The sequence below is a fragment of the Xenopus laevis genome, chromosome 6L (assembly GCF_017654675.1).
Source record: "Xenopus laevis strain J_2021 chromosome 6L, Xenopus_laevis_v10.1, whole genome shotgun sequence".
NCBI classification, from domain to species: Eukaryota; Metazoa; Chordata; class Amphibia; order Anura; family Pipidae; genus Xenopus; species Xenopus laevis.
The window spans coordinates 57,183,208-57,247,593 of record NC_054381.1 but is presented as its reverse complement, the minus strand read 5'-3'; the positions used below and the strand labels follow the sequence as shown (position 1 = coordinate 57,247,593).

Below are 64,386 nucleotides of genomic sequence, written 5' to 3'. Positions count from 1 at the left end.
CCATTATCAATATATTTAAGACAGCGACATTTTGTGCATACTGCTACTAAAAAATGCCTTACCCTTTAAACAACACAGGGATTGTTTGTCCATATATTGCAATATATTTAAGCTGGCCAACTACGTCAAAGTCATCCCATATCTGGCCAGTCCTACGCTTAATTTTCATCTGATTCATTAAGAATTCAATTGCTTAATTATACATTTTACAAAGGGACTAAGTTTTTCCTGCAACTTACTAGCTGCTTTCAAAGTAAAACTCCCAAACTTGGCTACCCTTTTATTAGACACCAGTGGGATCACCTGACTATAGCTGGGAGGGGTGGGAGCTACAACATGGAGCTGGTCACTGCTCCTGTATAACTATAGTTGACTATATGTATTTTGTGGTCACACCCTCATATATATTTGAATTTCATGCCAAGCACGATTATGTCAGACCCAGCACTCACGTCAAAACCCATTCTCACAGGTAGATAGAATAACTATCAGTTAGTAATCAAATCTGATGCATGCTGTAAAATATAATCATTTCAATGCAAAAATACAGAACAATTACTTAAACTACATTTCTTTTCTTTTTAATACAAAATCCACAGCATTAGCGTGACATCACTAGTACATTTTGTCTGATTATAATTTTATAAATCTATTGTTAATATGCACCTATAATACACAAAAGCCATGAATATCTTGTAAATTATAGCCTTATAAACGGTGAGTTCTGATGTCATCAGTTATAAACGGTGAGTTCTGATGTCATTTCTGTTACATGACTCACTGAACTTTGTGTATTATAATAAATAAAGTACCCCCATTTGCAAAATATGAGGATATTATAAGTTACCTCGGAGTTCCATGACCTGTATAAAAACACTTGGCCTTCGGCCTCGTGTTTTTATATGGTCATGAAACTCCTCGGTAATTTATAATCCTATATAATAAAGTTGAAGTGTCTCTACGTCCAGTCCCTGTGTCCGTGGGATTGCGCTACTGCGCATGTGCTCCACGGACCGTCTCTGGCGCATACCTCCCAACTGTCTCGCGAGAGCTGCGCATATGCTGCAGCCCAGCCGGCGCCGCCATCTTTATTTTACTGACGTGGGTCATGCTGCAGCCACAACACGCTCTAGACAGCCACACTCTCTCACAACAGGCCCTTCTCCTCTGAGCAGCAGGGGCTGGCTGAGAGACGAGAACGGGCAGGCAGAGCGCATAGGAGAAAGGAATGCGGGGCTGGCTGAGATCAGAGGAGAAGGCGGGGGCGGAGAGCAGAGTCAAGCATGGACATGGAACGAAGGGAGGGTGAGATATTGAGCAGCAAGCACGTCGGACACAGAAGGTAGGGCTAAGCAAGACGGACACAAAAGGGGGGCTGACAGCAACAAACAGTGACACAGAAGGAGGGCTGACAGTAACAAGCAGTGACATAGAAGGGGGGCTGACATTAACAAGCAGTGACACAGAAGGAGGGCTGACAGTAACAAACAGTGACACAGAAGGAGGGCTGACAGTAACAAACAGTGACACAGAAGGGGGGCTGACAGTAACAAGCAGTGACACAGAAGGAGGGCTGACAGCAACAAACAGGGACACAGAAGGAGGGCTGACAGTAACAAGCACTGAGGGGAAGGGAGGGCTGAGCAGCAAACATGGAGGGAAAGGGAGTGTGTTTAAACTTTCATAAGCAGCCAAATTCTGTAAAATTAATATAGTAATTAGGAGGTGTGCCAAACAATTTTGTCCCTCTTTCTTATTCTGAAATGTTGGGAGGTATGCTGGCGAATGTTTGACTACATATGTTCTAGCGCCCGTTAATTTAACAGGCTTAATGTCTAGTATCTTTATAATTTACAAGAGGGGGTACTTTATTCACTATATATACAATTAGTAAAGAAACATTCCTATGCAATTATGCACAACTGAAATCAGCTTAGTGTAGAAATAGTTAGCATCCACTAACATGGGGAGGGCACAAAACCTGAAGAAAGATTATTTTCTGAAACAACAGTTCTTACTCATTTAAAATAAATTCCTGGCTCATTAATAACTTGTAAATATTTCATCATAAGTGGTGTTTTAGTGTTCACCTAAGTTTTTTATGACCTGCTTAAAAACACTGTTTTAATATGCTCATGGAGCTATGAGTTTACTTCTAATATCCTTCTAATATCCTTGCCTATCTTATTTTACAAGAGGAAATACATCATACCAAACAAGGGAAAGTTGTGCTCACCACTAAACTTTAAAACCATTAGGCGGGGGTGCAATGAGACAAATAAGTCCTCTGCACTCAACCCATTATCAATATATTTAAGACAGAGACATTTTGTCTTTCCCTTGTTTGTTATATATATATTTAATTTGTCAATAACGTTGCATGATTTAAAAACTCCATATGAAATAAATACAGTTCATTAAAAGAAGAGGGATTATTAAATCACTGTGTAGGGGCACTCCCAATAGCATGCCAACTGTGTCTTCAGAGTGCCAATTGCCTATTTTGTCTTCATCAGTGGGTACAGGGTGCTAATTGTGAATGTAGTTGTCTACCCTGAATAGATTATAGGCCTACTGTCCACCTGCCACCATAGCTGAATTTTACCACAACTTAACAGTAATGTCTATGATTATGTTCTGGATCTCTCTTGTGGAACATTGGTTACAATACGATATGGATATAGTAAAGAAAAATGGGAGTGCAAGAATGCAAGAAGCTTGGCCAGTAAAGTAAAGCAGAAGTCAGAAAGGCAAAATAGAAAATGAGGAACTTATTGCAGCTCAAGAAAAAAAACAAATTGCTTGACTCCATTAAAAATAAAGGTATTTTAGTTAAAAGGGACTCTGGAAAGGCAAATGTGCTTATTCAGTTATTTTCCTTATTGTATACAATAGAGGAGTCAAAGTTACACAACCAACTCTATACTTGTGGCTCCATTTATTGATGGCTGATGCAGAATATGGTGCTTTAAACAAAATCAATGTGAAAAAGGACCCTGAGCTTAATGGAATACAGGGAGTCCTCGAGTTACATACACCGACTTATATAGATCTCACACTTACCAACAGAGGCTATTATAGTGACATATTGTGGTTTGCTTGACTTTTATTAGCATTTAGCTTTAATAAACCACCTGCCCCAATCCCCTCTGGCATGTGTTGTCTACTGCGGAGCACAGAAAGGTTAAAATAAATACTTTGTTACATTTAATAAGTAAATGTATATGTTTCAACATACATACAAATTCAATTTAAGAACAAAATAACAAAACTACATCTCGTATGTAACACAGGGGCGGCTTGTACATGCTAGATAACTTACAGAATGAAGCCAAGCAATGTTTTATGAGATTTAATGTTGATAAACATAAATTTATGCATTTGCAATAATAAAAATGCAAGCCACGTATAGCCTAAATGGGATTAAGTTAGACACGCCCTGTCTATGGAGAAAGACAGAGGCAGGCCCGGACTGACAATCTGTCGGCTCGAGCATTTGCCCGAAGGGCCGCTCCACTTACTTTTGAAATGGCCCGGGCATTACAGCACACAGGCTCTGCTTCTACCTTCACAAACACTGAGCTTCCTCCTCCTCCGTTCCTCCCTCCTCCTGTGATTGTGATTTGGCCTCCAATCCTCAATCAGGGAAAGGCAACATCCCTCTCACTGGCCAGCAGATGGTTTGCAAATCTCCCTGTTATTTGCACTTTGCACTCAATGAAAGGCAAGGGGTTGACAAAGGACAGCAAATGGTGTAGCATACACAGTAGAGATCACAGAGGAGAGGTGCATCAGTAAATTACAAAAGAGGTAAAAATTTCCAGTGCTCAAGTTCAGCCTGTCTGAATCCCATTAAATGCATTTTACAAAATGTGAGGTGTTAGTACCACATTTTGCTCAAAATAATGTAAGCTCACGTGTCACATCAAGGCCTTTATTTAATGTGAGCCCATTTATGTGTACGGTGTACTAAATATTAAAGTGCATTTCCAAACATTAAACAATGCAACAATGTGCATTATACATTATGTAGCAATACTGTGTTCACTTACCGTTTATTCACATGCCGGCATTTTCAGTCATTGCCCCCAGCACATGGTTGAATGATGTTCACCTTATCCTTTCTTCAGAAGCTCTGTTGAGACCAGCAAAGAAGCTGTTAAGACCTAACTTAATTAGATATACCTGCGCCTAAATCCTTTTCCTGAATAGCAGTTAGAAGCAATTCAGCTACAATATACACACAAAACAAAGAGAAATCATGAGTGCTTGGTGAAACCCAAGCTGTAGCCACATTAAGTTCATAAAGTGGAAAGAGGAAAGAACAGACAGAAAGAATACATGCGGTGTGTTTAAAGGAGAAGAAAATTTTGAATTTACTTGGGGTGCAATAAGTTAGGCACCCCCAAGTGATTGTATATCCAGTACTTACCTGAAACCCTGTGCCGGTGCTCCTATCAGCAGTAAACTGCACCAGTCTGGTGGTTCTCCCAGCAAGCACCACGGAGTGATTGCTTTCTTCTTCTTCTTTATTCGCGCGGGTGCACAAGCACAGTAGCGAGAAAATACGAACTTTAACAAAGAAGTTACCTAGTTGAAGAAAGAAGGAGAAGGAAGATGATCGCTCTGCGGTGCTCACTGGAAGAATCCCCAGACCGGTGCAATTTTCTGCTTATAGGAGCACTGGCCCAGGGTTTCAGGTAATTACTGTATAAATGATCGCTTGGGGTTGCCTAACTTTTGGCACCCCCAAGTAAAAACACCTATCCTACTCCTATAAGGAGAACTGGCCAGGACCAACCCTTCAGTACCCCATAGAAGGTTACTGGTTAAATCAAGGTATATTGACCTGGACATAATAGAATATAATGGACTATATTCAATTCAGTGAGAAGTTATCTCATGATTTATCACGTGAAAAGTCATGGAGGAAATTCATTTCAAGGAGACAAGACTTTTCTCCAAATTCAGTTCCAGGTTTTTTTCCCAATGCAGTTTTCATGTGATAAACCACAAGATATGTTTTGTTGAATTGAATTGCATCTCAAATTGAATATCGTCCATGAGTTTTCGCATGATTAACCTTTTTCTCAGTGCATTGAATCTAGCTTGATATTTGGATAGAGAACTTGCTCTAGATTGCAGACTAGTGATAAATGGAACATTTTCTAATTGGACTCCTGTCGTTAGTGGAGTACCACTTGGATCTGTCTTTGGTCCTTTGCTTTTTTTAACTTGTTTATTAATGCTCATTGGAAGTAATGTTTCTATTTTTGCTGATAATACTAAAATATGCATGACTAATATAGCCCTCTTGTGTTACTGCATGAGATCTAGTAAGCATTTACTTGTGTATGGCACTACAGGAGTCATGTGCCTCTGCTATATGGGAGAGTGGGTACACTATAAAATGGTGTGCTTCCACCCAGGGTCAGAACAGGCTGAACTGTAATACCCCTCTTCGGGAACGTCTCTGATCCGCAATACACATACACAGTGGAAAGGTTGATGGATTTATTTGACACCTTTAAATTACAGTGATAAAGTTAGCCTGCCAGCCAGGAGCAACTGGGAGAGAAGAAGTTCTGCTGGGAGGGAGAAGCAGCAGAGTACAAGCAAAGTGTGCATGCTCCCAGAGTTTCTGTGTGGGAAAGTTAGTAGGAAACCCCAGTGGCAGAAAATCACACTCTCTTTAGGGTTCAGAAGGAAAGGGGGTCCTTGCTCTGAAGACCAAAGTGTGCTCTACTCAGGGCACGGAAAACCAAAGGGAGACCTTCAGAGGCCACTCCTATAGACTAGGGGAACAATACTTCCATTTAAAACTTCATAGGTGGTTCTTCAGAGTTAGGACAGTGATGTTATCATGTTGTGGAATGCCCTGCCAGATAATGTTAAGATGGCTGATTCTGCTAATGCTTGGATGCTTGGATGATTGGATGATTTCTTGGACAAGCATAATATTATAGGCTATTGTGAAACTAAAATCTGTGATTATTATAGATATTGGTATATATAGTTTATGTAAGTGTATAGAGGGGTCAGTGTGAATGTGTGTATGTATGAGCGCTGGGTTTCATTTGGAGGGGTTGAACTTAATGGACTTTTTTTAACCACAACATAACTATGTAACTATATAACTATATAAGTAAATTACCCCTAAAATACATTACAGGTGATAAAAAAGAAATATAACAAAATTGTAGAAATACTTGTTAGTTTATCTTGAGGGATTTATTATAGTGTCTGCCTCATTTATTATAAAGTAGAGTCTCCTTTGTGGCCTCTATAACCTGTCTGTCAAACAGGATCTAATTAGACTTTACAAACTTAATTCACTCAAGGACGCTTATAGTGCTAATACTTGTCAAAGGTTCATAGTATCAAGCAAAGCATGAGTGATTCAGGTGCCCTTTTTCATTATTTGATTAAACAGTTGACAGTAAAGTGAGCTACATTTGGAAAACAAGCAGTTACTTGCTTACTGCTTTTTTCAACAATACACATTACTTCATCCCATTGTCCTTTGAGTTCAGGTATTTAAAGATATAAAACTAGACTGTAATGTGATGTAATGGGGAGGGCAATAGTTTCCTAGTAGTATGGCTGAACCCCTTTAGCACTTTAGCTCAAACCATACTCACTGGGAGATACTGGATATTTTAGTGAGAAAATTGAAAAAACACACATATAGCAGGTAAACCTAGGAGCAGATAGTTTTAGCAATCACCATTACAGTTTTACACCAGTCTCTAACTCCTCCTTGGTGTCGCTAGTCAGCTAGCTGGAGTAAAAAAAAACAGCATGTAAAATACCTATTCTTCAAAGTTTTACTGCACAAAGCAGCCAGAGTTCCATACAGAGGCATGATAGCAGAGCACCCAAACCCAGCAGGTATATGGTATCACCCTCCTGAATAAAACAAAGGTTCCTAAGATGTTTTTTTGTGCTTGGTCATACTGTGCCAAAATGTATGAAGGGTAGTCAAAGGAAAAAATGGACATGCTATATACTGTAGATAAATGGCTTGTGAGCTTTGTAGCTTTTGCTTGAAATCTTGGCACATCTCTTCAATACTTATGCAAAAGTAAACTCCAAATGTACTATACAAAATGTAAAAATCAGCCATTTTTTGTACCTTCAGTTTTCAGAATACAATAATGTTGCATTGCAGTCAGCAATGGAGTTAGTATGCTGCCTAAAGTATCTTCTGCTGCCAATAGTCCTCCTGCTTTTGGCTACTGCTGTCTCATTTCAGAAGTGCGTATACTTTTTTGAGATTGGTGGTTGCCGTTGTTTCCATTTTTTCAATATTTGGTGAGTAAACTTCTGTTTGCTTGATAGTGGTACCTTTGAGAGTGCTCTTCTCTAGCATTTACAACCCCAACTTGCAAGTTGTTGGTAGACTTAGTGACAGAGCCTGCATTTTTGTTATATTCAGCTTATAGTATGCAATTTTATTATATTCTGACAATATTTGAAATTTCACAGTGATTGATGGTTCAGAGTTGGTGAGGGAGAGTATGTCATCTGTGAAAAGTGCCAATTAAAGGGGACAATGTAAAAATAAAAACTGATATCTAGGTTGTGCAAAAAAAAAATAAAAAAAAAATATATATATATATAGCTTGTGCAAAATAAAAAATGTTTCTAATATAGTTAGCCAGAAATATAATCTATAAGGCTGGAGTGAACGGATGTCCAACAAAACAGAACACAACTACTGCTTTTCAAATCTCTATCTCTTAGTTGGCCAGTGACTTAAGGGGCTCCACCAGGCCCGGATTTGTGGAAAGGCCATCTAGGCCCGGGCCTAGGGCGGCAGGATTTTAGGGGGCGGCATGTTGCCCAACCACACCCACATTTGTTCAAAAACACTGGGGAATGGCTGGAGAGACAATAATTTCCCGGCGCCAATCCCCATTGCTCCTGGAGGCGACAGGGGTGACGAACGGTAGTGGGCCTAGGGGCGCCCACTATGTAAATCCGGCCTGGGCTCCACATAGGACATAACTGTTCAGTGAGTTTGAATTTGATTCTTAGCATGCAGATCTGATTCAAAAGCAACTGTAATGAACCATGTGCACCAACTCTTAAGTATTTGATTGGTTGCTGCCTGGAAACCAAGAGAGCTGCAAAGCAAGAAGAACTGTAGTATTCTGGCTATTATGTTAGACTTCCAGTCACTCCAGCCTTTACAGATGCTGAACAATGCTGAACAATTCTTTAAATTCTGAGTTACCAACTTAAATTGTGGAAATTGCTTGGGAGTCTCTGATCATTTTTTGCCAGTGGTTCTAAGATTAGATTAAATATTAAGGAAGATAGTGGGCAACCTTGTCTAATGCCATTAGTGATGTAGAATTGGTCAGATAAGAAGGCAATGTTACTATTATTATTATTATTATGTTTTATAGAGCGCCAACATATTTTGCAGCGCCGATTAGTAACTTTGGCTGATGGTTTTGTATATAATGCCAATATTGTGTGGTAGATAGCATCTTGGAGCCTGTATGCCTGCAGTACTTCTGCCATATATTGCCAATGCATTCTGTCATACACTTTTTCAGCGTTGAGCACAAAGAGGACAGTGAGGGACTTTTGTCGTGTGACTTCAATGTTAACATTTTCCTGGTGTCTGTTCCTTTTCTTCCCTTGGTGAATCCTGTTTGGTCGTGGTGTATTATTTCAGGTAAAATGGCTGTTGGCAGTTGTTTTAGCATATAGTTTTTATATCATAATTGAATAGTGATATAGGTCAGTAGTTAGCTCATTGGTCTGGAGATTTCCCTGGCTTCAGAATTGTGGTAGTCATTTCTTTTAGCATTACTTCAGGGAGATCACCTTGCTGGAAGATGTGGTTGATTAAAGATGTGAGTTGGGGGACCGGTATTGCTTGGAAATGATTTAGTTGTTAGGCCATCTGGGCCTGAAGATTTCCCGTTTGTGGTTGAATTGATGGCATTTTGTACTTATTGAATCAGACTCAAGTTTCAGCTTCTCAATAGCAGCAATGATTCAGGATTTCAAACTTGTCACAGGGGGTCACCATCTTGGTCTTTGACACTCAGATGTTCAATAGGTTCTGCGCAGCTGTTGAGAAGCTAAGCTTAGGGTTGTCGCCAATTATCAAGCAGAAAATTAGGTTGTCCTGTTATATAAGCTGCTGCTAAAAGGTTGATTATTAAATTCTGATGCAAGCTGCACTGGCTTCTGTGCTTCGATGTAGTAGTTGTCTGTATTAATTACAAATCAGCCTTATATAGTGATTTGTATTCTATGTGTACTGTTTATTGTGAGTTAGTCCCTAAGCTCAGTAAGTAGAAGAAAAGAAGATGGGGAGCAATAGGGGCATCTGTGGAGGCACAGATCATTCCTGCTAAAGGGATGTGGTTGCCTTGGGTGGGTACAGAAGCCCAAAACATAATGTACTTCTTTAGTTAAGCTTTAGGTCTTCTTTAATAAAAAAGTCCTTTATGCTTTGTTTTGTTGGTTGGGGGTAGCGGGGTCATATTTGAGCTTGTATAGTGAGGAGTAATACTGTGCAAAGGTGTGCATTCTGCATTTCTGATAATTCCCCATGTCTCTGTGATCCTTCTTTAGAGTACAGAGACCTGGTGCTTAACCCAGGAATATCACTCACTGGGGCAAATTTGCACCTGGGCAGCAACCCATGGCAACCAACCAGATAATTGATTTCACTGCTCAACCTGTAGCTGGTAAGCTAATCACTGATCGGTTGCTATGGGTTACTGCCCAGGTGCAAATTTGCCCACTGTTTATAAATGAATCCCAATGTGTTAGTCAGTACTGTATTAGAGACAGCAGCACAGAGTTCCCCCAACTTGTGAATTATTCAGGAGCAGAAGCTGATGAGTGGCTGGAGGCATAGGCTAAACTGGGGCTCTGTACTGGCTGTAGGGCAGGCAGTAAGGGCAGGGCTGGCCTGAGCAAGAACCAGATTTGAATACAGGTTGTAGCATTCCCCAGGGCACAACTGATTCTTAAAGGGACAATAATAGCAAAAATAAAAATGTTTTAAAATAATTCAAACATAATGTACTGTTGTCCTGCACTGGTAAAAGTTATGTGTTTGCTTCAGAAAGACTACTATAGTTTATATAAACAATCTGCTGTGTAGCTATGGGGGCAGCTATCCAAGATGAAAAATGAGAAAAGGCAACCAGTGCAGGGAAACACTTCATAACATTTTAATTTCTTTAAATGAACAGTTCAGTGTAAAAATAGAAACTGGGTAAATAGATACGCTGTGCAAAAGAAATGTTTCTAATATAGTTAGATGTATAATGTAATGTATAAGGCCTGGAGTGACTGGGTGTCATAACAGAACAGAACCCAACTTCCTGCTTTTCAGCTCTCTAACTCCGACGTAGTCAGCGACTTTAAGGGGGTCATGTGGGACAAAACTGTTCAGTGAGTTTGCAATTCATGCTTAGCATGCAGATCAGATTCAAAAGCAAACAGTTGACCTATGTGCTCCCACCTCCTGAAGTTACTGATTGGTTACTGCCTGGTAACAAATCAGTGTAAACCAAGAGAGCTGCAAAGCAGGAAGTAGTATTCTGGCTAATATGTATATAGACATCCAGTCACTACAGCCTTTATAGATTACATTTTTATTAGAATATATTAGAAGCATTTTTTATTTTGCCCAGCCAATCTATTTACCCAGTTTTTATTTTTGTACTGAACAATTCCTTTAAAACACTTTAATGTAGGTAAGGAGGTCAGAATATTAAGCACCTGCACCTAGATACTATTGTAACTTATAAGATAAGCAGGTCTCTTGGAAGAATTGTGACTTACAGCTTGAAGGGGAATTTTACCTTCATTAGCAAAACTGTAGTAACATATAAACATGACTCTAAAACCCCCAGAAATGTGGGCATACACTAAAAAATAGGGCATACACTATCTACTATATTAGATCCTGTCTATACATTTATTTACATACAATATGTAAGGCAGGTGAGAGTGTCCTCTTGCTTCCTCTTCAAGAAGAAAGGTAAATGCATACCCAAAGCACATGTACAAGGCATAGAGGTTAATTTACAATGGGGGGGGGGCTAGGTAAAAAGCTTGCCATATGCAAATATGTGAACTGAGGCACTAACTCTGTTATGTGCAGTAACCCATAGATACCAATAAGATGTTTGTCTTTAAAGGAGAAGGAAACCCCCTAGGTGCAAAAATCCCTCCCCTGTGTTGCCCAACCTCTCTCCTCCCTCCTGGCCTACCTGTCCCCCCGTGCACCGGTATAGATCTACTGCGCATGCGCCGAAAGTCACAAAGTGAATTCGGAAAATTTTGTGACATTCGGCGCATTTACAGTCGTACTGGTAAATGCTCCTACTGTGCAAGCGCCAGAAGATGCCGATTAATCCAGGAAGAAGACTGCTCGGGAAAAGATGTAATTTGAATTTTCCCTCATGTAATTTTTTAATGGCGCTATAAAATGATATGTTTTAATCAGGTTTATACAACATCAGTGGATTGAGAACTGCCTTTGACACTTTTGGAACTTTACTCACTAAAAACACTTTATTATTAATGAATTGAATTATTTAATTCATTAATATCAATTGATACAAGAATCACACCAAGAAATATTTTTCACGCAATGAATTTTATTGATCTAATTGAGTGAAAACGAATAACACATAAGAAATGGAGTGATTTTCCCTTTTCTTTTTTCTTCACTTGTATAAAAAAGCGTCGATGCGCACAATGAACTTTATACTAATTAATTAATATAGTGTGTCACACTAATGACTCTTCTGGCAGTTCCTTTCTTTTGGGCATTACATATTTGTTAATTTATGGAGTTAAAAGCACATTCAAAAGTAGAGAATCAGATGGCACGCAGTCGTGCTAAATAATCGAAGTTTATTGAGATCTATACACAACCTCCTTTCTCAAGTGCTCTCATAAGTGCAAATTGTTTCACAGGTATATAAAGGTGCACTGGAGGAGTACTCGTCCCTTCCAATTAAGTGACATCAGAGTGACTATCTACACACATAATTACTACAAAACTCGTTATTGTGCAAAAAAAATATGTTATTATAATACCCAGTGGCGTAACTAGATAACTAGGGCCCCCAACATATCCAGTGTTTGTCTTGTTTTACCAATATATGTTCAAATTGCTCATCAATGAGAGCCTCATGGGGCCCCCTGTACCTCCTGGGCCCCCCTGCAGCCGCAGGGTCTGCTTCCTCTGTAGTTACGCCCCTGATAATACATGTGTAGTGACGAGAAGTGCTTATTACTTTTGCCAAACAGTAGTGACAATGTCCATATAAATCAAATGCATTAAGATGATTTTTTCTTGTAACTGTGACAAAATAAAGATAAGATATGTTTACTGAAATATCACCACTAGGGGTCAATGTAAGTCACTCTACATCCAAATTACATTAAAAAAAAGTATCACTTTATCAGAAAAATGAATAGTTCAAATGTTCATTTAGTCCCATTGGGGCCGTGGTGTTCAGCTTATCAATCCACATAGTTTCCTTCTGTAGTAATATGCGATTGAAGTCCCCTCCTCTGGGGGGTATATTGACCACCTGTAGAACCAACCACCTCAATTGGTTACTGTTATGGCCCTGTAACCATAAATGCCTACTTACTGGGGTAACATATTTCTGTTTTTCTAAATCACAATTGGTAATTGTCAATTTATGTTCACCAATCATTGTCCTGACCTCTTACTTTGTTTTGCCTACATATGCTTTTCCACAAGGGCATTTTAGCATGTAAATGACCCCTGTGTGGTGCAAATGGCGAAATGTTGCAGTTTTATGTTATATCCCTTAGACGGGTGGTTGACATTGTCCCCTTTAATGATGCTATTACAACATCCACAAGATAAGTACGGGAATGTTCCAACCCTTGGATTCCCAAAAAAAGTTGGTTGTCTCATTTTAGGATTATGAAAGATTGGAGTATGATCCCACAATTGAATATAAAGAGGAAATTGTCACGTATGTCTATGATTCATTCATGGAAGGGATTATTGATAAGAACACTAAAGAGTTTCTCACTAATGACTTTCCCATGACACCGATATTGTATTTACTGCCAAAAATTGTCACTACTGTTTGGCAAAAGTAATAAGCACTTCTCGTCACTACACAGGTATTATAATAACATATTTTTTTTGCACAATAACGTGTTTTGTAGTAATTATGTGTGTAGATATTCACTGTGATTGGAAGGGAGGAGTACTCCTCCAGTGCACCTTTATATACCTGTGAACCAATTTACACTTCTTATGAGAGCACTTGAGAAAGGAGGTTGTCCCTCCGAAACGTTGTGTGTAGATCTCAATTAACTTCAATTATTTAGCACGACTGCCCAAGTGTGTGCCATCTGATTCTCTACTTTTGAATGGATAACGGAAACCAAGGTTTGCAGCAAGGTTCCCAGATTGAGCCCCTCCAGTAAACACGCATGGGTTTGCTATATTATATCCAGTTGTCAGCATATCTATAATAATTTTTGGACTTCTAATTGGCAGTGGTGATTAGTTAGAAGGTTTGGGAAACAAACATTTCACAGAACACTTGATAGCAGGTCAGTGGGTCCGAGTTGGGTTGTGAGTCAGCGGGTCCACCCAACTAGACCCACACAGAGCTCTAGTGTGAAGAACCTTTAGCTATGTAGGAGTAGGCAACTCTGACAGACAGGAAGCCTGAACTCTCCAAACCCAGCAGTGAGTCATTGGAGATATTATTAAAAGGATCATCGGCACTGCAGGCAGTATATTTTAGGTAACTAGAGCTGGTAGTCATGGTTTTTAAAAGTATATTGTGCTGTGCAGTTTTGTGTGTTCACTGCATGGGGTGCACAAAGGTTGTGGTGGGACATGGGGTTTATGCTTCCAGTCTGATGCAGAGCTGTGATCGGCAGCAGAGAAGACCAGCTTTTTTGCCCATACAGTTGTGCAGCTAAATTTACATTTTCACCGGCTAATTTGCACCATAATTTTGTCATGCGGTCTAATTCACTGGGGGGAATATACTATCTGTAGCACTAGGAAAATAAACACAAACTTTATATTTTCCCCTTGTCTTCCATATCAGCCAGTGGGATTGGAGTCCTCCTCATCTATATATGGAGTTGTTCGGGCAGCCATTGTTAGTAGAATTTCGAGGCCATATTGCTAGTTCAAGGAAGCAAACTGACGTAGTGCAAGTGGAATCTGTTTCCCACTTCTGCTTGCCTGTGCTATGAATAGGGATGAGCTTTTTTATACTGTGTTGCAGCAAAATTTGCAGCTTCAATTTGCAACTGACAAAAAAGTATTTGCTAAAATTTTGCCATGGGGATTTAACGTGCTGGAAAAAAAAGGTATTTTGCACCAGAAAAAAGCAGATGTCATTATTATGTTAACACTTACGTCCTGCTGCTTCTTAGCACTCTTGAGACACAGCCATATTTATAGTAATAAATACTGACCCTTGAGCCAAGTAATGAAATCTAGTTGGAACAATATCAATGGAGTAGTCACTGCCATGTTAGGCAACATGGGAGCCTTTTGTCCATCAAGAACTGGCATAACATTGTACACAAATGCTACTCTAACAATTTAGAGCAATGCATATTCTATTGCAGAGCCAAAAAAGCCTTAACAACAGCATAATTTGCCTTCCCATTGACACCACCATTTATATGTCTTTCCACACAGTTCTTTCCTGACTGTCTCCTTACAGCTACTACTGTACTTGTGGTGTAGATTTCTTTAACTGATTAATGGAATAGCACACAAAACAATACATGTTTAATAAGAACATTTTTTGAGCTTTTGAAGTGGCCTAATCCTATTTTTTTCTGTTATATTTTAATAGAACAGTGAATAGAACAATGAAACTATGAGGGGGGAGGTTTGTTGGGGCTGTTTGCTATTGAGAAAATGTGCTTGCAAAGACTGATGTTGCAATGAAAGATTTCATACCTTAAAGAGTGACTTGGTATAGTTCTTGAATAACCATAATGTTCAAAACTACAGTAATCTCATGGTCTACATGTGAGTTTTGTATTTGTATGTGTATATATTTATATATGTGTGTGTGCATATGTATGTATAAATACATACTGGTGATGATTTGGAGCAGTAGAACATGATGTATTGTTGTTTTTCAGCCAAAATTAACTATTTAACTACTCTGCCTTCACTGAGTCATAACTTAACTGAAGACAAGAGATGACAAATTAAACAAATTGCCTTCTGCATGAAAACAAAATAAGACTGAGAGCAAGATGCGGCAAATTAGTAATGGACAACATGCCTGTTTTATTCTTGCCTTTCCCCTAAAACAATTTCTTAACTGTGAGTATTGTGCATAACTAGAACCAGAAATATCACGCACTCTGCTTAAGATTTCCTCACAAGGGCCATACTGGTGGTTTCTCCTGGTGCAGAAAACACCATGTGTGATAGCCAAAAATAATAAGGCATACAATAGACATAGATATTTGCTTTTTAATTATGTATTTTAAGAAGTCTGAAAGGTTGAAGGGATAACATTATTCTTCAGCCGTGCCACATTATTTCCTGATGAAAAAAAGAAAGTGTCATTTTTTTGTACACATGAACATCAATTAATTAAAATGTATTGATTTTCAATAGTTTTATTTCCATGCCTAGTAGCAGTGATTACATGCAATGGATACCATAACCTTAATCTGTCCCATTTATATACATCTCCTCTTTTACAATATAAATGGTCTTTTCTAAAGCATCGCTGAGTTTCTGTAAAAGGACTTTGGAAAAAGTTTGGGTGTTGTGATAGCGATATAATCTGCAAAGCGACACTTTTTAAGATGGCAAGCAACACATATTTAAGGAACAAATAACTAAGCAAACCTTAACAGTAGTTGTAGAGTTACTCATCAGTTGTTTTAAAGTTTAATATGTATCCTATAAAATGCAAGTACTCATCATTGTAGATCTGATCAACTGATAACTCTATCAGATACTGTTTCATATAAATAAAGCCTTATTTAATAATATCTGAAACTGGATAATCCCATAATGTCACACTGTCCTTTAAAGTAAAAGTATCCCTCAAGCTCATTTAAAGCTCTGTGTTTACACACAAACGAATGGAACTCATACATGCTAGTTTATTTATGTATTTATTAACATTAACATGGGAGACAAACATCATATACCAATGTGATGCCCATAGCAATCAATCAACAATTAGATGATTGGTTACTATGGGCAATATCACTGGTGATGTTTTTGTCTCCAGTGTTGACAAATACACCCCTAAGGGTTCCACCCTTCTTGCTTCATTTTATACTACTTAAATATTTAAAATATAATTTGGGATTCATTTCACTCCTTGGGGTAAATTTATCAAAGAGTGAAGTTCCGCCACTAGAGTGAAATTCCGCAGCTCACAATTCATTTCTATGGGATTTTGAAAGGCATATTTATCAATGGGTGAAAGTGAAAGTTCACCCTTTGATAAATACGCCTTAAAAATTCCCATAGAAATGAATGGAAAGTGGCGGAATTTCACTCTAGTAGCGGAACTTCACTATTAACTTCACTCTTTGAATAAATATACCCCGTAGTTTTAATATCTTTTTCATTTTCTATTTTTGCTTGTCTGATTACATGCTTTATTGGTTACATTTACCTAATGAAAGTTTTAGGTGTCCAAGCTAACTTGAATGCCTTAAATGCAAGTTTTGTCTTAGCAACCTTAATGCTTTCATTTTTATCAAGCTTTGCTTCATCTTTCCTTACTTACAATGGGAATATATCTGACTCCCTGTGTTCCTGTATGGGGGGCTGCCAGATTTGTGCAGCAGCAGTCCGTTAGCATTAGAAACTTTAACTGACAGGCTGAGATGGGACAGTCAGGTTGGCATAACAGTCAGGTTTAGGAACTTCAACTAACAATTACTTACAAGAACAAACCTCTCAGCAAAAAACAGCATGATCTGTAGGTAACTTTTAGGGGCATGTTTATCAAGGGTCGAATTTAAAAAAACTTTGAAATTCTAATTCAAAAAGACCAACCAAAATTAAGTTTAAGGGTTTTTGGCTGAATAGGTCCGTTTTGATCAAATAGGTCCGTATTCAACCGAGTATCACTTTAAAGGGGTTGTTCACCTTGAGTTAACTTTTAGTACTGTATGATAGCGAGAGTGATACTCTAAGACAGTTTGCAATGTGTCTTAATTTTTTATTTGTGTTTTTTTGAGTCATTTGGCTTTTTATTAAGCAGCTCTCCACTTTGCAATTTTGGCAAAGTACCCTAGCAATCATGCATTGATTTGAACAAGAGACTGGGATATGAATAGGAGAGGGCCTGAATAGAAAGTATGAGTAATAAAGAGTAGCAATAACAATACAATTTGTAGCCTTACAGAACATGTTTGGTTTCAGATGGTGCAATTGACACCCATTTGAGAGCTGGAAAGAGTCAGAAGAAGAATCAAATAATTAAAAAATCATAAAAGAAAAACCATAATGATGAACTATTAAAACCCTTTATATTAAAACCCCCTACCCTACATAGGCCCTCCCTGCTCCCCCCTGCCTAGGTGTTATCCTTAGTAAATGCCCCTTACTCTTTACTTACCCCTTGTTGCAGATTCAGCGCATCGCAGTTCACGGGCGACATCTTCTTCTCTTCGGTAATCTTCATGAAGTAAGCACTGTATCAGTGCATGTGCAGTTGGAGCAGTCTGCTGGTTTTTTAATAAGAGAAGATGATGTTGCCCATGAACTCTGATGCGCTGAATCTGCAAAAAGGGGTAAGTAAAGAGTTAGGGGCATTTACCAAGGGTAACACCTAGGCTGGGGGAGCACGGAGGGGGTCTATGTAGGGGGTAGGGGATTTTAATATAAAGGGTTTGGTTCACCTCTAAAGGTGAACACCTCTTTAAAGGAACAGTAACACCAAAAACTGAAAGTGGTTTAAAGTAATGAAAATATCATGTAGTGTTGCCCTGCACTGGTAAAACTGATCTGTTTGCTTCAGAAACACTGCTACAGTTCATATCAACAAGCTTCTGAGTAGCAATGGCGGAAATTGAAAAAAGGCTATATGGCACAGGATAAATAATGGATAACAGATAGCATTATGTTCTACAGAGCTGATCTGCTATCTGCTGTGTAACTTGAACCTTTTCTCCTTTGAATAGCTGCCCCCATGGCTACGCAGCAGCTTGTTTATATAAACTATAGTAATGTTTCTGAAGCAAACATAGCAGTTTTACTAATGCAGGGCAACACTGCATTATATTTTTATTATTTTAAAACAATTTAATTTTTTGATGTTACTGGTCCTTTAAGCAGCATGTCAAAGACATTTCATTTTCATTCAATGTTTAATCCTGTAAAAATTCTTGCCTAGCTAATATTTTGCAGAGATGCCCTTATATTGCCAGTTTGCCTCAAATGTAGTGTCTTGTTCCTTATACAGTTGCTTCAGAAACATTACATTAAAGGAGACCATGTCATTATCACAGTTCCCTAAATGCTGTGACATCAGTGTCATGATAAATGTGTTATTATGAGTTATTACCAGATCCAAATGAGAATCATTCCTAGTAGGTTCCTTCTAAGAACTACTATCTGCTGTTTTATTTTCAGGTGGGGTAGGTTATCCTGGGGGATATTGTTTTTTAATGTTACACTTTCTATATCGAGAATTGATCTTATCTTGGACCTGTAGTTCTGAGGTGGCTAAAATACTGTAGTTTTGGGTATTTTAGGGTTATTCTTAGCTTTTCCATTTTTAAGTTGCTTAAGAGAGATTGTTTGGATTGTTAAATATCCATTCATACTGGATCCAATTTAAAGCTAGCCTCTGGGTGTCTGGCTGTGGCGCCCTATGATGGTATGAGAACAAGCATTGTTGGAGGTGGTATGGTGGGCCCACACAGCTAGTGTCCCAAATGTATTGGTCTTTAACACAGAGGGCAATAACCTAGATCTTATATTGTAGAGACACCTCATCCTCATTTTAAGGGAGTCACTATGATCTGTCCCCTCTCACCTGCATCAATAATCAAAAAATATAATAGTAGAAGAGAACTATTTAAAGAGGTGGTTTACTTTTAAATTAACTTTTAGTATGATGTAGACATTCATATGGTAAGATGATTGGCGATTGTTTTTCATGTTTATGGTTTTTTTAAATTATTTACTGTTTGGAATTTCAGCAGCTATCTTATTGCTATGGTCCAGTTTACCCTAGCAACCAGGCAGTAATTTGAATTAAAAAAATAATCTAAAAATAGAACAATAGTTTTTTTGGCTGATGTGGTCAGTGACCTCAGTTTGAAAGCTGGAAAAATCAAAAGAAAGAAAAATCATTTAAAAACTGTAAAAAAATAAAGATCAATTTAAAAGTTTCTAAGAATAAGACATTCTATACCACACTCAAAGTTAACTTAAAGGTGAACAACCCCTTTAACTGTATAAAAGAACAAACACAGAAAAGTGAAATACAACACATATAACCATCTTAAAGCAATGTGTAAAAAAAAGGTCAGACTCCATAGTCATTTTTGGCACAACATTTTTCTACATAAAATTTTGTGATAAAAAAAGAGTTGCAGTTTGAAAATGCCACGTAATATTTTCAATTGACTTGAATGGTTTATGACATATAAATAATGTTGTAAAATAACAGCAATCGGGTGACGTATAAAGTTGTCATGTATTTTTCACTGATTTTTACATCATAGATAGTTTTACACGGCAGGAGTGTTAATCAGACAGGAATTACTAGCAAGAATATTTCTGTGCATAGTTTCCCATACTGTACATCAAACCAAACGTACTAGCATCTTGAACGTCCTTCTACTAATCATCCACAAAAAACTCTTCATGTGGTTATGTGATCTCTGTTTTTGATATTACCGCAGGCTAAATTCTCATATAGCTTCACTCACTTTGCACGATACACCCCTATCTGCACAGAGAATCATCTGGAAACATTTTTTACCAGGGAAATGCTTTTTCTCCAGCGAAGTTTTTCTGTTCACCCTTGTTTTATTCTTTTGCTTGTCAAAGTACCTATCATACCTAGGGTAAGGAAAACATTTATGAGGGCTCATTTACAAAATGAAAAGTACAAAAATCAAGAGTACCCTGTTTTTCTATGCTTGATACTAGAGTAACACATTTTGTCAGCATTTATTGAATTAGGCACAAATAGGTACAAGTTATGTCTGCCAGTGAATTTATATACTGTACCATTCAGTTCCATTTAATTCAGTGAATTCAACAAGAGCCATTAAATGCAACACTCAAAAGGAACCCTGCTGTTTCCTGTAATTGAACTAGATTAGTGGCTCAAGCAAAGATTATGGCCCCCAGCAGACTGGGTCCATAACAATACTTTGGAGGTCCATATCCAGCCCACAGGCCTCCAGTTGGACAGCTCTGATCTAGGGCAATGCATATTCTGAAAAAATGTAGGAATGCACAGAATCCAGGATTCAGCCTTTTTCAGCAGGATTCGAATTCCTGTGCAAACTGAATCCTAATTTGCATGTGTAAATTAGGGTCTGAAAGGGAAATCACGTAACTTTTTGAAACAAAACAAGGAAGTAAAAAAAAAATTCCCAATTTTTTCCCCCGTCCTGACCCTAATTTGCATATTCAAATTAGGATTCAGATTCGATTCAGTATTCAGACAAATTTTTTTATGAAGGATTCAGTGATTTGGCCAAATCCCAAAAAGTCAAAAAGTGGATTTGGTGCATCCCTAAATTTAAGTACTGAGTTCTGAGTACACTAGGGCAAAATGTGTTTTGGGGAAAAACAAAAACAAAACTTAATGCCCAATGGTTCCTTTTTCTAATATGGAGAGACTCTGCATTGATCTCCATCTTTTCACCTGAAAATATCATGAGCACAGCTACTGTAAGAAAATATTGATTCACCAACAGGGGAAGCAAATGTTCTGCTGACTATTGACCCAATATAGTAAAAATGGAAGAATAATTACCTTGGGCCTCAGCGCTGCGTAGCATTGCCTCTCGTTTAGGTTGCATTAATCCCTGTAATCCAACTAAGTAAGTAAACAAAATACAATGAGCTAGAAACGTCAGTATTTAGAAGGAGCAACATGATTCAGTGGTGTAAGTACAAAAAGTATTATTGAATAATGTATGTAGAACTGCTACAGACTACCTAGTATATTAACACCTCAAACACCCCAAACAGTATATTTTTGCCCATGTATACATTATATTATAAAAGGACAATATTTTCCAAAATATTTAGGAAAATAATTTGAGTGGTTTTATTGGATTGTAGTAATTTTATTGCATTTTTATTTTATTGCATTCTGCATTGTTCTTGATGATTTGTTGTTGTCAGTGAAAATTATATTCTATATTTTCACATGTGAGTTAATAACTGAAATTTGGCTCTTAATATTACCAGGAGCAGCTTTTTGTCACCCCTGATAACTTGTGGGTCACTGTTTACTATGCTAATCTTTAAACATTAAGGGGGTTATTTACTAAACCTCAAATTTATCTAATCAGGCTTTTTGGGGCAAAACTCAAATTTTTCGAGGATAAAATAAACTCAAATGTTTCAAGATTTATTATACCTCGATGCTGCAAAAAGACCAAATCCTAAAATCCTCCATCACCATTAGGGATGTAGCGAACTGCCGATTTGGTGTTCGCGAACGTTGTTCGCGAACACCGGCAAAAAATGCGAACGTTCGCGAACAGTTCGCGAACTTCGAACACCCGCTAAAATCGTTCGATTCGAACGATCGAAGGATTTTAATCGTTCGATCGAAGGATTTTCATTCGAATCGATCGATCGAAGCCATTCGATCGAATGCTTTTCATTCGATCGAATGCTTACAATCGTTCGAACGAATGGAAATCGTTCGATTTTTAGTGGTCGAAGGAATTCGAATGGTCGAATGGTCGAACGATCGAACGCGAACTCAAAATGCGAACGTTCCCAAACGTTCGCGAACATTTGGCGGACGCGAACGGTCGAAGTTCGCGCGAACTAGTTCGCGCGAACTAGTTCGCGGGCGAACAGTTCGCTACATCCCTAATCACCATCACAGATCTGTCGAGGTCATATATAAGTCAATGGGAGAGGCAACTATATCAATTTGAAGTTATTGTGGTCTGCGCTGGGTTTAGCCTGAAAATCCAACTTTTTCAGGGGTTTCCGGACAAACACTCCAAAAAATCGAGAGATTTGGGGAAAAATCCTGAAAAATTTGAGCAATTCGGGTTTTTGCACGATTTTTATCAAGTTGTTAATTAATAAGGTCAAATCGAGTATGGGAGTTTGTCGTGGGTTTTTTTTAATAAAATGTGAGAAAAATTCGTATTTTAGTAAGTAACCCCATAAAATATTTTTAATTACATTTCTAGTTGTCCCATTGCTCTGCAAGCCTTACTTACAATGGTAAATAAACTAAATATGATTGACACCTTCTGACCAGTTCAGATCCTAAAGAGGGCCCATAATGAACATATTAAACATAACATTTTCTCAGGCCAAAACAAGTAATTAAGAAGAATGCCACTCATATCAAAACTACTGAGATATTTGGTTACAATCATAGTTCCAATAGTGTTTCTATGGTATGTAAATTTTACAGGCAAAATAAGCAATCAAAAGCAGAACTGCAGAACTGAAAATGCAGTAAACATCAGTAAAATCATTCATATTTGTAGTTTTGGACAGGTTCCTCTTTACCTCTTATATTGGTTGTTTTGGTTTCTTGTATGTCTAATGTATACATATATTTATTGTAGAATGCGTGTTATAAATACTGCTGTTATAAATGATAAATATTGATGTTTTTCACACTCTGTTTTACAGAAGATTTAGTAGTCATTTTGAAATCAATAAGGATGATGTGCTGGTGAATTCTTTACCTTTAGCTATCTTTCCCAAAGTTTGTCCTATTTTAGATGCCCAGCCTCGTACATAGCGCTCAACTTCATCATTATCTTCATCTGCATCGCTACTTGGCTTTGCCAGTGAGTTTGCACAGATCACAGCAAATAAAACACAAAGAAATATCCCTTTGTACATCCTGAAAAGTAATATCACAAAGTCAGAAGTGTTAATGAATGTTTTGTAAAACTTTTCCTGAGCAACTCCAAGGAGTCTCTCCAGGGCTGTGTACACCTACTGTAGCTCCATGTTCTTTGTTTATACTCAGAGCTGGAAGCATTCAGCACATTCTGGCTAGCACCAAAAAGCTTCTTCTTTGATAACAATGTAATATATTACCAAATGAAGACTGAACACAGGACTGGGATTCAAACAGACCCAGACGCCCCTAGGCCCCTCCATTTTATTCGCTCAAATTTTCATCGGGACCGGAGCAATGGGGATTGGCACACAGGAGATTTAAAAAAACTATCCTATCTTCTGTTCATCCCTGAACCAATGTGGGTGTGGTTGGGCAGCATGCCGCCCCCTAAAACCCTAACGCCCTAGGCCGGGCCTTGGTGGCCTCTCCACAAATCTGGGCCTGGTCACGCGTGATAAATCTGCTCTACGGTGGGTGACTATTTCCGAAGTTGCCTTGAGAGGAAAATTTTGGCAACTTTGGAAAAACGTGTGACTTCAAAAAAGCAAAGCAACACCTACGCAAGGTTTTTTTGTCGGCGGCGGCAATTAAACAGAAACCCATTGGCTTTCATGCACGTCAAATGTCGCCGCCATTGGAATTGTCGCCTGCTTCAAAATTCTTGTTTCGCAAATTTTTCGCCTGTTTCTTGAATTTTGCAGGAAGTTCGCCAATTTCGTGCCAAACTGAAACGGGACAAATTTGCCCAACTAATCTCCACACATGCCACAAACTTAAAGGGGTGGTCCACCTTTTAGTATGTTATAGCAACTTTTCAATTTGTCGTCATTATTTATTTTTTTATAGTTTTTAAATTTTGCCTTTTTCTTCTGAATCCAGCTTTCAAATGGGGTCACTGACCCCATCTAATAAGTAAATGCTCTGTAAAGCTACAAATGCTTTGTATTTCTCATCTTTTTAGTAAGGTCCTCTCCTATTGATATTCCACTCTCTTATTCAAATCAATGTACGGTTGTCAGGGTAGTTTAGACAGCAGCCCCTCTGGCATTTGCAAGAATCCAGATTGGCAGTCTGGGATTGATTGCACAGTAATCTTTTAGATAATGTTAGATTAAAGCAGTATAACCCGGCATAGTGTTGGTAAACACAGTTCTTACTGGACACTCCTCTTGCTTCTTTCATAAAATTTATACCACATGCTTCTTAGTGATGGCAAATACCCTATTACCCAAAAAACATCCTACTGTGTTGAGCCTGTGCCTCATGTGCCACAGCTGTAGCTTCTGAAGTTTGATTAAAGTGTAATATATGCAAAAAGTCCATAGTGAAACCCTCTGTATAATGAACTGCTCTTTATCTCACAGGCTAACAGGCAACTGGGAAAAGCAGGGGGTTGTTTATACAGAAGCTTCTCAGTGGATTGTTGATTTGTTTTAATTGTGTCTGTACAAGGCAGGAAGTTGAATGTGATGTTGGTTTTAGTTTCAGATTTTGCCCTGTTAAGTGCAAGAAATAAACCAAAATTACTAATTTCATAATTAAACAATAGACAAAGAGTATGCCCAGCACAAGCCATACAATATTTACTAAACTAATGTTGAAATTTGTGCTAAAATGCCCCTTTAAGCCTCCATACAGTAACTTTCTGTATTCAGATGCAGTTGTATTTCTGGGGCCTGGAGAATATTGCTGATTGATCTATGACACTCAGAAACTAACAAAAACAAACAAAACATTTAATTGAAAATATTTTAGAGTTTTAGAATGAATTAGGGTGAGTGTGATAAAATATATAAAGTACAATAAAAGTACAACTTCCGTTTTTACTACGGACATAGAAAATGGAGGACGTGCCAGTTTATGAAATCTAAGCCCAAAAGTGAACAGTTAGACCCCACAATATCAAGTTTGCCTTGACATGTACAGTGGCTTGGCAATTTTGTGATCATAACTTCTAAATGTAAGTAGCAGATAATTAAACCACTTTGTTTTTGAAATGACTAAACTGCTAATAATTTACTAATGAAACAGGACCAGGAAATGTGAATCACACATTGCTAAAAAGTGTACAACCACACATGCCACAGCATTCATTTAAACTGAAAAAGTGAGATAATTATCTAATCAAATGAAATAGCAATAAGAGACATGGAAAACCATGTATGAGTGGGCTCATTGTCATGTTTTGTTACTGGGTATACAGCAGTTATAAGGACAAAAAACACTTACCTTTCCAAATGTCCTGTTTTTCAGTAACAGAAGAAGCAAAACAAAAGACAGATGATTGTACTGTTTCTTAGTGTAATGCTGACTTTTATGTAAATCCCTTTACTATTATGTATTTGCAAACGCTAATGTAAATTAAGCATCGTCATTCTTAGCTTGATGCTATGAACTCATGACAATGTCATTTAATGCCCTCAATGCTTTCTTACGTTATTCTATTATATTATTGGCTCATGTTGTCAAAAAGTAAATGTTTATACATCACTCGAGGTGTATGTCTTGCTTCGCATACTTCTAAAAAATTCTAATTTGCTAACTCGGTTTTGATCTTTCGACATGACGTTAGGCCTGGTAGCTGTTGACTGAGGCCTGGCCACTGACAATAGGAGCAATAATTTGAAACCTCTAGTCTGTCCCATGCTATTGCAGATTTTTTTCATTGGGCAGGTCAAATAAAAAAGTGAACTTAAACCCAAAAATATTATAAGCTTAGATGAAGACCCCAGCTAGCAGTCAAGAGTTATATTGAGTTGCTTCTTTAAGATTACCATTACTGTATTATTTTTTTGTATAAGAAAAGGATGTGCTCTTGTGCTACAGGTAGCAAGCTAGTCGAAAGGTATGATAAAGAATTTGCCCAGGAGAATAGGGAGCTGTGGTATCAAAAAATGAAGACGAGGAGTAAGAGTATTATAGCACATAGAGTAAAATGCAAAAGAAAAAGGAGAGTTATAGTAAATGTGGAAAAGGATAAAAGAAGGAATGAGGCTTGCAAGTGAAAGGAATAGGCGGGGAGGAAATTAAAGTACAGGTACAAAATCCATTGTACAGAATACTTGGACCTGGGTTTTTCTGGATAATTTCCATAATTTGGATCTCCATACCTTAAATCTACTAAAAATCATTTAGACATTAATTAACCCCAGTAGGATTCATACAGTTTAGTTAGGATCAAGTACAAGGTACAGTTTTATAATTACAGAGAAAAAGGAAATCATTTTTAAAAATTAGAATTCTTTGCATTTAATGTACTCCATGGGAGATGTCCTTCCTGGCTTCCTGAGCTTTCTGGACAAGAGGTTTCTGGATAATGTATCCCATATCCTTATACACTTAATTAGACTGTTTTAGGCATATACTTAATGGAGAAGGACCTTGGGATCCTTGTAGATAAAAGATGACTGAAGCAAGCAATACCGGTCAACAAATGCAAGGGCAAACAAGAGCATAAGTTTCCCTTTTTTGCTACACTGCATCATAGGAGCCAGTCCCAATTAATCTTTTCAATTCTGTCTCCGGAAAAGGAAAAAAATATTCTCTCTCGCTTGTTTAAGTGAAATTCCCGGCTGACTTCTTTTTCCAGTGCCATAAAATGGCATAAACCTGTAAATAAATTATTGTTTAGTGATCATTTGCATTGCCTGCATAAAAGGACTTGCTCCTTTATAATATGGCCATGGAAAGCTGAGGGGAAATATAATATCGTTTCTTATCTTATTTTAAAAGAGGGGGCACATTCTTCCATAAATGTGCATGTATATTCACTGTATGTAGAGAAATATGGATAGAAATACAGCAACTAAAGTGTGTTTATACTACAGTGGTGTGACACTGAGTTCATAATGCAGTCTCCATATTTTATTTTTCGCCAAAAGACAAAAAATTCCCAGTTCTATTCTTAATATTGATGCTGAGAAGGCATTCGATAATATAACATGGAAACATCTATTTATGTGCCTTCAAAAATTTGGTATCACGGGCCCATTTTACCAATATATCAAATGCCTCTATAAAAGTCCCAAAACAGAAATAATCTTGGGGGGAGCTAAGTCATCTGATGAAGTGACCATTGTAGTCACGAAACGCGTTGAGCCATGCACTCCCCTGCTCTGTCCTTTTGTGCTTTTAAAGAATATTTAATAAAAGAAGTTTTTTATATAACAGTTCGATACAAAAAATCCTTTCTATCCTAACCAGCACCAGACCTATGCGCCTTCATTTGCTGTATTGGCTTTACCCACGTGACCAGAGTGGGCTGTTTGGATGCCTTTGGATAGAGCTATCATCTAGCCTCACGAATGGACTTTGCCTGCATGCACTTTTAAAGCTAAGTCATCACCCTTTGAAATATTTAAGGGTACGAGACAAGGCTGTCCCTTATCGCCCCTTTTATTTAACATTGCACTAGAACCATTAATTAGTTTCATTGATTTGTCTAAATTGATTAAGGGAATTACAAGGTATTAGCCTTCGCAGATGATTTGTTGCTGATTTTAAGAAACCCAGAGTCTTCAGTCAAGATTGTTTTTGACTTGCTTCAAGATTTCTAGTCTTTTTCTGGTTATAAGGTTAATATAGCTAAAACTGAAGTGATGAATATATATGGTTCTTTTTAGGGATGCACCGAATCCACTATTTTGGATTAGGCCGAACCCCCAAATCCTTAGTTAAAGATTCGGCCGAATACCAAACCGAATCCGAATCCTAATTTGCATTAGGGGAGGGAAGGGGATAACATCTTTTACTTCCTTGTTTTGTGACAAAAAGTCACTAAATTTCCCTCCCCACCCCTAGTTTGCATATCCAAATTAGGATTCAGATTTGGTTCGACCGGGCAGAAGGATTTGCCCGAATCCAAATCCTGGTGAAAAAGTCTGAATCCTGGCCGAATACCAAACCGAATCCTGGATTCGGTGCATCCCAAGCTCTTTTTCAAACTCTCTACGTAAAAAATTTCAACTGAAATACCCCACAAATCAGATAAAATTTATAATTCCTTCAGACTTAAATAATGTATATTCATTAAATATCACTCCAGCTTGTCAGAAGGTTTCCTCCATGGGTGGAAAATGGACCAATGCTCCCCTTAATCTTAAAGAGGTGGTTCACCTTCCAAACACATTTTTTAATTTAGTTGTTTTTAGATTGTTCCCCATAAATAAATACTTTTTTCAATTACTTTCCATAATTTGTTTTTTACTGTTTTTCTAAGTTTAAAGTTGAATGTTCCTGTCTCTGGTGTTTCAGCAATTTCAGCAAACACAGATTAAACTGTTACAATTTTGCAACATTGAGTTGATACATTTCTCAGCAGCATCTCTGGAGTATTAGCAACTATTGTATCAATTCTAACAGCTGCCTGTAATGAAACCCAGAGAGTCTGCCCAGCAGGGACAAATATAAGAAATGTATCAACTTAATGTATTCATTTAGAACAGTTTATAGGGTCGGCGACCCGCCCTTCCAGAGCTGCTTCAGAAGGTGAAAAATGACTCTTTACACTTCAATATTAGAAAAACGGTCACACATAGAAAATAGAAAGTCATTGGAAAAAGTCATTATTTCTGGTGATCTATCTGAAAACAACTACTTGTTGAAGGTGAACCACCCCTTTAAGGGACGAGTGATATTTTTATAAATCTTTGATATCCCCCAAGCTGATATGCCCATTAATTAATCTCCCTTTGCTTATAAAACATTCTGGTATCAAGAAACTTAATTCTGCTCTAATCAAGTTTATATGGAATGGGAAAAAAACAAAGATTGCTCTCCATAAAAAAAGAGCTCCAGTTAAACTCTGAAGCTTAAATCTCCCAAATTTCAGAGCTTTCAGTCTATCAGCCCTTACCAGATATCTCATTGAATGGATCTCTCAAGGTAATACATTTACAAATCCTGAGATTTAAGTTTTTCAAAAACCTTACTTTGATATTGTATCTGTTGTACATAATAAATGCAGTAGTATTCCTAGTGATTTTAAGAAGAATTCTCTTTTTTGGGACTCTATTTTTGTGTGGAAACATTTATTCGACATAACTATAGTTATACACAAACTCCTTTTATGCCAACTAAGCTCTTACTCAGACCCTCAGATTTTCAAAAGTCTGAGTCCTTTTTATTTTCTTTTAAGAGAAAATGACTAGTCTTAGTAAAAGATTTATTAGATCCACTCAATGAGACCCTTTTATCTTGGTCAAGACTCAAAAAAGAGCATGGGCTTCTTGAATCTGATAGGAATTATTACCTAGCTTGTCAATACAGCCTTTCTTTGTAACATAATAATGGAAACTTTGTTTTGTCTGACCACAGGCTAGCTGAAGATTTGGGAGAGTATTTGGAGATTCCTTCTTCGATTTCTATTAACACTTTATCTAAAAAATTCTGGAACAATTATGGGTAAGACCCACACCCGTTATTTAAAGTTTCTAATAAATGGACTGAGTTCCTACAATGTCAAGTGTCTCCTTCAGACTTGGTGAAGACTAGTTATGATTTCAATAAATAGATTTTAGCAGAGAGCTGGAGGATACAGCATTTTAAGTTAGTTCACTTAGGCTATGGTAAAAATTTTTCTAAAAGTACCTTTTTTTGTCCTGTATCATAGTGTCCCAAGTGTGATGAGACCAATGTGTCCCTTTTCCACTATCTATGGACTTGTCCAAAGATTAGTATGTTTTGGAGGGAAGCCGCCAGTTTTCTGAACATACCGCTGAAAATAAAAATTAAATTATCTCCAGGTTTTGCTTTGTTGCATCTAGATGAAAATAGGCTTTCTTCAATTTTTAATATAGAATTTATGTCCCAAGGGAATAAAATATTGTCAAATTTATTCTTAGCAGCCTTCAGGAAGGCATTATTTCATTTTTGGCTACAAAAGGAGCCCCCCTCTTTGTCAGACATAATTTCTTATATAAACCAGCTTAGTTGGCAGGAAGCTTTATTAGTAAAAACAAAAGGAAATAATTCCAAAGAATCTTTTAGACTTATATGGTCTCCTTACTTTGGGATCTGTGACTCCAGCACTAGAAGTCAAATAGCTCAGTTCCTTCAATTGTAAATAGATTGCAGGTTGGATATCTGACATTTCCAAGGACAATGGGCTTTTTTCCCTTTCTTTCTTTTCTTTTATGATTGTCTTTGCATCCACTGGATTGATTAGTTTTAGTTAGTTCTTTTTCATTTCTTTTATATTTTACTTCATTGTAAATTTTGAATATTGTACTAATTGCAGCACATTTTCTTGTTGTCATATTGTCTTGTATTGTATGGTTTATTGTGAAAATCAAATAAAATATTTATTTTAAACTCATAATGCAGTCTTATGACAGACTCAGTGGATACAACCCCATATCCAGTAAAGTTGGGACGCTGTGTAAAATGTAAATGAGAAAAAGCATGTGATGATTTGCTATTATTTAACTCTTGGGACTTTTGGTACTTGTATTGCCTGGGGGCACTTTTAGTTTACCAAGAAAAACTACATATCATTTTTATTCATTGCAACCTAAGCTTTCTAATAGACAGAGAATTTAGTGTAATTCCAATTCTGTAACAAGAAACAGGCTTCTAAATACCCAAAGAATATATTTTCCATAATATAGACACATATATTAGAAACATTTTATGCACACAAATACAAGTAATCTTAAAAATCACATGTCTCCTACACATGGCAATACCAAATTTGACATGTATAACAATTTCTAACATGTCAAAAACTCCAGCTCCACAGTAACAATTTTTTAAAGCACCACTCCAGCATCAGCATTCCATAGATTTTAAAGCCAATATTCCACCATACATATATTAATTTCTCAATTTTTTGAAAATTTATTTCAATGCATCTAGTTGCAGCATCTTAACTCCCACATACGTACCAAGAAAAAATCTTCATAAATATGAATGCTAGGGCTCTACTGAATAATTTGATGCCCAGCGTGCATAGGTTTACTTAAGCATGTGGTGTGTAGGGGCTTCCAAATGAAAACAGTGCATATCCAATTACTGCAAAATGAGCAAATATACTTCATTACACATTTACTTTCCATATATCGTCTGTGTATTATTGGCGGAATGTAATATGTTTCATTACTGCAAAAAATGTTTGCAAAGACCAAGATTTTAATTGCTTCCTTCTTGCATTTGTGAACAATACAAATGTCGCAAACACAAACAAATTTCACGCCAAAATATTTAATAAATGTTCAGAGCAGATGTTACTTCTAACCTTTACTTTGTGATAATGAGCGATGTAATACTCACCAACAAATTATTATACATTGCGGGCAGCACTACACATTCTCAAAAATGTGATTTTAAACATCACTTGCTATTTTAATTACATTCTGCCTTATATGTTGTAAGACCCCCTACCAGTTTCAATATCCCTTAAAACCATATAATTTTTTTAAAAATACATATTCTGATGAATACGAAATTAATAAAAACATATATTTTGATCCAAACTGTCAAACTGCAAAACTACTGTATGATGCAAAAGTTCTCAAAAGCATGCTCTTTAATTAAAAAAAATGTTTTTATTCCATCATATTAAAACATCAAAAACAACCCCACATGGAGGCGTCATGTGGGGTTGTTTTTGATGTTTTAATATGATGGAATAAAAAATTTTTTTAACTAAAGAGCATGCTTATGAAAGTTCTTGAGAAGTTTGATATACCTTGGTTTAGTCACTAAAGGTCTATAGCATGCCACAAATTGACATTTATTATATATAGCTCTGTATCCAAGGTTTTTGTATATGTAAAGTAACAAGCAACAGTGCAAGAATAAAACTGCAATAAATCAAAAAAAATACATACAATTTAGCAAATCAAATAAATAACAGCATAACTCATCCAACAGCATGGTTAGTGGTCAGAATACAATTGGCGCACTGTAAAATAAGCAGTTTTAGGGGAAAAACAACGGCCAAAACAATAACATTAAAAACTAGAAATATGTTAAAAAGAAATATATGGGTCCATATTATTAATGCTCAAGCCTACAGATACTAAAACCATGCATGAGTTCCTAAACTCTTGCATGCTTTCTGCATTTTTTTCAAAAACATTCAAAAAATATTTTTTTGTTGGGAAAAAAAATCAATCATAAGGAAACCAAGGTTTTCGAATGCAGAAACCACACAAGAGTTTAGGAACTTGCGAGTGATTTTAGTAGCTGTACCACCGTGCATAAATAAATAGGCCCTCAGTGTGTGTTTCCATATGTATGCACTGCTAAAAGTTGTGTGGTTGTGTGTACACGAGTGCTTATATATATATGCAAAAGTGTGCAAAAGAAAAAAACCCAGACAACACGTTTTATTTAGTAGGATACACTCTACTAACATTCAAGTGGTCAGGTCCAAATTAATGCAGATTCTATGACAGGTTGACATGCAGGTTAACACACAGTTTCATGCAAATTTCACGGACAGGCATGAACAACATTCCGCTAGTGCATACACAACCCCAGTTTTTCCATGGACCATGCATCCCTTTCAAGGACCTTGCACCACCACTAAAGGAATAATTTGGAGAGGGACACAATTTGTGAAAGAATTCCTATTGAGAGAAAAGTTTAAAAGATGAACCCTTTCTCTGATTACATCTTAGAGGTTTTCCCCAAACTAAACATTTTTGTGTCCACTCCAAATATTAGTGGCTTTCAGTCAAAGACGAGATGATGCTAGAGCCTTGCATTCTGGCTTTCAGAACAAAATAATCCCTTTAGATCTTCCAGAATTAAGACCCCAAGTTCTCCTAAGCAGCAACCCAAGCCTCAATGATGGTCAATCTGCCTTACCTCCTCTAGGGCCAAGGCTTTTTACCTTCCAGGAAGTTTAGTTTAAGAGAAATACACGAAATACACGAATGTCTACCATCCAAAGAGTTTATTGCCTTGAGTTTCAGCCAATACCTTCTTCAAGTGACTTTGTATCAACAAATATTCCTCAATCCATAGAAATACACACTGTCCTTTTTTAATTATTTTTTAACTTCTTTATAAGATCTATAAGGGTTTTTACTCTTCTCTTCTTCTTAATAACAAAGTCCATGGGAGATCTGAGTCCAATTCTGGACTGGTATGTTGACTTTGTATGTTGAACTCCTTGAACCTTATAAAACAGAGGAAAAGCAAATACCTCAGTGCATGCGTTTTTACAACAGAAAGATGGAGTAGTTCTCTGTGGGGCAGTGGATTCAGGGTCGGAATGAGGGGCCCACCGCCCCCCTACTATTAGGTTTTTTTTGTGGCATTCCTATATCGGAAGAGGGGTCTGGCCCGGCTGGGGCCCATGAGGGTCTGGGCCCACCGGGTTTTTTCCCGGTTTCCCGCCGGGCCAGTCCGACACTGAGTGAATTTACCTTCAGAACTCATCATAACCCCTTAACTATACTACTTACAACAAAGGGACTCTATAGAGCGGTTATGCATGTAGCTAGATGATCAGCAAGTGTTCTCATTTTCAACTACAAGATTCAATACAAGTCAGGTATTAAAAATATTACTCCTGACTGTTATGCTTACCCTTACCTGTAGCTTCTGTTATACTTGACATAGATATAGAAGTTGAAGCATTTACTGATACCCTATCACCAACAGTTACAGCTGCTTGTCTTGTGTTCAGTTCAAATACAACTTATAGCGTCTGAGAGGCTTTTCTTCTCAGTGAGTACATTGACTGGTGGATTTAGGTTAATTAAAAAAACACACCATCTGGTTTTATTTGATCTGATTAAAATTACAGCAAAGGGTGAGATTTTGTGAGATACCATAAAACCTTGTGCTGTTGTTTAGTCGGATATATTTTGATCCACAAAACCTAATCAAAATGTCTCAAGTAATTTAACACTTAGGGACAGATCAAAGGTTGAAGTGAAAATTCAAAGTAAAAAAATTTGAATTTCGAGCTAATTTTGTGTGCTTCAACTAGGGAATAGTCCAAGTTGGATTTGAATTTGAAAGAAATTTCAAATATCAAGATTTATCATGTATTGTCTCTTTAAAAATTCAACTTTGACCAATCGCCATCTAAAACCTGCCGAATTGCTGTTTTAGCCTATGGGGGACCTCCTAGAACCTATTTGGAGTCAATTGGTGGACTTTATTGGAAAAACTTTGAATCAAATTCCATGGAATGCGCTGTTACTTCGATTTCTACAATTTGAATTCGATCGAAAACTGACCTATTCAAAAAAAAGTTTTTTGCTAAATTTCGATTGGTCTTTTTTTAATTCGAATTTCGAAGTTATGGGAGTTCAAAAAAACCTGGCAGTGTTTCCTGTATAACTAACTTTTACTGTGGAATTTCTGAAAGCGTTAACTCCTTATTTGGGCAAAGGCAATTATTACAAAGCTATTTTGTCAGTAGAATAATTAGAGATTATTTTAATTCTATTGGGTTTAATGTTTAAATGATTTTTAAGTAGGTATGGAGATCCAAAGAATGCTTGGTATATGGGGTTCCAGAAATGGCACCTTTTCCATAGTTTAACTCTCCATACCTTTCTACGCTAAAATAATCTAAACATTAAATAAACCCAAATTGTTTTGCCACCAATATTGAATTATGCAGCTTTAATGTTGCTGGGCTGTTTTTAAGCACAAGTAGGTAAAGCATGCTATCAGCCCCAAATTTATCTATATTAAAAGTTTGTATTCCCACAGGCGCTATTCCCATGTTTTATATTTGGGTTCCTGCAGTTTATGCAGATTTTTCACACTTACCCCTAGAAAAACACCGCACTTATGTTTTAAAGTTGAACTAAACCCTAAAAATGAATATGGCTAAAAATGCCATATTTTGTATAATGACCTTATTGCACCATGATCCAGGACTTCAAACTTGTCACAGGGGGGTCACCATCTTGGAAAGTTGCTCACATGCTCAGTGGGTTCTGAGCAGCTGTTGAGAAGCTAAGCTTAGGGGTTGTCACAAATTATAAAAAGAAAATTAGGTTGGCCTTTAATATAAGCTGATGGTATAAGGCTGATTGTTACATTCTGATGCTAATTGCACTGGTTTGCCTGTGCTGCCATGTAGTAATTATCTGTATTATCAGCCTTATAGTGTGAAATTTCTATTCTATGTGTACTGTATATTGTAAGTGGGTCCCTAAGCTCAGTAAGTGACAGCAGCACAGAACATGTGCAGTTACTCAGCAGAAAAGAAGATGGGGAACTACTGGGGCATCTTTGGAGGCACAGATCTTTACTGCTAAAGGGCTGTGGCTGCCTTTGGCTGGTACAGAAGTACAAGACCCAAAGACCAATATTTCTAGCTACTTCTTTAGTTAAGATTTAGGTCTCCTTTAAGACAGTTTGAATTTTCCTTACAGTGCAGGTGCCATCTTAGTACTGTTAACATCACAATTTCCCCATCAAATACACGCTTGCAATTATCATTACAAAAAGACTAGAGAGGTGCACGAGCTTGGCCAAATCATGCATGCACAACATTAATAAGGGAATAGAATAGATGTGCTGCAACTAGTAAGACACTGTAAATGAAAACAGAAGCTCTGCATATTTTTGATTATTTTATTAGCATTGGAATCATGTATTTTTAAAGGTCTCGAGTTTATCTGAGGGCTGTGTTTATTCTTCAGACCTGCAAAAGAGAAACAATGTCATTTTTGTTCAAATTAAAATCAATCATTTGAAAATTCAACATCTAAAATGTTAAACAAGGCATTTTGATTACAGGTATGGGACCTGTTATCCAGAATGCTCTGGACCTGGGGGTTTCCGGATACCGGATCTTTCCGTAATTTGGGTCTTCATGCCTTAAGTCTACTAGAAATTAATTTAAACATTAAATAAACCCAACAGGTTGGTTTTGCTTCCAATAAGGGTTAATTATATCTTAGTGTGGATCAAGTAAAAGCTACTGTTTTATTATTACAGAGAAAAAGGAAATAATTTTTAAAAATTTGGATTATTTGGATAAAATGGAGTCTATGTTAGACAGCCATTCCGTAATTTGGAGCTTTCTGGATATCGGGTTTCTGGATAAGGGATCCTATACCTGTATTACAATATTTGCAGAAAAACTTGCCATGATTAAAAACACCAGTACTTGATTGTGGCAATAAATATCCTTGGTTTGCTCCTTTGGTCTTGGCTTTTGAGTATTGGTGTACCATTTCTGGGCCCCCTACCCCCACCTTGCTAACCCCCTTTATCTATAGTAAAGCCACTGCCTTTGAGTGTTGACCCCAACAAAAAGGTACATTAATTTGTGACTAGTAATGGAAGAATTAATTCTCCAGACACGAATTGGCGGCAAATTTACAGGTTTCGCCACAAGCAAATGAATTTGCGAAACTCCGCAGCCATAAAAGCCGCAGCATGAAAAAAAAATTGGCTCGCACATAAATATTGACGCGTGTCAAAACTATTCGGACGCCTATTGACTTTAATGCATTTGGACTAAATAGTCCCGTGTATAAAAATTGTCGCCGGAGTCAAAATTATTTTGACACTCATTGACTTCAATGTATTCAGCACATTTTTCGCCGTTTCACAAATCGCGTGTTAAATTTGCAAATTTTTCAGCACAGATTCACCCATCACTATTTGTGACAATAACAGGGCTGATCACCATGCCTCCAAATACACTGAGTAGGAGGCTACTGCCTTCAATTCCCAACAATTGTATTCCTATACCTAATAGAAATGATCAAATGCCACATCTTCCATGACCTTTAATATGTACAAATGTCTCATATTTATATATCATTAAATAAATAGATATATAAATAAATAGATGAATACATACACATATCTACTATTCTAACCAGGAATCCACTGCAAATGCATAGATAAATTAATGTATCCAATAAATATATTTACTATTCAACCCCTAAAATATTGACTTTATATCTAAGTTATAAATACAACGAAATTGCTTAAACTTTACATATATCTTTCCATGTGTGTGGATATTTCATTCTGACCTAGTGTAAGGCGTCCTCGGCGCGTCCAAAATGGCGGCGCCCAGAAGAGGCGATGCGGCCGTAATAACGCTGGCGTTTTTATGCAGCGTATTAACGCTGGCGCATCCTTAGACGCTGGCGCATATTCTGGCGCATATTCTGACGCATATTCTGACGCACATCCTGTGACGTCACCTAGCGTGTTTTGGCGCGAAAATCCACCTATTTAAGGTCGCCAGAAGGTTCTCTCAGTGCCCGAGTATAGGTTCTTCTATCTAGAGTTCCTGGGTGTTTTCGTATGATTGATTCTTGTTTCTCGACCTTTGCTTGAAACCTTGACCTTGATTATTCGCTGCCTGGACTGACCTTTGCCTGAAACCTCGACCACGAAACCTTGCTGCCTAGACCGACCTTTGCCTGAACCGACGATTCTTCTGCCTAATCCATTGTACCGCGAACTGTGTTTGCCTATTAGCTTCCTCCTTGGTCCGCACTCCAAATTGTGCCTAAGGGCCCTGACACCTAGCAAGACACATTGAACATATGATTTAACCCCTTTGGTTGTCTGGTATACAGAGCACTTCCATCTTTAAGAGGAAAGCTAGTTTATCACCTCCTCTTGGGGGTAACGCTTTTATCTAAGCCCTGTACTTTTAGTTGTGCTTTATAAAATGTTAATCAACCACAAACATCTTGTTTTTATTTTTGACCCAATTCTTGATTTTAATGTGTGGGTGGTACAATCTGCAGAATGCACTCCACAATTCTTACATGTCAACATACATACATGGGTGGTGTTAGAATTCTTAAAGTTCAGATACCATAAATATTGGCAGTAACAAGTTAAAAGGATTCAATCCTTCTTTGAATTTTGGCACCACATTAGCAATTCACTAATCTCTCAGAATCATGCCAGGCAAAGACTGATAGCAGTTTCCTAATCGCAGAGCTGAGCCCTGTTAGTACCCTGAAATGAAAACCATCAGGTCCTTGTTCTTTTATTTACTTGTATGTTTGTACATGTTTGGGTAGTTCCTAGTTTTTTATTTTTCAGGTTTCTCCAGAGTAATTTTTTGGCATTACAGAGGATATTAATAGATAGACATTACCGGGGTAAATGCTTTGTCAGCAAAGCAGTTTTTCTGTTCATTTAGAGTATCCATGGTCTCTTGCCTTAAAATGACAAAAAAAAAATAAAGATAAAATATAAAGTTCTAACAAATACCAAACCAAGGTAAAAGAAAACATTTATGAAGACTCAACTTGGACAAAGTATGCAAATAAGTTCAGTTTGTCATTAGCTATAATACTATGTTCCTTCCAAGAATTGCAAATTAAAGTGGACCTGTCACACAGACACAAAAATCTGTATAGTAAAAGTCCTTTTCGAATTAAACATAAAATCCAATTTCTATTTCTTATTAAATTAAAGCATTCATAGCTGTTGTAAGCTCATTTAAAAATCTCAGCTGTCAATCAAATATTGTCTGCCACTCCTCTATGCCATGGGCATAGAGGCGGGGCAGACAAATTACTTTCACTTTCCATTCAGTACTTTCTAGATGTCACCGCTCTTCCCCACATTCCCCCACTTCTCTTTACCATTTAATTGTGTAGCCAGGGCATGGGGATGGACATCAGGTCCCCCATTCTGGTGCACAAACAAGATTCTGAGAGGATGCAAGGCTTGCCTTAATAACAGTGTGCACAAAATGGCTGCTGCCTGCTTGCTATAATTATGAATTCCCAGACTGAAGGAAACAAGATTCAAATAATTTATATTGTGTAATTAAAGTTAATTTTGCTTGACTAATGGGATAAAATAGGATTTTGAATAATTTTTTTGGGTGGCGGGTCCCCTTTAATTGTGTCCCCCTAGGCACAAATTGTTATGATTAATTCCAGAGTAGCAGCATTAATGACATTGAGCACAAGTTGTGCCTCCCAGTGAACATACCCTTCAGCTGCATGTAATTAAACCTAACAACCATTGAGTGCAGTTTCTAGTGCAGGATAAGTGGCTCTATTGCAGTTTTTAGTGCAGTTAAATGTCCATTTAGGAGGAGGTAATTTACTAACAATCGAATTTGAATTTTTTCCAAATTAAAAATTTGAACCATGAAAACCTCTAATATAAAAGTTTGCCAGGTAAAAGTTGCCGATGTCCTATAGAAGTCGACGGGAGCTGCACTAATCCGAAAGGACATTTCTAAATCAATTAAGACTTTTAGAGGTTTTCATATTTTTTTTGTTTGGAATTGTCCAAAAAAATTGTCAAAATTTTTTTTCAAGGTATTCATATTTTTTAGCACATTGTTCAGTGTAATTTTCCATTCATACTTTTTTTATTCGTTTTTTTTTTTAATAAATCTCACAAAATCATTAGTTTTGTGAGTTTAGTTGTGGTTTCATAAACCACTAAAACTATGAAAATGAGACTATTCATAAATATGACCTTGAGGGGCAGATTTATCAAGGGTCGAAGTGAATTCGAGGGAATTTTCGAAGTAAAAAAACTCGACATTCAAAGTAATTTTTTGGATACTTCGACCATCGAATAGGATACTACGACTTCGACTTCGAATTTGATTCAAAGTAAAATCGTTCGAATTGAACTTTGACTTCATTACTTCGCCAAATTAAACCCGTCGAAGTGCTATGTTAGCCTTCTAGAGCATTTTTCTACGTTTTTGGAAGTCGAAGTAAAATCGTTCAATCGATTGCCGAAATCCTTCGAATCGTTCGATTCGAAGGATTTAATCGTTCGATTCGAACGATTATACTTCGACAGCAGTATACCCAAATTGGATGAAAAAAACTTCAATTCGATGGTCGAATTTCAACGTATTTTTACCTTTGAAATTCGACCCTTGATAAATCTGCCCCTGAGTGTTGCACCTAGCAATATTTAATATGTCTTATAATCTTAAATACAATCTAAGGCAAAGCATATTTTGAAAAAAAACATCTTAGAAAAAGCTTTGTTATACTGTATGTACCATTGCTTATTCTGAAAAAGAAAATGACAGTTAACAGCAGGGGAAAGTCTCAGCTGCAAATGTTCTGCTGACTATTGACCCCAAACAGTAAAACTAGAAGAATAATTACCTTGGGCCTCAGCGCTGCGTAGCATTGCCTCTCGTTTTGGTTGAATTAATTCCTTTAATCCAACTAAGTAAGTAAGCAAAATACAATGAACTGGAAACTTCAGTATTTAGAAGGAGCAACATAATTCAGTGGTGTAAGTACAAATAGTTTTATTGAATAACATGAAGTATGTAGAACTGCTGCAGACTAATATATTATAACAAACACCTCTCTAATTAAAATAAATGTATGCCCAATGCCCATCTATACATTGTATTATAAAAAGACAATATTTTCCAATATGTTTGGGAAAATAACAATATGAGGGGTTTTAATGGATTTTATTGCATGCTAGCTATGCTAATCTTTAAACATTAAGGGGGTTATTTACTAAACCTCAAATTTATCCATTCGTGCTTTTTGGGGCTAAAACTTGAATTTTTCGAGGATAAAAAAAACTCACATTTTTTGAGATTTATTATACCTGATGCTGCAAAAAGACCGAATTCGAGAATCCTCCATCACAGACCTGTCAAGGTCATATACTGTACAAGTCAATGGGAGAGGCACCTATATCAATTTGTAGTTATTGTGGTCTGGGCTGGGTTTAGCCTAAAAATCCAACTTTTTCGGACAAAAACTCAAACAAATCAAGAGATTCGGGAAAAAAGTCTGAAAAGTTTGAGCCATTCGGGTTTTTGCTCGATTTTATCAAGTTGTTAATTAATACGGTCAAATCGAGTATGGGAGTTTGTCGGTTTTTTTAAATAAAATATGAGATAAATTCATATTTTAGTAAGTAAACCCGTAAAACATTTTTAATTACATTTCTAGTTGTCCCATTGCTCGCTTGCATTTCACAGCATCATATGCTCTGCAAGCCTTACTTACAATGGTAAATAACCTAAATACGAATGACACCGTCTGACCAGTTCAACGCCTATAAGGGCCCATAATGAAATTATTAAACATAACATTTTCTCAGGCCAAAACAAGTAATTAAGAAGAATGCCACTCATATCAATACTTTTAAAACTACTGAGATATTTGGTCACAATCATAGTTCCAATAGTGTTTCTATGGTATGTAAATTTTATAGGCAAAAGAAGCAATCAAAAGCAGAACTGCAGAACTGAAAATGCAGTAAACATCAGTAAAATCATTCATATTTGTAGTTTTGGGCAGGGTCCTCTTTAACTCTTATATTGGTTGTTTTGATTTCTTGTATGTCTAATGTATACATACATTTAATGTAGAATGTGTGTTATAAATACTGCTCTTATAAATGATAAATATAGCTGTTTTTCATACTCTTTTAGGGAAGATTTAGTAGTCATTTTGAAATCAATAAGGATGATGTGCTGGTGAATTCTTTACCTTTAGCTATCTTTCCCAAAGTTTGTCCTATTTTAGATGCCCAGCCTCGTACATAGCGTTCGACTTCATCATTATCTTCATCTGCATAGCCACTTGGCGTTGCCAGTGAGTTTGCACAGATCACAGCAAGTAAAACACAAAGAAATATCCCTTTGTACATCCTGAAAAGTAATATCACAAAGTCAGAAGTGTTAATGAATCATTTGTAAAACTTTTCCCGAGCAACTCCAAGGAGTCTCTCACCAGGGCTGTGTACACCTAGGGGCATATTTATCAAGGGTTGAATTTTGATTTTGAAAAATTTTGAAATTCAAAAAGACCAACTGAAATAGGTCCGTTTTCGATCGAATAGGTCCGTATTCGGCTGAATTCGAATCGTATGAATCGAAGTAATAGCGAATTCGATCGAATTTGAATTTAAGTTTTTCCCAAAAAAAACTTTGATTTTTCAAAGTCCACCAATTGACTCCAAATATGTCCTAGGAGGTCCCCCATAGGCTAAAACAGCAATTTGGCAGGTTTTAGATGGCGAATGGTTGAAGACGACTTTTTAAAGAGACAATACATGATAAATTTCGATATTCAAATTTTTTTCAAATTCAACTCGAATTTGGACTATTCCCTAGTTGAGGTACACAAAAATAGCTCAATATTCAATTTTTTTTTATTTGAAAATTCACCTCGATCTTTGATCTGCCCCCTACTGAAGCTCCATGTTCTTTGTTTATATTCAGAGCTGTAAGCATTCAGCTCATTCTGGCTAGCACTAAAAACCTTCTTCTTTGATAAGAATATATATACAGTGGTGTGAAAAACTATTTGCCCCCTTCCTGATTTCTTATTCTTTTGCATGTTTGTCACACTTAGGGGCCGATTCATCAAGGGTCGAATATCGAGGGTTAATTAACCCTTGATATTCGACTAGGAACTAAAATCCTTCGACTTCGAATATCGAAGTCGAAGGATTTAGCGCAAATGCTACGATCGAACGATCGAAGGATTATTCCTTCAATCGAACGATTAAATCCTTCGAATCGAACGATTCGAAGGATTTAAATCCAACGATCGAAGGAATATCCTTCGATCAAAAAAACTTAGGCAAGCCTATGGGGACCTTCCCCATAGGCTAACATTGACTTCGGTAGCTTTTAGCTGCCGAAGTAGGGGGTCGAAGTTTTTCTTAAAGAGACAGTACTTCGAATATCGAATGGTCGAATAGTCGAACGATTTTTAGTTCGAATCCTTCGATTCGAAGTCGTAGTCGTAGTCGAAGGTCGAAGTAGCCCATTCGATGGTCGAAGTAGCCCAAAAAACACTTCGAAATTCGACGTTTTTTTACTTCGAATCCTTCACTCGAAGTTAATGAATCGGCCCCTTAAATGTTTCTGCTCATCAAAAACCGTTAACTATTAGTCAAAGATAACATAATTGAACACAAAATGCAGTTTTTAAATGAAGGTTTACGTTATTAAGGGAGAAAAAAAACTCCAAATCTACATGGGCCTGTGTGAAAAAGTGATTGCCCCCCTTGTTAAAAAATAACTTAACTGTGGTTTATCACACCTCAGTTCAATTTCAAAGGTTATAAAGCCATTTCTAAAGCTTTGGGACTCCAGCGATCCACAGTGAGAGCCATTATCCACAAATGGCAAAAACATGGAACAGTGGTGAACCTTCCCAGGAGTGGCCGGCCGACCAAAATTACCCCGAGAGCGCAGAGAAAACTCATCCGAGAGGCCACAAAAGACCCCAGGACAACATCTAAAAGAACTGCAGGCCTCACTTGCCTCAATTAAGGTCAGTGTTCACGACTCCACCATAAGAAAGAGACTGGCCAAAAACGGCCTGCATGGCAGATTTCCAAGGCGCAAACCACTTTTAAGCAAAAAGACCATTAAGGCTCGTCTCAATTTTGCTAAAAAAACATCTCAATGATTGCCAAGACTTTTGGGAAAATACCTTGTGGACCGACGAGACAAAAGTTGAACTTTTTGGAAGGTGCGCGTCCCGTTACATCTGGCGTAAAAGTAACACAGCATTTCAGAAAAAGAACATCATACCAACAGTAAAATATGGTGGTGGTAGTGTGATGGTCTGGGGTTGTTTTGATGCTTCAGGACCTGGAAGACTTGCTGTGATAGATGGAACCATGAATTCTGCTGTCAACCAAAAAATCCTGAAGGAGAATGTCCGGCCATCTGTTCGTCAACTCAAGCTGAAGCGATCTTGGGTGCTGCAGCAGGACAATGACCCAAAACACACCAGCAAATCCACCTCTGAATGGCTGAAGAAAAACAAAATGAAGACTTTGGAGTGGCCTAGTCAAAGTCCTGACCTGAATCCTATTGAGATGTTGTGGCATGACCTTAAAAAGGCGGTTCATGCTAGAAAACCCTCAAATAAAGCTGAATTACAACAATTCTGCAAAGATGAGTGGGCCAAAATTCCTCCAGAGCGCTGTAAAAGACTCGTTGCAAGTTATCGCAAACGCTTGATTGCAGTTATTGCTGCTAAGGGTGGCCCAACCAGTTATTAGGTTCAGGGGGCAATTACTTTTTCACACAGGTTTGGATTTCTTTTCTCCCTAAATAATAAAAACCCTCATTTAAAAACTGCATTTTGTGTTTACTTGTGTTATCTTTGACTAATAGTTAAATGTTTTTGATGATCAGAAACATTTTGTGTGACAAACATGCAAAAGAATAAGAAATCAGGAAGGGGGCAAATAGTTTTTCACACCACTGTGTGTGTGTATATATATATATATATATATATATATATATATATATATATATATATATATATATATATATATATATATATATATATATATATATATATATATATATATATATATATAATATATATAGAGAGATATATATATATATATATATATATATATATATATATATATTACCAAATGAAGACTTCACACAGGACTGGGATTCAAATAGACCCTGGCATTCCAAGTACTGTCGAGCAGATTTATCAGGGGCAACGAATCTCCACACATGCCACAGCCTTGAAGGGGTCGTTCAACTTTAAGTAAACTTTTAGTATGTTATAGCAACTTTTCAATTGGTCTTCATTATTTATTTTTTTTATAGTTTTTTTTAATTTTGCCTTTTTCTTCTGAATTCAGCTTTCAAATGGGGGTCACTGGCCCCCATCTAATGAGTAAATGCTTTGTAAAGCTACAAATGCTTTGTATTGCCCATTTTTCTATTCAGGCCCTCCCCTACTCAGATTCCACTCTCTTATTCAAATCAGTGTATGGTTGCCAGAGTAATTTAGACCCTGGCAACCAGATTGCAAAAAATAATAAAATATAGAAACTGCAAGTTGTCTCAGAATATCACGCTCATACACAGATCAGGTGGTTGATAGCCTTCCATTTATTAAATTTCTGGCTTAGAAGGGGAGGAGAAAAGATGTACTGAGCCAAGACATAGCAGTGGTGCCCAGGGTCGGACTGGAGCAATGAGGGCCCACCGGGACTGCCACATGAAGGGCCCTCCAGGCAGTCACTGTGTGCCCCCTCCCTGCTTACTACTGCGTGAATGATGATGTGCTGTGCGCCTGCGCGAACGGCGGTTCGCTGCAGCCCTGCAAGAACCCCAGTATGCTGCGCACCTGCATGACTGCTGTCGCACTGCGTGCCTGCGTGGAAGCACAGCAGCGCAAGTGAGTTTTTTAGGGGCGCCCCATCGGGGGAACAGGTCTGGGCCCATGAGGGCTGGGGCCCACCGGGTTTTTTACTGGTTTCCTGCCGGCCCAGTCCGACACTGGTGGTGCCCCACCCAAATGTTGCTGGACTACAACATCTAAGGCTGAGAACACATATGGTGCAGCCCCAGCTTGTTTTTGCTTGCTTTTTTACACTGGCAGGCACAGCGATGGCCTGCGTATAGACACAATGATCAGCTATTGGTACAGAAATGTGTAGTTTTGCATTTCAGCGCCAATATCCTCTCAGTATGTCTGCACACAAGACGTCACTGTGTCTGTTAGTGTAGAGCTGAGAGGATGGGAGTGCATTGACTTCTCATTGCCTGAGGGGAAAATGCAGGTGGAGAGAAGTTGAGATTGTGCCTCATGTGCCTCAGTTTAAGCTTCTGAAGTTTGATTACAGTGTAATATATGCAAAAAGTCCATAGTGAAATCCTCTGTATAATGAACTGATCCTTATCTCACAGGCTAATAGGCAGCTGGGGAAGGCAGGGGTTTGTTTATACAGGAGGCTTCTCAGTGAACTGTTGATTTGTTTTAATTGTGTCTGTACAAGCCAGGAAGTTTAATGTGATGTTAGTTTCAGTTTCAGTTAAACAATAGACAAAGTATGCCCTTCACAAGCCATATTTACTAAACTAATGTGGGAAATTGCCTCTTTATGCCTTCATACAATATCTTTCTGTATTCTGATGCAGTTGTCTTTTTGGGGCCTGGAAAACCTGATTGGTCTGTGACCCTCAAAGTGGACATATGATACTCAGCAACTAGCAAAAACAAACACATTTAATTGAAAATATTTTAGCATTTTAGAATGAATTAGAGTGAGTGTTATAAATATAACACAATAATATAGTATAATAAAAGTGTGATTTTACTATGAACAAAGAAAATGGGGTACATGCCAGCTTGGGAAATCTAAGACTAAAAGTCAATAGTTAGACCCAAAATATCAAGTTTACCTTCACATTTACAGTGGCTTGGCAATTTTGTAATCATGACTTCTAAATGTAACATAATCAAAACACCTTCCGATTTCAGGATTTGTATAAATAACAGTATCAATGCAATGGATAGCTTGGATCGGGTACTACTATAATGTGGTTATATACTTATGTATAAAATGCTGGAATGACCCTTTATCAGTTTTTGTACAAGCTATCTGAAAATGTGACAATTGTACTGAAAAATTGTTAGTAAAAATAAAAAAATTTATTCATCATTTTTAAAACCAACAGTATAGGAGGACACAAGTGATAAGAATAACATTCATTTAAATGGAAAAAGTGAGATAGTTATCCAGCCAAATTAAATAGCATGAAGATAACATGGAAAACCATGTAAGAGTGGGCTCAATGTCAGGTTATGTAGTGGGTCCTTGGAAGCCCAATCAAACTCTGACAGCAGTTATACTGTAAGGAGAAAAAACACTTACCTTTCCAAATGTAGTGTTTTCCAGTAACAGAAGTAGCAAGGTACAAAAGACAGATGATTGTACTGTTTCTTAGTGTTGTGCTGACTTTTATGTAACTCCCTTTTCTATTATGTATTTGCAAATGCTAATGTAAATTAGGCATTGTCATTCTTAGCTTGATGCTATGAGCTCATCACAATGTAATTTATTGGTTTCTTCAGCTATTCTATTATATTATTGGATCATGTTGTCAAAAAGTAAATGTTTATACATCACACAAGGTGTCTGTCCTGCTTCGCATGATAAGGTATCTGAATACTAAAAAATTAATTTGCTAACTCGGTTTTGATCTTTTTGCATTCCTCTGGATCAACTAGCAGTTAGGCAGGTTCTCTATAAACAAAAAAGATTGAACTCAATGGACATGTGTCTTTTTTCAACCCAAGTTACTATGTACTATGTTACCTGTACTAATTGAAAGTAAAAGGAAATATGTGGGAAGGACGGACAATACAGACTGGAAGAGTAACAGATTAAGTAAGAAGAAGAGAAAAAGGAAGAGAAGTGCAAAATAAAAAGGGAAAGTGTGAGAGGAGCAAAGTAGGCTGAAAAGAGACAGAAGAGTATAGGTATGGAGCAGGATTAGAATAGAGGAGAAATGGAGAAAAAAGTGGAACAAATCAGAGAAGGAGAGGAAAGAAGAAATGTACAGGGTGTGGAAGGAATGTAGAATGTGAAGGAAAAAGCATAAATAAAGCAAATGCAGGGGACCGGTAAAATAGTTTCTCTTTAATTAGATAGTCCTCTAAGGTTTGGCCAGTTAAGTGGACCCTAATCTAGGTTTTAGTTCAGTTAGCCTGGCTGGGAAGTAGTTCCTCCTTCCTGCGTCAAAGTATGACCTTTGTAGTTACAAAGTGGTCAGAAGTGTGACGTTTGATATCCCAAAACCCAGAACAAATGCCACGGCTCACGATTCTACCTATGAAAGCCGCCCATCATGTCAGGAGGCAAGGGAACCAGAACGTGTAACAAAAGGAAAAGGGAAAGAGTAAGCATAGTTGTGGAACAGGCCGGGATCAATAACCAAACAGACGGTGCAGTAAAGAATCAGGATCCAGAAGAGTATTTAGTAATCAGGCACGGTCAGTTCATGCAGCGCATCAGCAAATATCAAGGACAGACAAGGGTCAGGACCAGTAAATCAGATCAAGAACACACCCAGGAACTATCTCAGAATAGACCTAAGTTGGGCAATGAGTCACAGCAGAGCAGGGGGTTATATAGCGAGTCTAATGGCTTACACTGATCACCTGTGGCCAGACTAGCCTGAGCATTAAGGTCATTTTGTCTTGAGTACTGAGGGTTGCCCTTAGAGTTAGCTCTTCCTTGCTCTTGTACCCCCTTGACTTGGTCCTGTTCCTACTTAAGTCCTGTTCCTGGCTCTAAGCCTGATTCGTCCCACTCCTGGCTTTCAGTCCTGCCTTGGTTCTATTCTGTGCCATTTTAATCTGTCAAGCTTGTTCCCAAACAGCCTTTAGGACTCACAACCCATCAAATTCATGCATTGGGGACTTCCCCTTACTGTATATCCATGACAACAAGAGACATGTACATTTAGGACAGGATTGGAATTAGAAGAACAGAAAAGGGGAATATATATCTGGTGGCAGTGCTTCCTTAGGCATTTCACCCATGCACTACTATATGTTTGGCACATTATCTCTATATTCAGTGCATTTTCACTGATTGCATGGGAGAAGGCCCAAAATCCCCCCTCGGGTCCACCCCAGCTTTGCTCTAAGTATCTGGTATCCCTGTTTTCTTTAAAGGAGAGTATATTTTAGTAGCTTAATGCACAAATGTCCTGATTCAATTCTATTAAAAAAACATCTACCTAATTAAACTGGTGAGCACAACTTTCCCTTTTTTGCTGTACTGCATCATAGGAGGCAATCCCAATTAGTCTTTTTAATTCTGTCTTTAGAAAAGGAAAAACATTTTCTCTCTCACTTGTTTAAGTGAAATTCCTGCTCTGACTTTTTCCGGTACCATAAAATGGCATAAACCTGTAAATGAATTATTGTATAGTTATCATTTCCATGGCCTGCATTAAAGGACTTGCTTTTTTATAATATGGTCATGGAAAGCTGAGGTGACTTGTAATACCGTTTCCTATTTTATTTTAAAAGAGGGGGCACATTATTCCATAAATGAACATGTATATTCACCGTATGTAGGAAAATATGTTTGGCCTGATGGAAAAACAGCAACTAAAGTGTGTTTATACTACAGTGGTGTGATACTGAGTTCATAATGCAGTCCTATGACAGACTCAGTGGATACAAACCAATATTCAATATAGTTGGGACTCTGTGTAAAGTGTAAATGAGAAAAAGAATGTGATGATTTGATAATTATTTAACCCTTTCACTGGCAAAAGATATGGGACTGCTGGTACATGTCTGGGGACACTTTTATTTAACCAAGAAAAATTACATATTTTTATTCATGGCACCCTAAGCTTTCTAAAAATTGAGTGTAATTCCAATTCTGTAGAAGATACCGGCTTCTAAATACCCAAAGAATATATTTTCCATAATATAGACACATATATTAGAAACATTTTCTGCACACAAATACAAGTAATCTTAAAAATCCCATGTCTCCTAAACATGTGAATACCAAATTTGATAGTTGTTGTATTATTAGCGGAATGTAATAGTTTCATTAGTGTTTCAGACAACTTACAAAGTCGAACAAATGCCCTTTGTGAACAATACAAATGTTGTAATTGAAAAACAAATTATGTGCCAAAATATTTAATAAATGCCCAGAGCGGGTGTTAATTCTAACCTTTGCTTTGCGATAATGAGCGATGTAAAATTCGCCAATGAATGATTTTACATTTCAAGCAGCGCTAAACATTTTCAAAAATGTTATTGTGATTTTAATTACATTCTGCCTTATATGTTGTAAGACCCCCTACCAGTTTCAATATCCCTGAAAAACATATATTTTTTGAAAAATACATATTCTGATGAATTTGAAATTAGTAAAAACATATTTTTTACTATAAACTGTCAAACTGCAAAACTATGTTAAAAAAGTAACAAGCAACAGTGCAACAATAAAACAAAAGAGCTTGTCTTCTACAAACTAAAGGTTTTTGTGTCCACTCCAGGTATCAGTGGCTTTCAGTGAAAGACAAGATGATGCTAGAGACTTGTGCTCAGGTAGAGAATTTTGTCTTTTAGGACAAAATAATCCCTTTAGATCTTCCAGAATTAAGACTCCATGATCTCCTAAGCAGCAACCCAAGCCTCAATGATGGTCAATCTGCCTTACTTCCTCTAGGGCCAAGGCTTTTTACCTTCCAGGAAGTTTAGGCAAGAGAAATACATGAACGTCTACCATCCAAAGAGGTTACGCCTTGAGTTTCAGCCAAGACCTTCTTCAAGTGACTTTGTATCAACAAATATTCCTCAATACATAGAAATACACACTGTCCTTTTTTAATTATTTTTTAACTTCATATATCTATATATAAATATATCTATATAAAGCCATATATCTCTTTTCAGAGAAACATGAGGGTTTTTACTCTCCTCTTTTCTTAATAACAAGTCCAAGGGAGATCTGAGTCCAATTCTGTTCTGGTGTGTTGACCTTGTACAGTAAGTTGACCTCCTTGAACCTAATAAAACAGTGTAAAAGCAAATACCTCACTGCATGCGTTTTTACAACAGAAAGATGGAGAAGTTCTCTGTGGGCCAGTGTGGATTTACTCTCAGAACTGATCATAACCCCTTAAATATACTACTTACAATAAAGGGACGATAGAGAGAGCGGTAATGCATGTAGCTAGATGGTCAGCAAGTCTTCTGATTTTCAAATACAAGATGCAATATAAATCAGGTTATAAAAATATTACTCCAGATTGCTATGCTTACCCTTACCTGTAGCTTCTGTTATACTTGACATAGATATAGATGTTGAAGCATTTACTGATACCCTATCACCAACAGTTACAGCTGCTTGTCATGTGTTCATTTCAAATACAACTACAGACTATAGTGTTCTATAGGAACACTGAATGCTGCATATGCATACAACAAGACCAAATCTTATAGGGGCAGATTTATCAAGGGTCGAAGTGAATTTGAGGGAATTTTCAAAGTACAAATATTCAAAATTCAAAGTCATTTTTTGGATACTTCGACCATCGAATAGGATACTACGACTTCGGCTTCGAATTCGATTCAAAGTAAAATCGTTCAAATATTCGACCATTCGATAATCGAAGTACTGTCTCTTAAAAAAAAACTTCGACTTCAATACTTAGCCAAATTAAACGAGCCTCTCCTGATAACTTTATAAGCCAAAATATCATTTTTTAAAAATTTCAGCTCTTCTAGTGCAGCGAGCGCAATCCAGTCTTATGAGGATATTAATGAGCTGGAGAGAGTGCAGAGATGTGCAACTAGACTGGTGGTAGTATGAATGAATTTAATTAACCATGAGGAAAGACTTAGTACATAAAATAGAGTGCAATTTAGCACCTCTTGGGCATTAGTAAATAAACCTTATTGGATTGAATCATCAGTAGGACGTGATACAAAGAGGCAGATTACTCTTAGACATGAGCTGGGTTGGATGAACCTGATCCATGCTTCAAGCAATGAAACACAGAATAAAAGAAGCACACTATGCAGAGAGGCTTTTGTATAGTAATGTAACCCCCTTGACCATCTAGCATAAAAGTAAACAGCAACTAGAAAATACTTTGTAAAAATATGGTGTTCATCCACTGCGGTTTGTTACATGTTATTTTTCCAATGGAACTAACTTGACTCTAATTTTTACTTTGTCCTTAACAGATTGCACAAAGTCTAAAGTGGTGTAAAATAATGTCGGAAAAGCTGGTGTATTTCACACTTATTTTTACACCATTTTTTCAGTGTTAATTGTTCCAAACAGTATGGTAAATATGCCCCTCTGTGTCTTTAGACATCAGCCCCTTTCTCCATTAAGGGACTGATGTGTACATAGAAGTATAAAAAAAATCCTGCTTTGCAACTGTAACTTCTTTCAGGCAAAAGGACTTAGTAAGAATCTACAAGTGTAGTGTTAATAATTGCCATGAGTTCATAGCATCAAGCTTAGCATGAGTGATGCTAAATGTTGATTTTTATTATTTGTGACAACAGGTCACAGTAAAAGTGAACTATATAAGCAGTGTAACAGGAAGAGGCAGAATAACAAATTTATACTGAGCACCTTCCATTTGTGGGACAGAAATAAGATACATTTGGAAAGGTAAACCGTTTCTTATTTAGAATTCCTGCATTATACAATACTTTATCCCACTGTCATTTTGGCTTTATTTTGAGACTAGCTGCAGTGCCCTTCTGAAGTGTCAGTGTTTATTTATTTAAATTGGATTTTTTTTTTTTTAGAGAAAAAAGGCAGTTGCTTTAAAAATGCCTAAAAATCCCTAAGCAGTCTTCTTAATAGCTTTTCTGCACAGGGTGGCCAGAGTTCATCACAAATGGCTGCGGAGGAGACAAAGCAGAGTCCAAAAAAATGTGGGTTCTGATATTTTTAACAGAACCTCCGCTCCATTAGCACTGTGCCAGTGATATGACAGGGTCATGATACAATAAATTACATCTATAAATAGTTTTTTTAAGCTTTTTGTAGCCAGCTATGTACCCACACACTACCCGACCCAGCTCATCTATATATAATATCAGCTGGCTAGCTCGAAAAGTAGAAGATTCATGAGCCAGCAAAGTTGTCTATCACTGCCTGCCAAGAGAATTTTAGCCTAGCCTATCTATATACTGACCCTTCCCTAAAGTTGTACTATACCTCAATCAATTTTCTCACCAGAGTAGCAAGTTATTGAAGATAAAGTACCAATCTACCAAAATTTATGAATGCCACAATGAAAATTAAAATACAGGTATCCAGAATGCTTGGGACCTGGGCATTTTTCTGTAATTTGGATCTCCATACTTTGTCTATTTAAAAAACATTTAAACATGAATTAATGCCCATGGGATTGTTTTGCCTGCGTGTCATGTTCCTCTAAAGTGGAACCAAACACGATTATATCCACCAGGTACACTATGCAATGTCTGGGAGTCAAATCGCCCAACACCTTCTCCATGAAACGCTGAAAGGTGGCAGGAGCCCCGCTTATTCCCTGAGGCATGCGGGTGAACTGATAGAACCCTAAGGGGCAGATCATCCCTACTCATGGGAATTTGATAATACCCTGACCGCGAGTCCATCACAGAGAACCATGCACTACCATGTTAGGCATCCAGGGCTTCATCAATGTGGGGCAGAGTTTACTGATCTGGGACAGTGCGTCTATTTAGTGGTCGATAGTCCACACACAGACGAACACTGCCATTTTTCTTTCGTACAGTCACAATTGGGAAGGCATACGGGCTGCTTGATTCAACAATTATTCGCTGATCCTGCATCTTTTCCAAGTAGTTTCCGAACATCCTCTAGATCACGAGGGGATATCCGCCTGGACCTCTCTCGGAAAGGTGTATCATCACTCAACCTTATACTATGCTCCGCATAGTCCCACATCCATCTCATCTACTGAGAAAACATTATGGTACATCGATAAATTCTGCTTAAACATATGACGATGTTCCAAGGGGTCATCAGCCTCCTCCAAATGAAAATCAAGTTTAGTGTCCACTGCCCCCACTCAGACCGAACAGAGATTCACACTCTCCACCAGGCAAAAATGCCCAACCGTGTGCCAGGCAGGGATTATGATGGTGTGAGAGGTAATGTTTTTAACCATAACCACATCAGTTCGGGGACATCTGCGGCGGTAGTCCTTCCTCCCAACCATTTCAGGCGGCTTTGTCTCCAGTAAAAAAATAACTCTCGGGGGTAGCAAATACAATTTCTGCATACACTCAGAGGCTTTGGGCTCCACCGGGTGCCAAGGATTTCCTACACAAGTCTGGCGAATCTCCTGCAGCTCTGTAGATACGGGTATCACAGTTAGTGGGGTGCCCTCCCTGGATTGGAGGAACCGAAGAAAAGCCTTCTCCACTGCCTTCACATTGGAACCTTGTCAGGACCGCTCGGCGGTCACTCCTTTCGGCGCTGCCGTATATCCAAGATGACCCATTGTCTACACGTGGAGACGCCGGCGCAGTGACGACACGCGCATGTCGCGAAATTCAAAGTTAAAAAACCTCCGGGTCACGGGTTCAATGCACGATTATATTGTTTGTTCTGAACATTCCTGGGTGTGCTATTATTCTTGCTGAACTGATTTCTGGACTTTGACCCTGCCTGATTATCTACCTTGCTGTTTATCTGTCTGCCCTTTGAACATTGCCTGGACTTTTGACAACGATTCTGCCTGATGCCAAACTGTACCACAAACTTGGACTCCCACTGGGAGCCGATAGGCTCCCATGACATTATAATCGGGCCATGGACCCCATTGAGGAAGCTCGGCTTGATTTCGGTAGGGCCTTTCGTGGTCTGCAATCTGGCATGGAGGCATACGAAGCTCGGCAATCCCATTTCAGACAAGCGTTGGAGGCGATCCTGGAAAAACTATCCATTCTTACGCCAGCAACATCAATGCCAGTTCCAGTCGCTGCTGTCGCTGCTTCACATTCTTCCTCCGCTGGTCCACGTATTCTATAGTGGAGATCCCCAAGCATGTCGCAGTTTTGCGTCATGTCATGGTTTTGTAATTACTTGTCTGGCTGGGAAAGCGCTCAAATAGGCATCTCCGCACTGGGAGAAGGAGTCTCCTTTAGTTGATGATGCCAAGGCTTTTCTCCAGGAGTTCCGGACTGTGTTTGATGCTCCTGGTTGGGTTGTGACCGCTTCATCACGGCTGTTTCAGATTCGCCAGGGAAGTTGCAGCATTGCTGAATATGCCATTGAATTTCGTACGCTTGCTGCAGAGACGGGTTGGAACAACAAAGCCTATAATGCTGCCTTCTACAATGGGCTCTCTATCTGCCTTAAAGACAAACTGGTCTCCCGTGAATTGCTTACACTGGTGGAAGACCTTATTGCTTTGGCTGTCAAGGTGGACACTCGGCAAAGAGAGCATCAGGCGGATATGGACTGTATTAAGAGATTCCAACCTATGTTGGCTCCCCGCTTCCAAAGACCCCTGTTGCCTCCGACACCCCAGCAGCCTTCTGTTATTCCTCTGGAGGAACCCATGCAGATTGGAAGGGCATGTCTCTCTGAGCAGGAGAATCTCCGGAGGTGTTTGACAGGACTATGTCTGTATTGTGGTGGTCAGTTTCATTTTGACAACTCCTGCCCTGTGAAGCCAAAGGGTCCTCTTCTTCAAGGTAAACCTGGGAAGACACATGTGGGTGGTATTACTCCAAAATCCCAAGAGGACTCTCACAGGTTTATTTTGCCGTTACAGATTCGTTTGGCCACTAAGACGATCGTTGGCTCTGCTTTCCTTGATTCCGGGGCTGTTGGAAACTGCATGGATGCTCTTTTTGCCAAGTATATGGATGTTCTTCTTTATCCATTGTCTACTCCCCTACGGTTACGGCAATTGACGACAGGCCGCTAACGTCTGAGATAATTTCCATGACGACAGGGGAATTGCCTGTGCAGGTTGGGACTTTGCATAAAGAAAAGTTGTCGTTCCTGATTATTTCCTGCCCTTCAGTTCCTGTTGTCTTGAGACTGCCATGGCTTTGTCTACATAACCCGTCCATTGATTGGTCTTATGGACAGATCTCTCGTTGGAGTCCATTCTGTCAAGAACATTGTCTACCTGCTAATCCCCTCCACTGGGTGACTGTCTCTTCGACAGATCTGAAGACTCTGCCATCTTTCTACAAGGAATTCTCCAATGTCTTCTGTAAAAGGTCTGCAGAATTCCTTCCTCCTCATCGTCATTACAACTGCCCCGTTGATCTTCCTGGAACCATGCCTCCCTGGGGTCGCACTTATCCCTCTCTCCTTCGGAAACCTCCACCATGAAAGCCTATATCCAGGAGAATCTCAAGTGGGAATTTATTCGTCCTTCTACCTCTGCGGTAGGAGCTGGCTTCTTCTTGTGGAGAAGAAGGATGGTGGTCTATGTCCCTGCATTGATTACCGTGGACTCAATAAGACTATGGTTAAAAACCGATGCCCCTTGCCTCTGATCGCTGAACTTTTTGACCAACTGAAAGGGGCTAAGATCTTCACCAAGTTAGATTTACGAGGGGTTTACCATCTAATACGCATTTGTGAAGGGGATGAATGGAAGACTGCATTCAACACTCGTGATGCCCTTTGGCCTCTGCAATGTCCCTGCCGTCTTCCAGGAGTTTGTGAATTACATCTTCCGGGATCTCTTAGGGAGATCTGTGGTAGTGTACCTTGACATCTTAACTTGGACTTGGAAAGTCATCGCTCCCAGGTGAAGGAGATACTCTCTCATCTGAGGAGGAACTCTCTCTTCGCCAAGCTTGAGAAATGTGTCTTCGAAGTGGCCAGGATCCCTTTCCTCAGCTATATCATCTCCCCAGAGGGTTTTGAGATGGATTCTGCCGAAATCTCCACGATCCAGGAGTGGCCCCTTCCTTTGAGCACCAAGGCAATACAAAGATTTATCGGGTTTGCGAACTACTACTGACAGTTCATCAAAGGGTTCTCCTCCCGCATTGCACCCATCCTTGCCCTCATCTGAAAAGGAGGTAAACCTAACTCATGGCTTCCTTCAGCTATTGAAGCATTCCAATCCCTGAAAGATGCTTTCACTTCTGCCTCTGTCCTCCACATCCTGATCCTGTGTTACCCTTCTTTATTGAGGTAGATGCGAGCTTGGTGCCGGTGATATCCTATCCCAAAGACATCCTGCTGATGGGAAATTACATCCATGTGCTCACTTTTCCAAAAAATTCTCTCCTGCAGAGCAGAATTACGAAGTTTGAAATCGTGAACTCTTGGCAGTAAAGCTTGATCTCAAAGGATCTTCAATCCCGGTCACTATCTATACTGACCATAAAACTTCTACAATCTCTTAAGAGACTGAATCCCCGTCAGGCTAGATGGGCTCTCTTCTTTTCCTGCTTTAATTTCATCTTGATTTATCGCTCTGGCTCCAAGAATCGGAAAGCCGTTGCACTGTCCCGGAGTTTCTCTGCAGTAGATGCAGAGTCTCCCTGAAAGGCAAAAACCAATTATTCCCACTGCCAAGATTATTGCTTCCCTTTTCCCTCAGTTTGCCGAGCAAATCCTGTTGGGACAGTCTTCCCCTCCTGCTGATACACCCATTAGGATGGCATTTGTACCCTCTGAGCTTCGCCTGTCCATCCTACAACAGACTCATTGTTCCAAGCAAGCTGGACATCCTGAAAAGACTCTTGAGCTGTTATGACGCCTAGTCTGGTGGCCAACTATCCGTAAAGACGTCAAAGACTTTGTTGCTGCCTGTACTATTTGTGCCACTTCCAAGGCTAGCCATACTCGCCATAGCGGGTTATTACAACCTCTACCCATCCCCTCTCGTCCATGGACTCACTTAGCAATGGACTTCATTGTAGAACTTCCACCCTCAAGAGGGAACACAGTGATCTGGGTAGTCATTGACGTCAAAGACTTTGTTACTGCCTGTACTATTTGTGCCACTTCCAAGGCTAGCCATACTCGCCATAGCGGGTTATTACAACCTCTACCCATCCCCTCTCGTCCATGGACTCACTTAGCAATCGACTTCATTGTAGAACTTCCACCCTCAAGAGGGAACACAGTGATCTGGGTAGTTATTGACCACTTCAGCAAAATGGCACATTTCATCCCTTTGCAAAATCTTCCTTCAGCGGTGGACCTATCCCAGCTCTTCATCCAATTTATTTTCGGGTTGCATGGCTTCCCGGCTGAGATAGTCACTGATAGGGGATCTCAATTTACAGCTAAGTTCTGGCGTTCTTTATGTACAGGTAAAGACTTAGGTATCAGTCTTCAGTTCTCTTCTGCCTACCATTCCCAAACCAATGGGGCAGCAGAACGAGTGAACCAAGCTTTAGAGCAATTCCTGAGGAATCATGTCTCCCTCTGTCAAGATGATTGATCGGATCTCCTCCCGTGGGCGGAATTCGCTCATAACAATGCATGCCACACTTCCACTGGAAGGTCTCCGTCTATGACTGTATACGGACAACATCCTTAAGCCTTCCCTCAAGAATTCATCTTGTCTGAAGTCCCTGCTGCAGACAATCAGGCCGCCCATATGTCTGCTATTTGGGCTGCGACCAAATCGAGTTTGGAAAAGAGTGCTCTTGTGCATAAGACTTTTGCCGATCGGAGACGTAGATCCTCTCCTCTATATAAAGTTGGTGACAAGGTGTGGTTATCCACTAGAAACATTTGCTTTAGAGTGCCTACTCCCAAATTGGGTCCAAGATTTGTTGGTCCATTCTCCATTGTGGAAATTGTTAATCCAGTGGCAGCTTCCCCCTGAGATGTGAATTCCCAACGTGTTCCATGTATCCCTGGTGAAACCAGCAATTTCCAATCGCTTCTCTTCTGATCAGCCTCCTCCTTCAGCTATCTCTGTGGACGGCCAATAAGAGTACGAGTTGGAAAAGATCTTAGACTCCAGACTCTCCAGGGGTTCTCTCCAATTCCTTATTAGGTGGAAGTGCTTTGGTCCCGAAGAATGCTCTTGGGAGAAACACTCTGATGTTCATGCCCTCAACTGGTAAGGGAATTCTACAGACAATTTCCCCAGAAACCAAAGCTTGGTGGTCCAGTGGCCCACGATGGGGGGGTACTGGACCACCAAGCTTTGGTTTTGTCTACACGCTTTGGTTTTGTCTACACTTTGGTATTGTCTACACGTGGGGATGCCGACATCTTGACGCTGGCGCTGTGACTGCGCGCATGGCGCAAAATTCAAAGTTAAAAACCTCTCTGGGTCACGGGTTCAATGCCCGATTATAGCATTTGTTCTGAACATTCCTGGGTGTGCTATTATTCTTGCTGAACTGATTTCTGGACTGATTATCTACCTTGCTGTTTATCTGCCTGCCCTTTGAACATTGCCTGGACTTTTGATTACAATTCTGCCTGATCCCTCCGGGCGGGGGACTTACGTAAGCAATGACAGATATTGGGGGTTCTTTGTTCACGACAAGTCCAGGGATGTGCAGTTGTACATCTACACAACCATCCATGTACGTAAGACCCCTTCCCACGCAAAAGACGGGTACTGAACCCTGAGCCTGTACATTATACGTAGCTCCGTGGCTATGGGGTTGTCTCCCCGCATCCCATTTATGAGTTGACAGCATCGCTTCTCATTTACTTCAGTGATAGGAATAATGTTCTTGTGGACTCGAGTCCATAACATACTTTCTAAACGTTTAGCAAACAAGGAGATGTCCTCTCCCTCCTCTTGATTCGAGCTCTAAAATGTATGGAGCAAAATATGTCAAAAGTGCCATACATGTCCTCTAGAGCTTAAAGGCAATCTCTAACAGAAGCTTTTAAGTGGGCCTTGCAAAACAGTTTAGCCACTTGACTGGTGGGAGGGTGCAGGTTTTCGGTTAAGCAAATCCGTTTATCACCCTCTGGACACGGACACTCCTCCAGCATTTGAACCACGGCCTCCTTCCACTCCTCAAAACCCTGTTCACCATCAGGAATGGGGAAACCTTCAGCTTAGGATGCTTTGTCCTGGCAATAACGAGTTTGGAAGATACAATCCCCGAGCTCATGCTCATCGTCTTTGCGTCTCCCTTGGAAGCAAACTCGCCAAGCACTGAGGCGGTGTCAAGCTTTTCAATCTTAACTTCGGGCGCAGGTGGGGATGAGGAGTCGGGTCCCCCATGTAGAACAGGGCAGCGGATGGGATGGGTCCCCACTGGGTAAACAATGTAAGGCCCATCATCATCCTCTGGAATCCTTTTCCGCAACAAGTCGGATGCCCTTTAATCTCGCATGGTAAGTTAGAGAAGGGCTCATTATCTTTGTGTTGCAGCCGTTGGGCACTCGATCCACTGCCAAAGCACAACTGGGATCATCGTGCTCCGCCACTGTCCATGCGAACACTTCATGGGGAAGTATGCTTCTTTTGCCTATTGCATCCGCACTCGCAGCGCCTGTCACACTAGGCGGCGGTGCGGTATTACAGTCTACACTGTACAGGCCCCACGTTGGGCGCCAAAATGTAGCACTATAGTAAATTGACACTGCGGTGGATTTTATGATAAAATCTAAGAGGTGTTTACCTGAGCCTTGCTAGAAATACAAACTGAGGAAGTGGATTGTAAGTAGATACCTCTAGGAGCAAGAATTAGATAGGGCTAGCTAGTAAGGACAACCTGCATCCTATAAGGAGTTTACATTTGAGGTACTACCCTGGGGAGACTGTGCACCAGGTCAATTGCAACTCTGGTCTGTCCCTGTGAACCTGCTAAATAAATGTTTGCCTTGGTTCATCGTAACTGCATGCATTATGCTTTATTCATACCAAGTCCTAGCAGGTGCCCATGCTGGGAACTTGCCAGTTATGGGTGACCCCATTACATTTGGCATAGTCAGCAGGAATAAGCCACTACATCATGGAGGACCTTTGATGGAGAGTGCCCACCATGGGGCAGGGAGTAAAGTGGACCATTGATATCCTTGCAAGGGGGGGTATGGAAATATTGTGAAAATGAGGGTGGTGAGGAAGCAGCAGTGGCAGGGGACCCCAAGCTGGAGGGGCCAGTAGTCCAAGATGACTGTGGTGTCCCCTATGTAGCCACCTGGGCTGCCACCCCTTCTGAATAGCCCAGTGCATTCACAAAGTGGATAGAGCCAGTTTCCCAGGAGCAAACAGAGGAACATTGGCGGTTGAGGCCAGCCAGACTGCGGTGAGTCACAGATGAGGAGAACTTCTGGGTGCTGAACGGAGAGTCCATCCTCCGAGTTTTTCAGGTGATTTCAAAGGTGCAAAGAATTATGACCTTACTGGTCTTCAAGCTCTGGGGATAATTACATGCCGTGTGCCCCAAAGAGGCCTTTTCTCCACTGGTGTTAAAGTTGCTATTTGTCTGGTATTTTTTCAGGCTAGCAGGTAAATTACTAGCCGAAGCCTGGGCTGGTATTATAAATTTACTTATGTACACAATTGGTCCAACTCTCTTTGCTTCAATGCTCCTCCCCCTACATTATTTCCACATTCCCCTCAGGGTCACATTCCCACCCTCTCACCTCAATCCAAAATTTTTCTAAAGGAAATGTGGCAACACTGGTTGTCAGTACATGAAGATACGCCATCAGCAAAATACAATGCATGACCTTAGCCTCAGTGTAAGTATGAAACAGTATTTCTCAACAAAGAAAAAAAGGATATGGCATCAGATATAGCTGAGGGGATATTTGAGTACTGGGAAAGAGATTATAGTGAATTATGTCAACACTGGTGTAGATATCCCACCACCCTTTCAGAGCATGATTATGTAGCGCTATAGTAAATTGAGTGGAGTGCACCTTTTTCTTCTATAAGCTCCACTCCCCATAAATGTGCTCCAGATGAGACCTTAAAATCTTAGGGAGTGAGCCCTTGCAACAGTGGAGGCAGGGTGCAGTGCAACTGTAACTGTATTCAGGGTGCAATTATTGGGCGCCAGTAGTTCTTATAACTTAACCAATGAACACATTTATTTAACACATACAATCCTCAATGGAGTGTACATTCATAGACGCAGACAAGGCCATATATCAACAGTAATAGGCATTTACTCACAACACCTTTGGTCAGTATCTGTCCCCTCAGAGATAGGAGACAATGTATGCAGCTTTGAGGAGGTACACCCAGCTTTCAGCCTTTCCCCTAAGTGGAACCTGAGAGGCAATTTTATCCTAGGTCTGTACACTTAGTCCCTACTCTGGGCAATTAGTATCCTGGGATCTTAATCCCACTCACAATCCTCGGAGGAGCCTCAGCTGCTCAGCTAAATAAACTTACTATCTGTCACTCCTAGAGTGATCTAATAAAGAGATAACTTATACTGACTAAACCCTAGTCAGGTTTAGGTTCCATAGGGGTCCTGTCTGCCTGATCAGACTAATAGACTAATACAAAATGGACCCTGAAAGCATGGCTTCAGAGGGGTTTATACTTTAGAACAGTGCCATCTACTGGTCACTGTGAGAAACAAGGGACATAGCTTAAAGCAGGAATAGGAAACAGTATTTAAGGACCCATTTAAGTGTCTATAACACTAGGGAAACTGCCTGCTAAATAATATTGGGGATGACTATTTTACCAGTACCCTACAATTATATTAAATAACTATTTTCTCTCGTCTTCTTAAGCAGACTCTCATTGTAGATTTTACCTTGTACAGCATCATTTTGCACAGTCTACAGTTTTACTGGGAATGAAAAACTGTTTTGTAATTGAACTTTCCTTTCACTTTTTTCGTGAGTAATCTCAGAGACAGGTAGCATCTTTCATATTTTAATGTGATAACATGTCTGTTGGCTTTCAGCATATTAACTTGGAAGAGCTTTTAAAGGAAGGATACTAATAGAAGTCAATTATAACAAACAAGGGAATGTTGTGCTCACCACTAATTTTTAAAACCATTAGACGGGGGTGCAATGAGGGTGTGGCCACAAAATACATATAGACAAATACAAGAGTCCTCTGCACTCAACCCATTATCAATATATTTAAGACACAGACATTTTGTGCATACTGCTACTGAAAAAAAAATATACACAAAAATAGCTCTGTGGCCAAAATGGTTGGAGCACTTTTGATGATATTAAATTGTGTAAAACTACAAGCTCCATGGAGCAAATTAACATGAGTCAATCATGATATATAGAAGGTTATGCCAAAATGAAATACTGTAATTTGCCTGGTAAGGCCTTACGTTGAGTATGCAGTGCAGTTGTAGGCCTCTAGGGACTCTGTCCTTTTTGGCAGAGGTGCTCTATGCATGAGCACTTACTGTAGGGGTGCACTCTTGTGCCCAGGATCTACATGAATTAACTCAATAGCCAAACCCGAATCACATGTATAAAAAAAATCCTGAGTGTAAGAGACATAAGAGTGTTTATTTATTTACATTTGCATTCAATCTGAACAAACCAATGTTTGCCTATAACATGTCTTAGAGTCTGCACCATTTGCTTGCTTCATAGTTTTAAATTATATTTGTAGGGAGAGTAACCTTGTCACAGAGTCCAGACAAACAGGAGAAACATTCAAAGTTTTATTTACCAGTTCTTCATTTCCAGCATACATGACCGCATTGTACAGAAACATCCATCCAATCATGACTTCACTGAAATTAATGCTCTGACATGTTGTGCTATGTTGTGCAGGAATTTTCACCTAGGCAGTATCCCAGTATCCCTAGCAAACCAAATATTTGCTGGAGAAAAAAAAGTCTATCACTGATTAGCTTCTATTGATCACTGCCCAAGTACAAATATTCAATATGATTCCAGCCACCCGATACAAGTTATTTTAGCTATAGCCAGAAATGCAACAGTATTGCAAAGAATACAATAAAGTATTACAGTACTATGCAACTGGTTTATCTATTTTTTACTATTGGTTTACTTTTTATTTATTTTTTTAATTGGTTTACTATTTGGTTTATCTGCAAATGTAAACTAAGATATATGGTTTATAACTTTTTTTTACACAATTCAAATAGCACCAGCATCACCGACACCCTCCTGTATGTAATGAGAAACATGAATATCCAATTCTTTGTGCTTTTTTGCAATGATTTTCCCTAAAAAGACTGCAGCACATAATACATCTTCCAGGACATTGCCCCAAGCTGGCGCTACAGTGTGTTCTGGTGGAGTTTTCTAGATATCAATTTTAAGTGTACATATTTCACAATAAATACATTTTCTATAGAAATGTTTTGGAGAGTGTACAAAAATTATATTTTTCTTTTTCCTAGGAATGTAAATTTCTGGCTGAATGGTCGTCTCAGGCATCTTCCTAAATCTGTAGAGATAAAACAACAAATGCTGGACAAATAAAGTGATCTAAATATATATACAGTATATAGATATACGTTTTATTGCCTTTACAATGTAGAGTGCATCTTTTATCTGAATAGCCATATCTAGGAAGCATTGAGATACATGATTGTCTATAGAGCCCTGTTTAAGCAAACAGTTGTTATTTTTTGACTATGTTTTTTCTCTGTAATAAAACAATACATACTTCTTGTTGGTAACTAAGGCCAGATTTATTAACATTATTCTTATGTGTAATGATTGGTGCATCAAGAGCAATAGCTCTGAGAAGTTACAATAAAACTATTTAAACACTTACATATGATTCAATACAAAGAGCCAAAACAACAGATTCATAAGTGCAAAGAGAATTTTCATGTACAATTATCTTAAATGAAAGGGGTAGAAATGAAGTTGAAAAAAACATACGCAAGAAACAGGAATGGGTAATTTCCATCACTCAGTATTATTAACCCTTTCACTGTCAGAGAATTTGGTATATTTATTGCCAGACCATTTTTTAACATTTTGTGCTCTTTCGCTTTAATGGCCTTTCCAGGGGGGTCTTTCAATTTACCCAGGAAAACAATATAAAGTTATTTTTCAGGACAACCTAAGTTTTCAAAATATGCTAGAATTTTGGCATATTCACTTCTATCAAAATATATAGACTTAAAAGTGTCTAAAAATGAAAACAAATTAAAATTATAATTTTTTATAAAAAAATTTG

General features: G+C 38.5%; 2 protein-coding genes across 2 annotated transcripts; both read right to left on the bottom strand.

Annotated features, from left to right (window-relative positions):
• Positions 1–15,495: 15,495 nt before the first annotated feature.
• Positions 15,496–25,362, bottom strand: levi.2.L (levitude gene 2 L homeolog). Its single transcript, NM_001085643.1, is given in 5 exon segments — positions 15,496–15,580; positions 20,004–20,083; positions 21,012–21,074; positions 22,930–23,090; positions 25,323–25,362. Coding segments are annotated over 3 exon segments (267 nt in total). The 5' UTR covers position 23,090; positions 25,323–25,362; the 3' UTR covers positions 15,496–15,580; positions 20,004–20,039.
• Positions 25,363–35,638: 10,276 nt separating this feature from the next.
• levi.L (levitide L homeolog) lies at positions 35,639–46,731 on the bottom strand. The gene is given in 5 exon segments (NM_001085587.1): positions 35,639–35,715; positions 38,152–38,215; positions 40,151–40,213; positions 41,507–41,667; positions 46,671–46,731. Coding segments are annotated over 3 exon segments (246 nt in total). The 5' UTR covers position 41,667; positions 46,671–46,731; the 3' UTR covers positions 35,639–35,715; positions 38,152–38,192.
• Between the last annotated feature and the right edge of the window lie 17,655 nt (positions 46,732–64,386).